A 72089-nucleotide genomic window follows, 5' to 3' on the forward strand; every position below is an offset into this window, starting at 1 on the left:
ATATGAACACCATGTGGGACTTTTTATGGTAGTTGGTTAAGACCATGTAGGGGTTCCCATGGCAGTTGGATGAGACCATGTGGGGTTCCCATGGCACTCGGATTAAGAACATGGAATCCTTACATGTTTGTTTATATGTATGACTTATGTGGAATTATATGATTGTATGTGGGTATGTTATGGGAAACTCAGTAAGCATTAGCTTACAGTTTGTTGTTTGTTTTAGGTACTTTGGGATCTAAGAGCAAGGGCATGTCATGATGGCACGACATGTACTCTCCAACATTTTGATATGGACATTCCGATCTTTTGAATATTTATTTGATGCAATGGCATTTTGAGATACACTTTATGATTGGAATTTACAATTAAGGAACATGGATTTTATTATTGAAATGAAAATTTTAATTTGAAAATTGGGCTATTATAAATGCAGTCATATGGGGTTCACAAGGATTTGCCTGAAACCCAACACAATAGCAAACATAAAACATAATGTCTGGATGCCTAGTAGTTAGATACATTAATGAACCTATCATTTATCGATAGAGAGTCATATCAGGTGCTGGTTTGTCCAATGAAAGTGTAAGCTTCATTCCAAATTCCATAGGAACCTTGACTTTTGAATACCCCACCATTCCGAATTTTGCGAGCAAAGACTTTGTGTAGGCCTCCTAGTTGATCAATATACCCTCTTGACTCTGTCTAATATTTAAACCAAGGAAAATTTTAATTGGACCCATTGAGCTCATCTTAAACTTAGTTTCCATCAATTTTCCGAATTCAACAGGTAATCAAGGATCAGTAGATCCGGAAATGATATCATCAACATAAATTTGGAAAACCGTCAGATGGTCACCATCCTTCTTGCAAAAGAAGCTTGGGTCAACCGATCCTTGTTTAAATTTTTATTGTTTTAAGAATCGAGTAAGAGTTTCATCCCAAGCACGAGGAACTTGTTTTAAGCCATACACAACCTTATCCAAAATATAGTAGTGATTTGGATACTTCTCATTTACGAAGCCCAGTGGCTGCTCCACATTGACCGTCTCTTCCAATTGACCGTCTCTTCTAATTGACCTTCCTCCTAGAAGTATCCCTTCACAACTAGTCACACTTTTTTTTTCTGATTACGTGGCCTTCTTTGTCAAGCTTATTGCGAAATACCTATTTCAAACCTACAACCGATGTATCCTTTGAAGTTAGAATCATCCTCCAAAATTTATTGTGCTCAAACTCCTTGAGCTCTTCCAGCATTTCTTGCAACCAATCAGAATGATCAAGAGAAATCTTCACTATTTTTTGCTTAATCTTGGAAATGAACGAATTAAACATGCAAAATTCCATTTTGGAGAATAATGCAGTCTGGTTTGCTTTTTGCTGAGCCCTAATGAGAACACCAGAACAAGTAGAACCAATCACTTGTGATTTTGGATGATCTCTGGTCCACTTTGTCAAAGGAGGGTAGTTCGGATCATAGGATGGATCCAATTCGGCATTCACATCTTCAAATTCTGACTGGGCATCTGAGTGATTAAGTTCACCTTCGTTCTCCCCCTGGAATGGTGCATTTGGCTCAATATTCGGAATCAGGTTCTCCGCCTAGATTGGAGTGTCAAGGATGACTTTAGGATTTTCATTCTCCTCCTGAACAGGTGAATCGGATGTTGAGGTTGAATAATAACTTTCCCCTTGAACATGTGCATTTGTAGCTTGTGGCGAAGGAGGAATTTCGGAGGTGTTCGGAATTTGAGGTTCTTTTTCAAGTTCTTTAGCAACATCATCAATGATCTTTTTTAGTTCATCTTCCTTGTTATTTGCTGCTTTTGATTCTGAAGAGATCGCCATTTCTGGCTCATCAAACAGGTTCATGAATTCCTTCGTAGACATTTGAAAGAGGAATCGTCTTTTTGTTTTGTCTTAGGAAAAATTGCCTCTGATTGATAATCAACCTTCTAACACTTATTCAGATAATTTTCATCAAAAGTGACATAATGGGATTCTTCTATCCTATTAGGCTTTTCATTCAAAACCTTATATTCCGTCGAAGTAAGAGAATACACCAAGAGGATCCCTTCATCTGCTTTCACATCGAACTTGTTCCGCTGCTCTTTAGAATTCAAGATAAAATACGTGGAACCAAATACATGACAGAGCTTGACATTTGGTTTTCGTTTATTAAGAATCTCATATGGAGTGATTGAAAATATTTTATTGATGAGAGATCGATTCTGAGTGAAACATGCAGTTCAGATAGCCTCAACCTTGAAGTAAAGTGGCAAGTTCGCAAAAGATAACATGGTCCTCGCAGCTTCGCATAGAGACCGATTTCGTCTTTCAACGGCTTCATTCTGCTGAGGAGTGTTAGGAGAAAAGAAGTTATGAGAAACTCCATTTTTTGTCAGGAATTCTTCAAACACTTGGTTTTTGAACTCGAAACCGTTATCACTACGAATGTTCCGAACCAACTTTCGTAACTGAAGGTCGATCTTCTTCATAAAGTCCTTAAGCTTGGTTGTGGCTTCTGATTTCTATTTATGAAAATAAACCCAGGTAAATCTGGAATAGTCATCAATAATAACTAGAATGTATTTGTAACCACCAATACTCTCGATGACGGAAGGACCGTAAAGATCTATATGTAATAGCTCAAGTGGCTCAATCACTTTGGTGTTGTTGATAGTTGAATGACTCTTTCAACATCTGAAGAGGAAGTCCTCGCACATGATCACCAAATACGAGTTTGTTGATTTCCTTGAAGTTAAGATGTGAGAGCCTTCGGTGTCATACCCAACTGTCATCCGAAGATGCTTTCGTAAGAAGGCATATTGAAGGCTTTCATGTAATCGGCTTTATATCCAACGAAAAAAATATCTCCCTTTCTTTTGGATTTCAGATTTACTACCTTTTTTTCTTTTCAGTAATTTCAGACCCCTCATCATCGAATGATACTTTTAGCCCTATATATGGAACCAATTGAGAAACACTTATCAAATTATGTTGCAGGCCTTCAACATATGCTACCTTATGAATGGAGAATTGACCATTTGTGATCATGTCATATCCTTTGACTTCTCCTGTGGCATTATTTACATACTTCACTTTGCCTCTGTCCTTCAGTGATCGGAATTCTCTCAGCTCTTCTCTCTTTCCAGTCATGTGACACGAACAACCGCTATCAATATACCATTCCAAGGCGTACTGTTCATCACAAATTACCTACAAAATTCAAAGAGATTTAGGAACCAAAAGTTGTTTGGGTCCTCGTGAGTTTTTCTTAGAAACAAGAAAAGTTATAGCTACATAAACTAAGTATGATCTTTTTATCAAAGTGGAATTTTCTCCATTTGTGATTTTCAAAACAACAATCCTATTATCTTTGGATTTCTTTTCTTTAAACATATATTTTTTTTCGTTTAACATCAATTTATTGCCTAGCCACCTTTTTCATGAACTTATTTTCTTCCTTTTGCAAGTTTGCTTCAGACTCCTTAAATGAATTTTAGGTTCCGGAACAAATTTTCCTTTGCCCTTAACATCTTTCGATGTGTTGACAGTTTTTGAAACATTTGTTTTAGGAGAAAAATAAGGTTTAGTCTTTTCTAAAGTTTTCATTTGTTTTGAAAACACTGGTTTTGGAAAAAACTTCGATTTTGAAACCTATAGATCTAGAGTCTGTGGCTTCGAAGACGAATTACATTTTGGATTTGGGGAGAATTTCGCATTTTGATTTGCTAATCTTTTTGGGTTAACTTAATTGGAATTTTTGGATTTCCAGAATCTCTTTCTTTCTTTTAGATTTTTTTGATATCTAGCATTTAGTTGTCTTTTCTTGGCAATATGTTCCTCAGTAGACTTATGAATTTTGGCTATAGGCTTCGGTTTTCTAACAGGAAAGTCAGTCTGTTTAGAACATGTTTCACTAAGGACATATTTAGTTCCACTCGGACCAGCTATCATTACAAGAATTGACATTATTCAATGGTGTTGCAACATATATCCCTATGGTTTTCCAAGAGGTCATTTCAGAAAGACCTTTGGTTGATGAGTTATCAATTGGTTCTGACGAAAAGAATTCATTGCAACCATCTGCATTATCATCTTCTACCATGGACGTTAGTTCGGAAGTTTTATTTTTGTCCAGTCTACTTTTTTAAAAAACTTGATTTAGGATGGTTTGAAGTTTCAGAAAAATAGTAGCTTTTGCTTTTAAAACATCCGAACCCTTATTTTCAATGATGCGAACATATTCAACTGAGTTTTTGGAAATTAGCTTTTTCTTTGGGGCATCCTCATTTTGCACAAATGTTGAACAATAAATCTCATCCACTACAGAGATCTCATTCAAGTCACTTTCGTCAAATTCGGAAACATTCTCAGTATCGAAAGTGTTTTCTAAACTCAATTTTGTGCATAGAAAGAGTGAAATTTCTATAAAGTATCATATTTAATATTCTCTTTATCATTTTCATCCAACATTTGTGTTAGCATGCTCTTATGATCTTTGGACTGAATATAAGCTTCAATTTTGTCAAGTCTGGCTTTATAAGATTTAGAAACATCATTCGAGGACACTATGGATTCACAAATGTAACACTTTGCATCGATTTCATCCTCTTTCAATTCGAGAAAGGGTAAAATCATTTTATGAATCTTTTTCTCTATTTCACAGTCAACATGCAGGCTTTTATTTGCTTGTTAAGGGCAGTTTCTATTATAGCACTAGGAATTTGTGTCGTTAGTCTAAGCTAAAACAGAGGGGCTTTGGAATCCATTCTGTATTTCATATGCTAGGAAGTCTTTGGGTAATGTTAAAATATAATCTCTTAGCAATCAAACGGAAAATATTTCTTTTTTTAAAAGCGCTATATTGTCTCTTTCCAAATAAATGACACCATCCCTAGACCTACTCAGCTCTAACTCCAACTTATTTATCCACATCCGTCTCTCTTCACTCATTTTGTTATCCTGTTGATTTGATCAGTTAGGTTAAAATTGTCTAGACGTGTTCTTTGTAAGCTATCACTAAAACTAGAGACAATAAATTTAAAATCATCTAATTCAAATTCGTAACGAGCGACTGGAATATTTAGAGACTGTAGAATAGATTGTACCTTAGTGATGACCTGCTCATATTCACTGACCTATTTCGAAATAGGTCTTGCAGCAAAACAGTTGTTAGAGGTTTGCACGCTTTCAGTAGCATATCCTCTCTGCTTCGAAACATTACCACATACCATCAAACATCTTCCCTCGTACTCAGGGACTCCAGACCTCACAACGAAGCATCTACCATGCGTGGGATTCCGAATTTCTTCATCTTCCAAATTTGTTGACCAAACTTTAACACGTCCGAACGCATCAACATCCACCTGCATAATCAAAGAAGGCTTAGCACTTTCAGCAGTCTTTTTCTTTCAAATATATTCTAACTTTCGAAGATAATAAGCTTGATCATCTTCTTTCTCCTACTTCTCACTCATTCTTCTCAACATGCACTCCTTGGAAAAATGATTTTTGCGATGAAAATAGTTGCAGTCATAGTCGGAATCTCTCATCGGCCACTTTTTTCTTCACCTCATCCTTTTGTGAGCTATTGAGGTCTCATCCTTCGCTTTGTCAGAACTATAGTTTCCTTTCTGCTTCCTGTTTTTAAGACATACAAAATTCTTTTTGGCAAACTTTCTGGGATTTGACACCATCAGAGCGTATTATTCTTTTATAAGCTCACAATAATAGAGATCAAACTCTAAATCTTCTTCAACTTCCTTTTTGCCCTTCACCACTAGGGCCAAAGAACCCATACTGGAAACAAGCTTGACAACTTTCATCACTTCATCTTAATGGGATCTCAGAATTCCCACCAGCTTCGCTAAAATATAGCTCTTAAAATGTTCATGAGCTTTAATAGTTGACACTACTTTTTATTTCGATCTCAAATCGTTCATGAATGTCACCTTTTTCTCTATCGGTTCGCGTCTGTTTTTTAAGTTTTAACATCCTGCTTAAGAGATGATTAAAATGATTGAAAGTTTGATCATGCTTTTCATCAGCCTTCTGAGCAAAGGCACCAAACTCCGAAAGAAGTAGTATTTGAATAGAATGGTCAAGATCTGCATCGTTTGAATAGACTTCTTTCATGCTGTCCCATAAATCCTTCACTGTTTCACAAGAACTCTCCACATGAAACGTGTCTGGATGAAGAATGAATCTTATAATCCACATGAAACGTGTCTGGACGAAGAATGAATGTTCGTTTATTCATTGCCTTAACAGTATTCTGCTTGAGTTTTAATGACTTTCCTTGTAGCAATGTGAGCAAACATCTGCTGGGTTATCGACTCCCATATCAATGAACCATGATCTTCAAGACCTTGCACATAGTCCTCAAAGTGAAGTGCCTATAGTTTGTAAGATTTAGGAAAAAGAATAGGGATCTTGGTAGTAGATCTGATGCTTGTTGATAGATTGAAGGATAGAGTATGTTGATCTTCTGGTTGCATGATGTCGATTCACCAAAACCTATTAAGAATCAGATGTGTAATATAATAATCAAGTATAGTGCTCAAAAAGAAACCAAATCTATCATCTGCAATCGATGAGAACAGTGAAAATGACAAGAACAGATCTTACAAAAACTTAAAACCCATAATAAGCTTGATAGAAAACATGCGTATGGAATTACACAATCTTCTGCTCTAATACCTACTGTTGAAACAATGAATTTAAGATCAATAAATCCTTTTACTAGAAAAGTGAATAAAAACAAGAAGAAAAATTGATTAAAAAGGTACCGAATGATTATATTATCAAAGTCATAGAAGAGATCTATGTGAACTTCTCTGTAAAGATGATGTCAGGCAATCCAATTGATTAACCCTAATTCAAAACATGCATGCAATATTTATAGCCTAACCCTAGCACCATAAATACAAATGGACATGCCCAATCCATTTAATTAAGGTTAAATACATACATAGAAAATTTGACACAACACAATAATAATCCAACACTATTTAAGCTCCTTATCTGTCACAACTAGAAATTTTTGTGCCTTGTAACTACAACACTTAAGTCAAATTGTGAATTAAAGACATAAGAGCATGTATGATGCATACTCTATGACAACAAAATTTCAAACAAACACCCCATGCAAGCATTTCAAGTAGTCAACAAGCAATTGGAAACCCTAGGAGTTCTTGTTGAAGTCCATTTTCGACTAGGACTTCCTTAATGGGCCCAATGGACCAATAATCATCCAATTTGACTATCTTGGGTTTAGAACTCCTAAATGGGCTCTAATTGGACCAACTTCCATGTATTTCAGTATTTTGGGCCATATTGGGCCTAGAATGAAATAAATTAATTATATGAACCGTTTTGGGCCATGATTAACCTAATTTAGCCCTAATAGGTCATAAGACTCACATTTATGATTATTTGGACCAAACATCACTTAACATAACTATAATATAGGCGTAGGGGAAAAATCCCAAAAATCTTCTCTTTCCCTCTCCATTCTCGGCCCAAGCCCACAAAGAGGAAGAGTTGACTTTGTGTGTGTGCCACCTCACAATTTCCTAAAGGATTTCCATGAATTTCCCATACTTCCATGCAAGCACTCTCTTCTTCTCCCTCTCTCTCTTGCTCACGGCCGAATCCAAGCACACACACACACATTTCACTCACAATTCTCTTAAGAAACTCTCTCATTTTTCCTCCATATTTTCGAGATCTAAGAAGTGTTCAAGGGACTTCTTCAATAAAAATCATCATCTAAGGTAAGATATTGCTTAGATCCATAATCTAGCTACTTCATTTCATTCAAAAATCACCTCTTAACTCATTCAAACTTATGATCTAGCACCTAAGAAGCATCCAAGTTCGAGATCTTCCAAGAAAGGTTGCTAGGATCTAATTCTTCTCATCTTTTCCTTCCAAAAACCGAAACCACACCCAAGGTGAGCTTCATACCCCCTCTTTTTTGGTTTTTATGAGTTTTTATGGGGGAGAATACAAACAAATGTGTAGATCTATGAGTAAATGTATGCCTTGTGTGATTTTTATGCTTGTATGTATGATTTTATGTGTTTTGTGATGAATATGTTAGCCAAAAAGTACCTAAAAACCAAGATCTACAACATGAGGAATGAAATAAACATAACTTATACCATTTTTCACTAATCAAGTCAAGAAAAATAATTTATTTGGTTAGGATGAACATTTTTGGACATAAAACCCATTTTTAGGCTCAAATTGTCAAAAATACAAAAACTAAGGGCCCAAAATGACAAATGAAAATTTCTGGAGGTTGAAAATGGTCCAAACAGTTTCTAATATAATTTTTCTGAATATCAACACTTTTGAGGGGCTTAAAATGTAAATTTTGAACACAATGGGCTAAAAATGGGCTTTTCGGCCCAATAAGCTCCAAATTGCGAGATTTTTGAAATAGATGGGCTAAAAATGCAAGTTTCTGTAAAACAGGGGATTACGAGTGTATTAAAACGATTTTAAGGGTCAAAATGCTTTTCAAATTCAAAAGGGATCAAAAATGCAAAAAAATTTCCATTTTGGGCCAAAACTGTAAAGATTGCAAAAAATGGGGGTTCCAACCGAGAAAACTTCATTTTTGAAGGACTTAAGCTGTTTATTAAGTAAATTTGGGCTGAAAATGTCTTTTCAATAAGTTTTGATACTAAAGTGTCAAGAAAAATGGTTTAAGGACTAAAGTGGAAATTATTTTATATAAAGGATTAAAAGTGTAAATTTTATCCAAGAAGGGTCATAAAAAGGTAAACTCTTACTTATAAACAAATAAATCCCATAAGATAAAATACGAGCACTACGACTACCGGCGAAACGTAATCACAAATACACCTTCAATACCAATATTGTTACCAAACGATTTGATTCGGTCTCGGATCAATTACAAAACAAAAATCAATAAACGTTAGTACTTCAATAAACATGCGAAATTTACGAGAAGGTAATATTCAATCTTTGGGCTTGAAAGTTTCAAATCGTGCTTGTTGGGCCTAGCTAACCCAATAACATGATCTTTAGGCCCGAAGGGAACGCGCTTACATGTTATTGAGCCTTCTGTGACCTAATTCCATGTAAAAGGACTTTCAATAGCTTTATTGTGATGTTGAGCCTAAGGGTCCATTGGTACTGCTAGCAAAGTCGAGAACTCAAATGCGAGTCGGGCCAAGTGCCTTTCGCATTCACGATAGCCTTGAACGACTTATGGAAATAACGGGGGCTTCATACACTCCTTTCTCCTCAGTTGTGGGGCTATGAGAAGTCAGGGTGGTTGGATTAAGTGAGTAGTACGGACGACACCCAAGGGATCGTCTGTATTTGGTAGTTATAAACTAGTCATTTTCATTAATGCGTGATTATAACGACTCACAACCCATAATTAATCCAATGTCACCTGGGTAATCATAAACAATCGTCGTATCGGTATAACAATAAATAAGACATGTAATTCTATGTATTGGGAAAACATCGGGTTTTCCCGGGAAGTCAACACTCTTACCTATGAAATGTATACAAGGTTTAACAATTATACACGATTACAAAAAAATTGACAAGCATACTATGGATATCCACACTTTTTCTTATATACAATACTTGTTTCAGAAAATATCGGATTTTCTAGGTTTTCAAACTTCACAAAAATCATTATTTTTCAAACATGACTTATGAACTCACCAACATTTCATATGTTGACATTTTCCAAAATACTTGTATTCTCAGGTAATAGGTAAATCGAAGAATAGGTATCCGGTGATGTCATGGTGTTTTGTTTAAATTAGTATCGAACGGTTTAAGTTATGAAAATGTAATGTTCAAAACAATGTACTGAATGTAAACAATATCTGTTGTAATATTTCAATGCATGGTGATGAATGATTTTATGATTCATGTATAATCATTGTGATGGTATTCAATTGAGTCACAATAGCCCTCGGACGTTCCCTTTTAAACCCTATATTCGAATCCTATGTACATTTGGTGACTTTTAAGCTTGAAAAGTGATTTATGGGTGTTTATGGTGAAGAAGAGGAAGAGGAACACTTGGTGGAGTGGCTTGAGCTTGTAGATCCAAAAGTAGTGGATGCTATATCTAAGCTCCAATAAGGTCATTTGTTCATAAAAATACAATCTTTCTAGAAAATTTGATTCATGCTAGTATTAAGACCCTTATTAAGCTCCTTTTTAAGTGTTGAGTCCCATTAAGGCATGTAGGAGAGTAAAGTTGGCAACTTTATTGGTTAAGACATTACCTAGGGATCAAATCTATGTTTTGGACATCTTGGGTTAACCCATTAAAGACGGTTTTAGGCTTCTGAAAAGTACGTGCTGCATATGTGTGGGTACGCTCAACGTAATGTTGGATTTATGCATCAACCGGTTATACATCGTGCTTCATGTCTAGGTATGCAGGGCATATGTCTCCAGTATGCAGGGCATATGTCTCCAGTATGCAGGGCATACTCCCCAAGATGGCTTTTTGGGCCTTTTCGAGTTTAGGTGTTGTAGGGCTATCCAATTTCTGACTTTAGGCCATGGTTAGATTGTAGGTTTTCTTGGCATTGGTCCCATGATAGTTTTTGGGTCCAATTAGGAAGTTGGGCCATATTAGGCGTTGAGTTGCCATTTTGGGCTTTTGTGCTTTGGTCTAGAGCTTGGTTATGGAACAAGTAAGAAAAGGGTAAAATGGTCACTTACTCTTTAGGAAGTTGCTTTATGGAGTAGGCCTTAGATTTTTGGATTATTGGGATTATTATTCTTTAAGATTGCATTTATTGTTAGTTGGTGGGGGTAATCATTTCAACGATCTAATCAATTATTTGATCAGTGGTTTGAGGTGAGTCTTCTCACTGTACTCATGGGTCGAAGGCACCAATGCCGGCCCACTAGATTCTATTATGTTAGATGTATTTATGACTCTTGCATGGTATGTCAGGCTAGGCCTATTTGTATGCTTAGTTAAGCCTATTGTGTGATGGGCTAGGCCCACTTGTATGTTGGGCTAGGCCTATGGAACGGGAAGGGCTAGGTCCAATATATGTTATGTAGGTACTAACTATCTTTATGACTTTTGTATTTGTATGATCAGGCTAGGCCCAATGGTTTTGCAGGGCTAGGCCTATTATGTTAGGATGGGCCCAGTATTTGGGTTGGGCCCAATGTGATGGCTAGGCCCAGCGGTATGTATGGTATGTGGTATTTTAGGGAACTCACTAAGCTTTCTACTTACGATTTTTATTGTTATGGTTTTAGGTACTTCCGGTTCGAAAAGGAAGGGCTTGACTTGATCGCAACGTATCCACCTATGTTTTCCGCAATATGATGATTTTGGGATTGTACTCTGATTACTGTTTTCTTATGAAGTACTTGAGAATATCTAGAAAAATGATATTGAATCTTGACTTAATGATAATTAATGCTTTGGTTGAATTAAAAATGAAATTTTTACCTCATAATTTTGGGATGTTACAAGTTGGTATCAAAGTCTCATTTTGAGGGATTCAGGCACACTCTCGGGTATGTCTAAACTTAAACTAAGGAACTGGTAATCTTTTGAAAGAAAAAAAGGTTCGAAAAATATTTTGAAAAAGGGAATAAAATTCGAAAAGGATTTTGTAAAGACAAAGGGGTATGATACGTGCAATCGACCGAGCTCAAGTAAGTGATTCCCAGAATACCCATACATGTTTGTTATGATTATATATTATGAGAATTGCATTCTAGGATAAGGCCTGATATGTCATGCCTCATAGCCTAGGTAGCATTGGATGCTCTGCCATATTGGGAATACACACAGCGTATCAGTAATCGCTAAGTGTATGCTTTAAAAATTGTTTACGGTTAGGATCGTATAGACCTAGAGTGATTAATTTGGCCTTATTTTCTAGTCCCTATTTGATTGTAGTCCTAGGGTAGAGTATTTTAATCGACAGTCTATTTGATCGTGTATTGTGTATAATTTGCATGCATAAGGCAACCAGTAGAGAGAGTGGAAATTCCTAGTAGGAGTTGTAGTATGTGAGTTTGAATGCTCATTAGTTATTCTAAGGATTACAGTGCTACCACATGAATCTGTCTTGCTTTGTGATTTGTTGAACTCTTAAATGATGTAATTTCACTATTAAGTGAATATATTAAGTTGCATGTGACAAAGGTTGAGTAATCGTAGAGTGATGGATTTGACCCTATTGCGCAACTCTTGTTTGAGTCTAAGAGTTTTAGGGATAAGTCTGTTACTCAAAGGATTATCTAAGATTTTTTACATGTACTTGTATTCATGAAGTGGTTAACTATATTATGGGGAGTTCTTCAGCAGCTGATGGCAGGTTGAGGTTGGAAACCTAGGAAAACCTAGGAATTGCTTCAGTGTGTTTAGTTATGCTTCTTAGCGAGTACTTGGTGTACCAGTTGACAATGTGACTTACAGGATTCGGGATGATTCTTGAGGAGAGTATGGATAGGTGTGGCATGTAGTATTAGGCTTGTACTACTGAAAGCACATGATCTATATTAGAATTGGGTAGAGTTTCGAAGAATCTAGGAATCCTATAGGGTGAGGATTCTTGGGTATATTCTGATTATTTTCATGTTATTTTTCAGTATGATGATGAGCAATTAGGTAGGAGGTTCAGGATCAGGTTCAGGCTCAGGTGCAGGTACTGAGCCGGTTGATGAGCAGATGAGGAAGTTCATCTCTTCGGAGATTACACGTTGTATTTTGGAGCAAACTCTTGTGATCTTTGGTATCGTCAAGGAGGGGATTTTGGAGATTTTGGATGAGCGTCTGGGTGCATTCCATATTGAGGTTGTGGCTACTTTTGGAGCTCGCACTCTATCTTTTCTTGAGTTCCGCGCTTGTGGAGCTCCGAAGTTCTTTTGTGAGAAGGACCCCATTGCTAGTATTAGATGGTTAGTGGATATGGCTAACGCTTTCAGGATGAGTTTTTGCCACAGGGGGTTTAAGGTAAGATTTTCCTCATGTGTTCTTAAAGACATAGCCTGAGATTAGTGAGAGGATGTAGACTTCCCTTTCGGAGGCAAAGCCCTGGAGACGATGACTTGGGATGAGTTTGTGACCCATTTTAGGGTCGAGTTTGCACCAGTTATGGAGGTGCATCAGTTGGAGAGGGAGTTTCAGGACCATCGCTAGATGATTAAGACTGTGCGATAGATCAGTTCCAAGTTCCAGGAGAAGACTTTGTTGGTTCTGCAATATACAACGGACGAGGAGATTAAGAAGGAAAGGTATCATGACATGTTGATGAATGACATCAAGGAGTTTGTAGGTTTACCAGGGTGCGAGACCCTAAATGATATTATTGCTAGAGCCCTAGAGCGTGAGATGGATTTGGAGCACCTCAGGAAAAGAATTCCAGAGCAGACTCAGATTTCAATGGGCCAAGCGAAGAGGCCCAAGACTCAGGATTCACGTTTGAGAGGCCATCAGGGTCAGGGATGTTGTACCAAGTGTGGGAGGACCCATGAGGGAAGATGGCGGGAGATAGGTCGAGGATGTTTCAGTTGTGGTTAGATGGGTCATTTTAGTAGGGATTTCCCAAGCGGGTCGTGTCCGATGTATTTTCAGTGCACACAGGTGGGCCATAAGAAGGCCGACTGTTCGATGTTGAGGGATGGAGCAGTAAGTGCACCTTCCCCACTTACTTTGAGGATCACCAACTGTCTTGATAGTAGGACAAGAGCCTGAGCAGCAAGGAGCCGAGTACTGCAGTGTCAGTGAACGGAGGACATGGTTTTATCAGATACTATTGTGATTATGTTATCGTTTCCTATATTCTTGATTATTATCAGTATTTATATTGCTTCAGAGTCTTGTTTGGGTATGGGTAAGCATTATATTTGGTTTAGTTCTCTGTTATTGATTGGGTTATATAATCAAAAATTGTTATTTTCCTTTTTTTCATGCAAAGAGTCATTAGTGGGTCGTATCTTGTTGAGCGGGATTCATTTTTGTTTTGTTTTTGTTCTAGTTTTTTGATATGGTCAATTTAGGAGTATCGTTTGGAAGGTCAATGGTCGTATTAGCTAGTTAGTTCTTCATCAAATTCGAAGTTCGAATGTTATAACATTTGTTCAGGTGGGATCAACAGTTGTCTATGGAAGGACCTTTGGATCAAATCTCTATCGTTGCTGGGGAAGGAGCGGTAACAAGAAGATGAAGGTGGAAACCGTATGAGTTTGTTTGGCCTTTGGAAGTTATAGAGAATTTTATTATCACAAGGGTTGAAGATGGTTAGGATTTAGAGATCCTTCTGAGGATGGGAAGTTGGAGTGAAGATTCGCCAATTCAGAGCAAATGTTATGATCTTTGTCACTAGCATAAAGGACTTAAGGATTTGGTGTTGTAACATAGGAATCGATTGGGGTTATCAAGTTTGTAGAGATTTCAAAGAGAATTCATTTAGATTTCAAGAGTTGTGTGATCATCAACATTGGCTAGAACTGGAACGCTAATATTGGTAAGCATAGGTCTTTGGTGGTTCGAATTATAAGGATGTAAGATGGGTTGGGTATCCATTAAATTTTATGGTTTAGGAGAGCTTTGACAAATACAAGTGAGGAGAATCTTTCAGATTTACGGGAGATGAATTAGGTGTGAAACTTGGGTGAGTTTTACATCCTATTCGGGAGGGAAGACGAGACAAAAGGCCATCTGGATTGAAGTTGTGTATGTTGGGAGTTCTAAAAACTTCCAACACATGGTTGGCGTTATTATTTGATGAAGGATTTAGGGTTTGAATCATGAGCCAAACACCTGATTTGGATTCAGTTGGATGTGGGTTCAACTTAGGATGATTGGGCTTGATATGGTATAGGTGTGGAAAGAACATGGGCGGTAACCATGGCGGGATAGACGTGTCGTAAGATTACAGAGTGGCTATATCATTCATTTGATTGGCAGATAGTATGAAAGTATTGTAAGTTTGTGATGGGATCGTGGCATTCACTAGATTGAGGTAAACCATCGTTAGTGTGGTCGTGCGTATAAAGGATGATCAACTCGTGCGTTAGGCAAGGCGGACACCAGGTTCGAATAACATCTCTTTTTTATGGGAGGAGGACCATTGGGGTCCGAGGTGAGGTTGGGTTTGTGTAGCTCTCGATGGGGTGAGACCCATGGGCGTGGCTCGTTCGTTGGTACAGACTAGGTGAGGTCCATGAGTGAGGCCCGTGTAATTATGACAATATAGGTGAAACCTGGTAGAGACCGGTCGGGTCAAGGATTTGGATTATGGTTTTAGTAGGATGATTATGTGGCTAGGGAGTGGCATAGTGTGGTGCATAGGCTAGGGTAGCCTTATTAGTTGGATTCTCAGGAACCAGGTGGTTGGACCACGGTGTGAGACTAGTAGCCTCAACGACGGATTAGGGATTTTTATATCCCAATTTAGTGATTGGTTACAGTGAATTCGAATATTTCAGGTGAAACGCAAGTGTATATTCTTGGATCTCAGGTTATGAGGTATGAACCAAGTTGGCTTGTGGTCGAGACTCGTATTGGGAGTTTATGGTGTATATATACAAGATCTTTACTCTAACAAGTTATGGATTAAGGAATCTGTATGCCCCGAATATCAGTTGAAAGATTCAGGGTGAAAAGGATTTGCTTAGTTTTGATGGTAGAAAAAGACTCTTGTGATAATGTTTCAAATTGGTTCCACCTGTGCGGAGGTTAGGCAAGTTATGGGGCGTCGGAATTATAGCAGTAACGTGCTGGATCAATAGATATGGAATCAGTGATTTGTTCAGCACTAGAGTGTTTTATTCATAATGTTGGATCAATAGTTGAAATTCCCTTTTCTGAAACGTTTCCTAATGTGTGGCTGTAGCCTAAAGATGGGTAATCATCAGTCTTAGGGCCTTTGGGGAAGAGATATTTACACCCATTTGGGTATAGGTAGTGTAATTTAGATGATCCGGGAGTTCGGTTTGTGTTTTGCAGCCAAGGGGTATATTGGGAAAGTGATAGTTCGGGATTTTATCGAAATTATAATTTTAATTCAGGAAGTTTTAAGGCAAGTATGAGTTGATAGAAATATATAGCTTCTCCTTACCTTTCTATGGATATGAGGATCATCGGAAATGGACTTATAACAATGAAGTTATGGCCTTCGTAAGCTGGTAGCGTTTAAGGTTAACTCTAGTACGAGAGGCATACATAGGGAGTATGTTGGGCGTACTAGGGAAAAGGATCACGTTGCCCTTGATGAGTACATTAAGCATAATGGGAATACACATGGCGTACTCTAGTTTCATGTAAACCATAATTTAGGGTCTTGGACCCTAATTAAGCTCCTTATCTCAAAACCAAACCCTAATATCTTTAGCCTCCATACATTTTAAACCCTATATTCAAACCCTAAGTGCATTTGGTGACTTTTATGCTTGAAAAGTGATTTTTGGTGAAGCAGAAAAAGAGGAACACTTGGAGGAGTGGATTGAGCTTGTAGATCCATGAGTATCTCCTCCTTAGTAAGCTTTCTAAGGTAAAAAGCTTATACATTGATGATCATTTAGGTTTGATCTATGTTATGGTGCTTATTTGGCATTTTTGAGTCCCTTGAAGTAAAGATGAGCTTTTGATCTACTCCGGAAATTGTGGATGCTAGATCTAAGCTCCAATAAGGTCCTTTGTTCATAAAAATGCAAACTTTATGGAAGATTTTGGTTCATGCTAGTATTAAGTCCCTCATTAAGCTCATTTTTAAGTGTTGAGTCCCATTAAGGCATGTAGGAGAGTAAAGTATGCAACTTTATTTGTTAAGACCTTGCATAGGGATCAGATCTATGTTTTGGACATCTTAGCTTAATCCATTAAGACGTTAAAGTTGGTTTTTTGTCTTCAGACAAGTACGTTGGGCGTATATGGGGGTACGCTCAACGTAATGTTGGACTTATACATTAACTGGTTGTACATCGTGCTTCATGTCTAAGTACGTGGGGCGTACATCTCGAGTACGCAGGACGTACACCCCAAGATGGCTTTTTGGGCCTTTTCAATTTTGCTCCTTGTTGGGCCATTGGATTTCTGACTTTGTGCCATGGTTAGACTGTGGGTTTTCTTTGTATTGGTCCCATGATAGTTTTTAGGCTCAATTAGGAAGTTGGGCCATATTGGGCTTTTGGTTGCCATTTGGTCTTTTTGTGCTTTCAGTTGGACCTTGGTTATGGAAGAAGTAAGAAAAGGGTAAAATGGTCTTTTACCCTTTAGGAAGTTAGTTTATGGGGTGGGCCTTGGGATTATTGGGATTATTGGGATTTTTATTGATTAATATTGTATTTATTATTAGTTAGTGCGGGGTTATCCGGTTCAGCGATCCGAGTAGTTATTTGATTATCAGCAGTTCGACGTAAGTCTCCTCACTGTACTTATGGGTCGAAGGCACCAATGCCAGCCCACTAGGTTTTGTTATATTAGATGTGTTTGTGACTCTTGTATGGGATGTCGAGCTAGGCCTATTTGTATGCTAGGCTAGGCCTATTGTATGATGGGCTAGGCCCATTTGTAGGTTAGGATAGGCCCATGGAACATGAAGGAGTAGGCCTATTGTATGTTATGTAGGTACTAACTATCTTTTTGATTTTTTCATTTGTATGATCTGGATAGGCCCAATGGTTTTGTTGGGCTAGGCCCATTGTGGTGGTTTGGGTTCAATGTGAGGGCTAAGCTTAATGATATGTATGGTATGTGGTATTTTGGAGAACTTACTAAAGCTTGTGCTTAAGGTTTTTATGGTTATAGTTTCAGGTACTTTCGGTTCGAAAGGGAAGGGTCTGGCTTGATCGCAACGCATCCACCCTTGTTTTCCGCATTATGATGATTTTGGGATTGTACTCTGATAACTCTTTTATTATAAAGTACTTGTGAATATTTAGCAAAAAGAATATTGAATGTTGAATTAAATATATTTAATGTTTTGGTTAAATAGAAAATGTATTTTTTACCTCACAATTTCAGGATGTTACACAAAACCCTATATTCACCGCTAATACCTCTTCGTCACCGCTATAGAGCATCACTGCTAAAAGTCGTCGCAGATATACCCCTTCTCTTCCACCCCTTTCTATAATATTTTCTTTCATCCTTCTATTATCGAGCATCTAACACCACCGAATGTCACCGACAACAGAACCTCTATCACGGACGATGACAAGAACGCCATCACCGACGACTGAAGCCTCTATCACCGGCGACGGGTGATTCCTGATTTTTAGAGGTTATTCCAGATTTTGTTTCCAATTTCTTTTCTTTCCATTAACTTTTTAAGTGATTATCTATTGATTTGGGTTTTTGATTTTGGGTATTAAGTTTTGTTGAGCTGAAATTTCAGGTTGTCATCATCACCACCAAAGCTATCGGATTTTCTTCCCACCACAGCACCACCACCATTCTAATTCCATTCCATCACAGGTTCTATTCCATTTCATTAAGTATTCTAATCTAGTTCTCCATATTGTATGCATTATGTATGTATGTAACATGTATGATGTAAGTATATGAAATAGAATGCATAAATGTATGCAATGTGTATATATTGATATGTAATATGTGTATATATGTATCGAAAAAATGAAAAAATAAGGTTGGATGCTATAATGAATATGTAATATGTGTGGGATGTATGTTTAAGTGAATTTGTCTATATTGTAATGTGTATGATGTATGGAAAAAATGTGTGTATAATAAATATAGTATAGAAAAAATAGAAAAAAAAATAGGGCGCAATAACGTAAAAATGAGAAAAAGTATGATACTATAATGAATATGAAATATGTGTAGGAAACATGTTTAAGTGTATTTGTATGTATAATGTGTATTTATGTACGTAATGTGTGTGTGTGTGTGTGTGTGTATATATATATATATATATATATATATATATATATATATATATATATATATATATATATCTTTACTATCTTATAAAACAAATCTCACTATTTCTAAAAATAGATTGAATAAAATAATAATATTTTTTTAGACGTTCAAATCATTAAGCTAATTGTACAACTAATCACTAATAAAATAATATTAAAATTTAAACAAACTCATATAAATCTTCTCTTCCAATATTTTGACGAGATCTTTTTAAAAATACTCAACACCCTATAATTTGGTCATTTCATAAATTTTCTTTATTTTTAATATGACATGTTTTCTAAAACAAACTAATGATTGAATTGAAAATAATCATTCTCCATAGAAAAGAAATTAATTATCGAAACAAACTATTTGTCGCCCGCCGCTTTGCGCGGGTAAACGGCTAGTATATATATATATATATATCGAGGGCATTTTTGGAAAGTACAATGCTATAATTGAAAAAAAATGGATTTTTTGTGTATTTGTATGCAACTTGGAAAGTACAATGGCCAATGTTATGGGCCTTAGACATAAAGGTGATGAGCTAGGGAATGACCACCTCTAGTAGGCTTTGACCGCGGTCAGCACGAACAGGATAGTAAGTTATATTATGCTATATTTATTTGCTATTTTTATTAATTTATTATAAATTATTGTGACTAATATATTTAATTGTATTTTTTCAACTCATTTTTTTTTTGTAAAAATAAAAAGAAGGGGCTTAACTAAAAACATTGAGCTAGGAAAGTTGATACAAGAAAATAATGGAAAGCCTGTGAATTTGGATTTCGACAGAGAGATCACATATTCCCCTAGCTATAAGGCTGCTAATTGGTTTACTCATGGGATTGGGAGGTATATGTGGATGAACATCCCTTTCAGCATATCTAGTTAGGTCAATGTTTCCCCCGGTTTAAGGAATACAACAGTCGTGCATCTAAATGTAACTTGGATAATATTTTAAGTTTAGATGTGATGGTTATTTAATTAACTAACTTTATTTGTACTTGTGGAATAAGTTTAATTTAGATAAAGTTAATATAGATCTCCATCGTCTTCAGTTCTTGCAGAGCATTGATGCGAGTCTTGCAAAAATTTACAGAGGCTGGAGAAGTAAAGTCCATGCTTATTTTAAGGATATCGGGGGGTCTGCAGATATCCCAATGGGATTAGATAACACATCCCAAGGGTATGTCATGTGAAAATTGGGCGCATACAATCAAACATTTTCAAACACTTTTACTTTTAAAGTGTTTGGGTTTGTATATCATTTCCTGTTTTAAAGAGAGTCGGTTTGAGCTCCTATATCAATGGCTATTTGAAAGAAGTAAGTTATGATATATTTAACTGCTTATTTAAAGTATTACTAATTTATTTTTTAATGTAACGTAGGATATCACTCAGATCGAAGCATTTTGTAATTAAGGCTAATACCAATCGCTAAGGGATATTCACTAGCCCTCTAATCGAGCAACAATACGTAAGTGGTTAATTTTTATTTTCATATAAATGTTTAATTGCCAATGGGTATTTAGTAGTCTAACTTTTATAATGTTTATCGTTTTTTTAAAAATACAAAATGCTTTACTCCATGAAATCAATCAACAAACCCAATCTTTTTCTAAAGCAAGCAGTCTAACACCAACATGATCTAAAAATGTTTTGAAATAATATTGGGAGTTCGACGCGGATATATCAGATGCATTGGATGTAAACCTTCTATGGTTGTGTGTATGAAGGATCAGGAACAACCGATGACACAACAGCCCCCACACTCACATGTATTTTTTAGTTTAAGTTGAAAAGTCTAATGCTATTATGGAAAAAGTAAAAAAGTAAGATGTTATAATGATATGTTGGTAATTGTTTGTTTAGTATATAGTACAATTCTATAATGTAAAGTAGAATGTTATAATGATATGTTGGTTATGGTTTGATATGTTGATATTTTGTATGTGGTAATTTTTGGAAAGTACAATGCTATAATGGAAAAATGAAAAAAAAAAAAACAAAAAAACCAACAAAATACAATGGTATAATGAATATGCAATATTGTGCATCATGTACTTTGGTTATAGTTTGATATGTTGGTATTTTGTAGTTTGGTAATTTTTTAGAAAGTATAGTACTATGATGGAAAAAAAAGTACAATGTTATATTTTATATGCAATATTGAGTATCATGTAGCTTTGTTATAGTTTGATATGTTGGAATTTTGTAGTTTGGTAATTTTTTCGAAAGTACGATGCTATAATGGAAAAATGAAAAAATACAATGTTATAATGTATATATTGTGTAAGATGTATTTTTAAGTGTATTTGGAAAGTAGAATTCTATAATGATATGTTGGTTATAGATTAATATGTTGGTCTTTTTATTTTGGTATTTTTTTTTTAAAATACAATGTTATTATGATAATATATTTCGCTTTCTTTGTAGATGGAAATGCTACAAACAATACTAAAGGACCCGACCTGTACGACGACACTAGAAAATTGGTTTCGCTCATTGTTGTCATGAAATGATAACGAATGAAACAATGAGAGTGATGAGGACGAGTTGCTACTTTTTTAAGATTTTATGAAATGTTTTGTTTGAGTTAATATTTTGTACTTTGTTTGGATGAATATATTGGACCGTTTGTGTAAGGAATAATATTTTGGATTAATATTTCTGCAAAATTAAGTTTTGTAATAGTTTTTATACACGTTATATTGTTTCTTATAATTTCAATTTTAAATAAAAAATGAAAAAAATATTCTAGCGGTGACACTTAGGTATTAGTGGCGACATAACATTAACGGCGACAGAAAGTATTAGTGGCGACGAAGCATTAGCGGCGACATATTGATCATTAGCGACGAGGCAACAACGACGACCCTTTTACGGCGACATGTTGCCGATAATAGCTTTAGCGGCGACAACCGCATTATTTTGCTGCGACCCGTAGTGTCATAAAAGAAAAACCCCCAATATTGAAAAAAGGGTTCCAACTTTCTCTTTATATTGTTTGACTTCATATAGCATCATTCTCATTAGCTATTCATCTTCCTTAGCTTTTATGGCGATCTTCTTGTCGGGTGGTGTTGAGAGTCTTCTCAACCTTAGGGCATGTTCGACACGGAACGTTTTGGAGCTTCTAACTTCTAGCGTTTGACAATGTTTCTTTTAAAACAAAAAACCTTGTTTGGCACTACAAGTTTCTAGCGTTTAGTTTAATCAATATGCTTCAAATCCAAAAGCTACTTCATGTAGCGTTTAACAAAATGCTACAAACTACAAACTATCCGCTACCTGCTATAAGCTACCCGTTACTAACTAGTTTTGCCGAACACACTCTTAATTAATCATGTTCGTATTAGAGTGAAATTATTCTTTATGGAACAATTGTTTAGTGGTTGTTACTTACGGATAATATTTGACACGATATTTAAACATTTATCCGTTTAAATATTTTATTTTCTTTATACTATATGCTCAATCTAATCGGCAATCAATGAATTTTCGAAGTAGAACACGACATCCTCATGGTTATTATATAAAAGCATGCACATTATCAAGAAATCGTTCATATTTAAAATGGATTAAAATGGGGAAAAATGAACATATATACATGGGCTTTATGTACTCCATTTTGCATATACGGACGTAATTATGTAAATAAAGGATAGATAAGAATGGCCACATTACAACCACTATAGCAAAACGATCTCTAGACACAAAACATTCGCCCTAACAATTACTGTTTAGACTAAGGAAATACTATGGTCCTTATAACCATCACCATTTTGCAGTCACACCTTCATGTATTTTTACAATTTTTTCTATATATATTATTTATCATTTCTTAACAAGATTGAACTAAATCCTGAATAACTTATAATTCAAAACCTGTAACTGAAAAATCTTCCATTCACCACTGAGAGTTTAGCGTAATTCATCTTCTGATATGCAGCTATAGAAGGAACGAGAACTAGTACTAAATGAGGTAAAAGAATCATCATGAAGGAAGTCTTTGAGGTGTTTTGCGAATTCTTTGGGTTTCTCTAGGTTAACTGCATGACCAGCATTTGCAATAACTACCATTCTAGCATTCTCTCCAAGATGTCTGTTAAAATCAACATATATATATGAATAATCATGACCTTATTTAATGGAAAATAAAAATGGGAACCATAAATAAATTGAACTTACCTAAGTAATCTTTCACCAAGGATCAGAGGGAAAATCTGATCTTTCTCTCCCCATAATATCAATGTGGGCTGTTTAATTCGGCACAATAAACAAATTCATTTTCAACAAAGTAACCCACATTAACAAATCTCATACAATCGACCTTAACAACTACATTTCGGATTTTAACCAAGTGGGTATTATCTTTAATTAGTAACACATAATAACAAGTAATAAATCGGTTTTCCTTTTCATAAAAAACATGGATGGCATAATGGCATTACTATACCACGGTTTTTTGTAACAAATGATTAGGAAAACCAACTAATAATTGTTATTAGTGCATGTAATTTTCTAAACGATTCAATTTGGGCTCAAAATCATTGAAGACTACTGAAAGTTGAATTTGTTGTAGCTTAGGTACGTGTTTGAAAAAGGATTTAGTACCATAAAAGAAAAGGTTCTAAGTTCAAACCTGGTTAACCTTCGGCATTCTTGAATATTCTGAATACTGTCTGTCCTTGAGAATTGATTGAATAAGCTCTCTCTTTTCTTTTAAATATTCTGAACACATCACCTACATGCTCCAAAATGACAAATGCAACATATTTTCCACGAGGTACATTCTTATAAGAATAAATAGATGTAAATATGTAACAAACTTACATCAATGAAATCAGCTAGAAAGTAATTTGGGATTCCCTTGACAGGCTTTACAAAAGAAACTTTCATCAATTCCCTCAACTTTTCCGGCGTCTGAGCCAACAAAATCTTCTCAGCCTCTTCCACATTGGAAACTGTGAACAACCCATCTCTCAAGTCCTTCTCCTCCAAACACAAGCCGGAGCAACACACCACCAGCCTCTCCACCACCTCCGGGAACTGCACAGTCATGCTGTACCCAACAAACCCACCATAACTTATCCCAACCAATCTCATCCGCCTCACACCAAACCAATCCACCATCAACTTCATCACACATTTCGCCTGAAAAGATTCGGATCTTTCTGGCCTGGTTGTGAACGAACTACCAAAGAAAAGTAAATCAGGCACAAAGACATTGAATTTAGGGGTGAAGTAAGAAAGGAGGTCTGCGTATTGCCACATGGCGTTGGCGCCAAAGCCATGGAGGAGAAGGAGGTTAGGTTTTGATGGCTTGTAGGTTCTTGGGATCCAGCAATGCATGATTGTGCCATCGCCAAGGTCGTTTGATACAGATCGGAGGCCGGAGAAAGAGAAGAAATAACGATACCATCGATCCTTCATGGTTGTAAAACTAAATAATCTGGCCATGTTTATATATGAAGAGGAAAATTAATTAAAGAAAATTCTTCATGCAAAGCTTTCGCAATGCATGAACGAATATTTCTTGCTGATTGAAAAGAAAGATTTTGTGGGCATGCAATATGCATCCAACCAAAATTGAAAAACCTAAAAGGGTGTCAAATTTGGAAATTGGCTGGGAAATGGGTGTGTGAAAGAGAGGAGATGGTTTGCGAATTAATAAAGGGTCTCCATGCCGACAAATGTCCCAATTTAATTAGATGATTTTTATATGAAATTAATTGTTTTAGCAAGTAATAATCACAAAGACACCCAAATGGTACAACTTATATCAAATATGTTAAAAAGTGGGCAGGAACACAAACATCAAAACTAGAGCGGCCGAAACCATAACATAAAAAATCGTATACATAAGTTTTCCTTTTAAAACTTAGATTGATTTTCCATGTGAACATACACTATATACCATAGGTAGCTAACACTTAAAAACAACATGATGAAATAACAATTTCATATACATTTTGCAATCAATTAATGTTTATTAACATAGTGACATTGCTTTTACAGCAATCACTACTAGAAACATGGGTTTTAAAGAAAGAAGTATCCGTCGCTAAATGTTGTTTGCGATGGATCAACGACAGACTCACTCCATAGGTAATTAATAGGTGGTTAATTTCTCAGCGAGGGTTTTAGCGACGGAGAGGTTTTTCCTTGCGACAAATGTAGCGACAGAATAACCGTCGCTAAATGTCACTCAACACATTTACTTAGGGCATTAGCGACAAAATTTGATAAAATCATTCCGTCACTTTTCTGTCGCAAATTTCAGTGATCAGTTTTTTTTTCCGTAGCAAATCCCTTGCAAAATTTATATACTAATTTCTTTTTTTCGTCATTAATCTGTCGCAAACTTTAGACATGGTTTTTTCCATAGCTAATCCCTTGCAAAATTTATACATTAATTTTTTTTTGTTCCGCTGCTGATCCGTCACAAACTTTAGACATGATATTTTTTCCGTAGCTAATCCCTTGCAAAATTGATGCATTAAAATACTTTTTTTATTCTCACCAATCAGTCGCGAACTTGTAATATCATTTTTTTATTATGATTCTAAAAGAACAAAATACTACAATCATCAAATTTTTATACTAAAAAACATCAAATAACAATACAACCAAACATTATAATACAAAAACTATCAAAGTTTACCAAAGTATCATTCAAAAAACATCCAAAACCAAAACTATCCATATAACATCAAACTCCCAAAGGTTTAACTTCAAAATAACATTTTAGCACCAAGAAATCCAAAGTATGCATCGGGAAATGAGTTTTCACAAAACATAATTTCAAAATAACATTTTAGCTACTCTCTTCATTTCATGTCCATCCAATAATCTTCGGTTCACATTCCTATAAAACATTATTCAAAACAATCAAAAGTATCAAATACAAAAGGTTAACAAATCATTCAAAAACATCAAATACTAATGGTTAACATCATATTACCTCTAATTTTCAATTTCTCATCATATTTTACAAGGCTGCATACATCTTCTCCATTGCTTCATATTTTGCATCAATTTGTTGTTGTTTGGCATCTATTGCTGCAACTTTGGTATCCATTTCCTCACGCATTTGTTGATGTTTAGCTTCCATTTCTGCAGCTTTAGCATCCATTTCCCCACGCATCTCGTTTCGTACACGTTCATAGACAACCTAAAGTACGATGATAGGAAACTCTGTAAGTACAATGCCATGATAGGAAACTTTGTAAGTACAATACCATGATAGGAAACTTTGTAAGTACAATACCATGATAGGAAACTTTGTAAGTACAATGCCATGATTGGAAACTTTGTAAGTACAATGATATGATAGGAAATTTTTATAAAGTACCTTCCAAAAAAGCTCGCACAGATCCAAATCCATATATTCTTCCTTTCTTGACTCCTTCGGAAACATCACACCATGTTTTATTATCCACCATCACCAAACTTAGCCACCATAGCACTTTCATAAGCCTCCTATTATAGCAAAAAAAATATGAAACAACAGAAACATCCAGAAATCCTTTGACGGATGCATGATATGTTGTGCTAAGATACCCATGATCTAACCTTTTGTAAATCCAGTCTCTATCACTACCTGTTGACATAATGACTAGGTACAACCAAATATATAACTACTATTTAGAAATTAGATAATGCAATCATATCCACATTACTAAAAGCATCCTTGGAAACTACAATTATACTATATGAAATATTTATTTTTATTATCACTATGCAGTCATATTCCAAAAACTATAACGACTAAAAATGTAATTTTGGAAAATTAAAACTACAGGGACAAGAATTGTAATTCTTGTAAACTAAAAGCTTCAGGGACCAAAAAGATAATTCTAGAAAAGTAGAACTATAGGGACCAAAAGTGTCTTGCTTATTTCCCTCTTTCATAGTGACCAAAATTGTAATTCCAGAAATTTAAAACTTCAGGGACAAGAAATTTAACTTTTGCAAATCAAAAACTACAGGGACTAAAAATGTAATTTTGTAAAAATAAACTACATCCCGCAAACTAAAAACTTTAGGGACCAAAAATATAATTCTGGAAAACTAAAACTATAGGAACCAAAAGTGTCTTTTGCTTATTTCCCACTTTCATAGTGACCAAAAGTGTAATTCCTGAAATTTAAAGCTATAGTGACTAAAAATATAATTCCAGAATATTAAAACTACAGGGACCTAAAGTGTCATTTGCATATCTTTTGTTATCTAATGTAATACTATACAATCTTTTCAAAAAAATAATTTTTTATATATTTTAATTTCTTGTACCTAATTTTTTTTAGTTAATGTGGTTATACAGATGTTATATCAAGTTGTATGATTTTCCTCAAACATCATCAAGTGAAGAAAATGATGAGCTGGCAAAAATGTCTGCTTCACAAAAGAAGAAACTGAGGCAAAAACAGAGGAAGGCTGAAGCAATGGCGAAAAAGGTATATTTTATTCTTATTCAACAAAAAGATGAAAACAACAAAGCCTTGTCCTCAAAGAAGATTCCAGAAGCTTCTACAGATGGAGGTGTAGCAAAAGACGAAAATGCCCCTAATGTTACTAAAGTAAAAACACAAAAAATGACAACAAATATTAAGAATCATTTAATGAATCGGACTCAAGCTTAGAATCAGAATCATTTGGCAGGTCTTTGAAAAGTCCAAAAAATATTAAAACCGTGAAGAAAAATGTTGTGACATCCCCAAAATCACGGCCATAAAAGACCGATTTTGTTTATGCTTTATAAAAATCAGAGTACTTCATTTTATAAAAATGTTGCAGAATTTGTTCCTAGAAAAACACGATAAATACGTTATTAAAACATTTTCGAAGAAACGTATTTTTATTCATCTTAAAACGTTTGGGATGTCATCGTTAATACAGAAACATAAGCATAAACAGAACTTACAATTATTTACACTAGTGATCTACATCTCTTTAAATCTCTCAGTGTAATGTCACTTCATATCGCCACCTGTGATGTAAATAAACTGAGTGGGTCAGGTTGGTAAACCTGGTGAGTACATAGGGTTTTCAACCCACAATAATATAGTTATTATGTTTAAACAATCAAACAATCAACCCAATTACCCATCCCCATTATCTTCTTTTAGTCTTTCCTAAAGATATTATCTCAAGGGTCATCTCCTATATCATATTTACTTCTCATCTCCTTACATCGTATTTCCTTACATGATTGTTCCTACGAACTTTACCTAAGGATCATCGCCTACATTGCACAGACAATACTAATCCGAGGATTACTCCCTCAATATGTGTCTAGCAAGAGTTAGGGTATCATCGCATGATTACGCAGCCACAACATTGCCTGGACTTGTAAATCATGATAAGGGTTAGTCTATCATCACATGAATACGTAGCCACAACATCGCCTGGACTCGTAATTCATAATAAGGGTTAGACTATCATCGCATGAATACGTAGTTACAACATCGCCTGAACTCGTAATTCATCACCTACAGGTTACTAGCCTGCTGGTGTTTCCACAGGGTTGTCTATAATAGTCCGCGGTCACCATCTATACTCTGGTAGATGACTACATCTCCAAATTGTCGGACAAGGTTGTAGTATCCTACATCACTGATTCATAATCACCTATCTATCATCACCTTCCTATCATCACCTATCTCTCATTATTTTATTTCATCACTCACCAACTATTTCATCTACCCATGTTTTATCCCAACATATTTGTAGATATAAAATAAATATACAGTTTAAATCATTTAAAACATGTATAAATCATTCATCCAGCATAGACAACAAGTATTCTGACAATATGTACACATAGCACGTAATTTATATTAAAATACTTTATATCTATGTGTAAGATGAAAGGGACCATGCACTCACCTGAAAGGTAGTGACTCAGCACTCGGACAGCGCTTCGATACTCTCAAAACGATATTCCCTCGATAAAACCTAGTACCAGTACCACTAGGGTTTAATCTAACGATAACCGTGACTAATTAATAGTCTGACTATTATTATTATTATATAAGCGTTAAATAACACTCAATATAACTCATAATAATAGCCCAAATACTCATTATAAGTTCCTAATAATGTTACTATATTAAAACATAAGCTATACTAAAGATAGCGTAGGCATAGCTTACTTACAGCGGGTTTTTCGCAAAGTCGGGTTTCGCTGGAGCAGCGTCCCCAAGCCGAAAGATCCTTTTTCTCGGGACTCCGGGAGCCTCAGGGCTTCCTTCGGGTGCTAGGGGGTTTACCTAGGCTTTTAGGGGCTTAAGGGAGCTTAGAGAGAGAGTATAGAGAGAGAAAAAAGAAGGTTGAAGGTGTGAGAATGAATGGAACCCGGCACCTCTATTTATAGGGGTGCTGACTGGCCTACTCGCTGAGTAGGGGGGACCTACTCGCCGAGTTGGTCCATGTGGTGGCCTTCTGGTGGTGCCACGTGTCCAATTCTGGTGGTGCCACGTCACCCTCTATCGCGTATCAGCCTTCAAACTTAGAAAAATCATAACTTTCGCATACGAGCTCCGTTTTCAACGTTATTTATATCCACGCGTAGGTAAAATCAAGATCTACAACTTTCGTTTAGACTCCGTCAGCTAATTCTCGACCGATCTCAAATTTAACAGTAGGAGGCGTTTAGACTGTTAAATGACCGCGAAGAGTTCATAACTCCTTCATCCGGACTCCGTTTTCGTCTATCTTTTTACCATTGAGTTCCTATTAATGAGACCTTCAACTCTCATTTAGGTCGCGTAAGCCAAAAACCGCTCGAACTAAAATTCGAGTTTCGGGTCGTGCACTGCTAAGCCGAATCTTAGAAAAATCATAACTTCTTCATACGAAGTCAGATTTAGGCGTTCTTTTTATTGATGTTCTTAGTTTAACATATTCTATGACTTTTGTTTAGATTGCTAAGGCTAAAAAGTCTTCTATCGTAAATTCACTATTTACGTCTCCCGGTGCCGTGTCGGTTTTGCCGTAAAACTTCGGCGGGCCATAACTTCTTCGTTATAGCTCGGATTTCGGCGTTCTTTATATGTACGGAAACCTTGTGACATATTCTACAACTTGGTTAAGATTATTTATTCTAAATAATCTTTTGTCGAAAAGTCATTTTCAACCCCTATTGCCTCTAAATTGACTAGCCCGGATCTGCGGGCGTTACAAATGTGCGCCTGGAACAATATTTGGGTACACCTGGAACAATATTTGGGGATAACATTGATGATAGTTCTGATGAAACGCAGATTCCAACACACGAACTCCATCAAGAAATCCATCATCATCAGGGGAAAGTGATTCCAACATTGACTCTAGAAGATATGGTAATTGGATTTATTTATTTTCTTCACTAATTTTAATTTATGCCACATAAAAAAAACATTGATTTTTATTTCTTTTTATAATCATGTATTTTGAATTTGTATTAGAAGTGAAAAGAAATGAAGGTGGTGGAAACAACATGAACTCATAGTAAGTTTGGTGATATACAGTTTCCCATTTCTTGTTTAAGGGTAAAATGGTCATTTGAAACTATATAACATGATAGGAGCGGGTTGAAGAACATATCAATGGCTGAGCTTTTGAAAAGTTCAAGTAGATACAAGAAAGCCAGAGTCACTGCTGCATCACAGTCACAGGTCAATGATACAGAAAGCGAGCATGTTGACTTTGTTCCAGAAGTCAACATGCGGCTAAGAGATAAGTTTAGGGGCATATCTTTAGGTTTGCAATACTTTTTGCACTTTAAAAATGACAAGTTATGAGGTGGAGGATCCTGCTGTTCCATGAACTCACTTGTGATTCTCCAGTCAAGAAACCTTTTTTTTCCCCTAAAATTAAAAAGTTCTTTATATGTTATTAAAAGAATTAAAAATAGAAATATAAACAGTGTCATTAATGTTGCAACATGAATGACAATGGTATCATATAACATTTATATTTATAATAATTTGAACTGAAATCTGCACAAAAGACTTTGGTCAAAAGTATAATAGGTACTATGAGCAAAGCTTATTCATTGTGAATGATAAAACATTTGTATAGCCTATTTCATCACCATTCTAATTGACATTTGCATTGGCTTTAAGATTGGGCTATATATCCCAAACACTCCCCTATCTTCTCAGTTTCATAGGGTATTTAAGACATTTGACAAATTGTCAAACTCAAACACTTTCCCTGTATATTAACACAATATTAATAGGTTGGTTGGTAAAACCTCATATGAAAAGGTAGTCGATTGACATCACTTATTGACAGAGGGTAAATTGGTTATTTATTTTATTCAAACAATTCATTCAGTCCAAAAAAGAAACAAAACATTTTAAGCTAACTGTTATAGAATCCCAAATTGGTCATTTATCACTTATGTTATGTTACTATTTGAATCTTGTATCTTCTCTCTCATCAAACACCAGCTTGCTGAACACATAATATATCTACTTATGTTATTGTTATCATGAATTGGAAAGATAATAATTGGTCTGGAATCTCCCCCAGTCCTTCATTTTGAGCACTAGGACTTTGACCTGACCTAAGAAGGTTTTTTTGGGCTTGGTTGATGTGCACATATAGATATAATCCAATCATTGTAATCTATCTCTGAATGTGTTCTTTTGTGTTGAAAGGTACGCTGAAAGGTAAATTGGTCATTTATTTTACATGAAGATTCGAAATGCTCTTATTTTGCTTATAAAAGTCTCAAATGTTACTAGAAAAAGTGGGATTCATGTATATAATGTGGAGAGATAAGAGGGACATCGATTGAATCAAGCCCTAAATCAAGTTCTAATTCTAACATTCAAGGTGATTCATGTATATAATGTGGAGAGATAAGAGGGACATCGATTGATAAAGAAAAAAATGAGAAATTAAACCCTGACAAAGTATATTGTGCAATTGAACTAAAACTAACCTAAGAGGGATGAGATTTACCTGAATCGGAAAGTTAATGAAGAATACTTTCAGCTTTAAAAATGTAGAGGTTGTCGGAATCGAGTGAGTAGTGTCGTCATCTGTTCAAACAGAGATTGTGACATGGAATTGGGTTAACAGATTGAAGGGAACTTCTATGTCGTCATATGTTCAAAAATCATGTCCAGAGTCCAGAGTGATAAAGTTGGAGGGAAGGAAAAGCATATCAGAATTTTCAATGCATTTCTTGAAGATGGAACTGGGTTGTGCCAATTTCAGCTAGAGATTGGCGATAGAAAAACAAAACGCACATACCCAAAATATAGTTTCCGTCGATGTTCTCTCCCTAAACGCGTACCAGCTGGCGCAATTTTTTTATCCGTCATTGAACCTTAGCTAAGGCCTTTCATTTTTTGACTGATTAGCGAGGGATAGTGGTGCATCAATAAATACTTGCGAGATCAGTAGCTGATCCCTCAGTAAATCCTCACTAATATTCCACATGTTAAATAAATAAAATAACTATCAAAAACATAACAAAAACATGGTAGATCTGTCGTAATTCCCTAGCTATAAGTCTAAATTTTGCTAGAGAACAAATTCGTAGCAAAATTCGTAGCTGAAACTCAAGTTTCTAGTAGTGAATTGATTATACTAACTAGATGAACAATTGAACTTTTAACCAATATTATAATTAAGTAATACATTAATAAACACATTTTTATCAAACAAAATCTAAAATTCTAATTAAGTTGTGTCGGATGTCCTCGATTTTTAGATTATAAAAATGAATAGGCTAAATAATAACATATAATAAAAAGTTGTCATAAAAAATTGTCAGCCTACTTTTTATTTTATGGTTTCAAAACAATTATTCATCTTCATAATTTCAAATTTTATGGTTTCAAAACAACTATTCATCTTCATAGAGAAAGAAATACAGAGGCACTTATTAGTTATCACTTTTAAAAGAAAGAGAGAAAAAATAGAGAGATGGAGGTAGAGGGAGTGTACAAGTTTTTTCTTTGATGGAGAGATCTAGCAATGTGATTGAAGGTCGCCGGTGGATGTGACAATAGTCATAGACCATACATAACACTTAGAAGCCATTTACGGATTTAAGAGTCTTTAAGGACTCAAGAACTTGCAATAATCCTAAAGGAAAGAACGAAGTTGGTTCCTCTTCTATGAATATGGTGGAAGGTAATATTCTAAAATCTCCAACAAGTCTAAAGGTAGAAGGAAACAAAAATGAAAAAATAGTTTGTTGGAGTTGTAGAAAACATGTCCATTTCAAGAAATATTGTCGCCTTGATAAGTGAACAAAGATGTTGTTCCAAGTAGATCTAGGGAGCCATAAAAGCAACAAGGTCAAAATTATGATATTATGCAAAATTTTAATATTGTTTGGAATTATTTTTTTGTTATTTCTGATGCATTTTATGTGCATGATGATTATGTTACATGATGGGTTGATCATAGTACTACAAGTCCTGTTTTCAAGGATTTACGTTGGTTTAAAGAATGTCAACCAATTGATGATGGATCTGTTGTGAATATGAGAAATGTTGTAACTAAACCAATCAACGGATTATGATTTGTTTTAGTTAATTTTACTATTGGGAAATGTTTGTGCTAAGACAATGTATTTTATGTACCAGGTATTCGAAAGAATCTCTTATGTGAAATAGTTTTAAATAAGTGTGGTTACAAACAAGTGTTGGAAAGTTACATGTATATTTTATCAAGACATGGTACTTTTGTTGGATTTGGTTACGTATGTAATGGAATGATTACGCTTAATCTTAATTATCCTTCTTATGATAATTTCATTTGCACGACTTTAACTACTACTTGTAGTAACATGAATAAATCAAATTTAAGGCAGACAAAACTGCAAAATTGGTCATTGTGGTTTGCAAAAAACTTTGGATACAGTCTAAAAAGTTTTCAACTTGCATGGAAGGTCCAAAATCAAAAATTGGCTTTGGTTTTAGTCCTTGAAAATTTGAAAGGACTATTTTGCCCTTATTATTTATTTTTCACATTTTCTTTATTTGTTTTAATTATTTTATTATTAAAAAAAGCAAAAGAAAAGAAAAATAGAAGGATGGGGTCCACCCCACCTGATTTCTCTCTCTCTCTCTCTCTCTCTCTCTCTCCCTCTCTCTCTCTCTCTCTCTTTCTCTCTCCACCCACCTCTCTCTCTCTCTCTCTCTCTCTCTCTCCACCCACCATCTTCCCCATTCTTTCTAATTTTTTCTCCCTTGAATCCCAATCTTGAACATGATACCTAAATTTAAAAAACTTATAATTTGGTTTAAGATAAAATCTAATAGAAAAAATTGATATGGATAAACAAATAAATGCTTGTTTCATTCATTCAGAAATGGCTCAGTTAGGTTAAAGCTCATTGTTCGTCTTCTACAAAACCCCCAAAAGATAGCAACTTTTTCCTTAATCTTGTTGTCTAAAGAACACTGCGTGAATAATCCGACCGTTGAGCAACACCACCATTCAACCTCAAATACATCTCAATCGCGATAACATTGTTCTGAACATGATAGTTTCATACATTTCTCAAAATCAGGTAATAACGAACAAGAAATTAAGCTAAGAATCGACCCAGGTGAAGAAATTTGAAACTTCAGAAGAAATTATTTGATATAATGGTAGTGAATGCCAGTTCATGTTCCAAATTAAAGATGAAACTAACCTCCAAAATGGGACTATGAGATTGATCGGACAAATTGGAAGGAAGTGCACCAGGTAGAAAGGATTTAAGTATTGAGGAAGATGACCTGATATGAGAGAGAGAGAGAGAGAGAGAGAGAAATCAGGTGGGGTGGACCCCCCCTTCTATTTTTTTTTTAAATTATAAAACAATTAAAACAATTAAAGAAAATGTGAAAAATAAATAATAAGGGCAAAATAGTCCTTTCAAAATTTCAAGGACTAAAACCAAAGAAAATTCTTGATTTTGGACCTTCCATGCAAGTTGAAAACTTTTTGGATCCTATCCAAAGTTTTTTGCAAACCACAGGTACCAATTTTGCAGTTTTGTCTTTAAGGCATGATAGACTAGGACATATCCATTACAAGAGATTGATAGACATGTCCAAAATGATTTTAATTCCAGCTTTTGACATGAATAATAAAAACTGTAAAACTTACTAGTAAAATAAGATCACTAGACAACCTTTAAAGGATATTGTTAGGGAATGCAAGGTGTTGGAACTCATACATATTGACTTATGTGATTTTCATGCAACACCTTCACTGGGAAAACAAGTATATCATTACATTTATTGATGATGCATCTGGATATTGTTATTTATGTGATTTATATGTTATGAAAATCGAATGTTGGCGGAATAATATAAACCTTAAGTTCATATGCACCCTAAAGGATCTATGTTCTCACTATGATTTGCAAGCAACTATTGAATATCAAGAACCTAGAAGTACATTATTATTTTCAAAAAATAACTCAAAGGTTATAGAAAATACTTACCTTATGTTTATTATAGTAAGCAAACAATTATTCCTTCTTGATCTAGCTTTAAAAAGGAAGCACCATACGTCTAATGCCTCTAATGGCTCACACCCAAACTCTAGCAAGTTGAGGCTAAAGAAGAGAGAGGAGAGGAAGAATCATATTCATTTCTACCTCTTATAGAAGGGTTGAATGAAATCGTGAACCCTTAGGAGGGTTTATATAGGTGATAGGGAGGTTAAGGATAAGGCAGTATCCTTAGATAAGTCTTATCCTTTTTGCTTTCCCCTAAGGCATCCAGGTTTACTTAGAGCCTAAGAAAAGCTCTAGAAACCATTCTAGAAACCTTATAACCAACCAGAATTTCATCCCTCCTCCTACGGAGGTTCTAGAATTAGTCAATGTTCAAGTTTTAAACATTTTCACCTTTAGTCATTTCACTTTTAATTAATCCAATTAAACCCAAAATTAATTCTAATTAATTTTTGATTAATTCTTAATTAAAAACTACTCTTTTTTATTAATATATTATTCTCATAATATATTAATAAATAATTTATTTGGATTTCAAATTAATTTATTAACTATATAATAAATTAATAAATCAGTCTCTCTTTCTCTCTCTTTCTCTCTCTCTCTCTCTCTTTCTCTCTCCAAATAGCAGTCTAGTAAATTACTAGGTTTGAGGGCAACCCAAAAGGATTTTGCTAATACTTCAAGTTTATACTAATTACTTATTCACTTAGACACCTAATCCATCAGTCTCCCACTTGGATAAGTCTAAAAATAAATTATAGGTATCACTTCTAAATTAATCAGCAAATTATGTTTTCTGAAGCAACTGTCGAACTCTGATCCGATCAGATATTTGTCCTTTAGATAAGTGATCAAATATTCCTTCATTCTACAAGATACCGTATGGACATGAGACATGGATTAGAATCAATCTCATAGTCCAAGATTCTGTTTCCTGATTTCCTGATTTATAATAACTGAAATCAGACTACTAATTAAACACATCAATTAAGTCTAGACTCAGCCAAGCTCTCCAGATGTTGACATGAAATCATCGAAGGGCCCAAAGATATTGCTTTTTTCGTTAGGGCAAAACGAATGAATAAACTTTAACTCATATACCTGTATCTTTTACTCACCAAATCATGCATGATACTACGCTTTATAACATCATGTTACTCGTGACATAATCCATGAAATAATTCTCTAAGTGTCGATTTATCTAATACTTAAATCTCCATTTCGAAGTAGTTATGACCATTATAACAATCTTATTGCAATGTCTAATCCCTATAGACAATCTACACTTCAATTTATGATAGTCTTCATTCACTACTTATTTCCAAAAGTGTGAGTGACTGTGGAATTAAAAAAATCAAATTATTCACGAAATAAAACATGCAAAATGAAACACAATAATAAACGAATTAACTATGGTCTCAAACCAATTGAAAATAAATAAATCTCTATTATTTAATCATCATGATAATTATGGATTTATTCATTGTATAATGGTTCGAGTAATCATCTAACCACTGGACTTAAATAACATCAGTAATGACATGTTATGAACATGCATAGTATGCATCTCTATGGTCCTTCCTTTGTGAATAGATCCATTGGACACTATTCCAATGATGCTCATTTCATAATTCCAAATTCATATCACTATCTAAAATGTAATGGAATTCCAACCTTATATGCATTAACCTTCTGTCATGAGGAGGCTTCAAAGTCATATAGACTGAGCCAACGATATTACAGAATGTTCAATAGTTCAAGCATTAAGCTTGTACTTTTCGAGCAATGTTTCTCAACAAAGGTTTGATATTGATGAGTCTATGTTGTTTGACATCTATCAAAAAAAAGTTAGTGGTATCTATTAAAGTAAAAGGTAAAGTGTCTTAGTTATTTGACTTAATCCTTGTTAAACTAATTACCCTTGTGCTTAAATTATTTTCAACAAGGCTAAGATCCTTATTTTGCTTCCAGTTATGAGGAGGTTACGTAATTGAAAAGGGAAGCCATTTAGGTATGTAACGTTTTTATTAATTTGAATTTCTATGAAAGTTTTAGATCTTTGTGGGATTCATTGACATCTATTATGTTATTTGGCATGCTTAATCTGTTCAACACTAATTTTCTTGTGTACGGTTTGCCAAGAGCGGTCTCATAGGTCCTGACTATAAATTGTCTCATGTGTTATCCAGCCTAGAAATCTCGGGTACAACGGATATCACATCACCATCACTAATGTCTATGTGATGTGTAGGCTTCGCTACTTCACCACATCGGAAGAAAATTAGCTCAAATGTATGTACTTATTATCGATAGCGTTTAATTTGCATTTTAAAAAAATGGGTTTTTTCTTTTCCAAGTTATAACCTTTAACTTTAATTTTAGGAAAATCATTTTATACCATTTTAGAACTTTTTAAAATTAATTTTACATTTTTCTATAATTTATTTGCAAGTTTTATTTGTTAACTTATTAACCAAACTTTGTGATTATTGAATTATTTTCAAAACCATTTTCTAGCATCGAAGCCTAAAAAAATATATAAAACAATAAACCTACAACAACATGAAAATAACGGTATCAATTATGCCTCATATCCGGTGTTGTAGCCCAACGGTATCCGGTGTTGCCCTCCCTACTTGAGGTTGAAGGTTCAAGTCCCGTCGTGGACATAGGTGGATTTAGGTGTAGTTTAGGAGTAGGTTAGATTTACCGTTTCAAAAAAAATTATGCCTCATATCCTACTTGATTTTCCGGTGAACTAACACACAAATGGTCAATCAAGGGACAATCCATAAGAAGTGTGTTGGTTCCCACAAAACATCTCCAAGTGATGCATGGATGATCCACATTATTGAAACGAATTCTCCATGACTCCCTTTGGTTGTCTCCATTATCATTTACATTTTAATTAAAAAATAAATTCTAATCTATTTCTATACTGTTTTTTCAAGTCCATAGAATTAAAAAAAAAACAAACAACGTGCAAGTCATATTTATTATTACAAACCAATAACAAATCAATACAAACAAACATCACACATATAGGTCTAGAGAGACAACTGATATCGGATCCATACAAACACAAATTTTTGTATATTATAAATCTGTAGTGCCAAGTATACACGAGTGCATATTTTGGTAAAAATTGATTAATCATACGATTTTGACACCATTAAAAATCAATATTAGTTTATATGATTAAAAGTCAACAAAATAAATTTTGAAAACATAAAATATAAACAAAATTGATGTTTTTGCATGTATTTGTTTCATTTCAAAACCATCCAAACAATCAACATGAAAGAGTATCAAAATATTCGAGAAAGCACATTAGTTTCATTTTATACTCTTTGAAATAAAATAACATGTCACTTCATCTATTTTACAAGCCATAAGATTTTTTTCTTGAAACATGAACCTTAGTTTTTTAAAATTAAGTTTTCATGTATTTTAGCTTCCAAATGGCATTTTTTTAATAAAGCCAAAACAACACCTAAACCTCCAAATTTTTAAGGTTTAGAAGGCTAAAAAATAGCCCCATTTTGTTGTTTAAAAAAGTATAACTAAATAGTCCCTTTTGTGCACTATTTTCATGTTTAAAACGTCACATTTTCATGTTCAAAAACATATCTTAAACCTTTCTTTTTTGAATACGCAATCAAAATAGCCCCAAGAGCTTAAAAAACAACGTGCATGCTATAAAAAGCAGCCACGGTAAAGGTTGTCCAGAACAGATTTTTGGGCTTGAATTTTTAGATAAAACATCATTTTTAGATACTTAAACACCCACTAAATGTTGTTTAAAAACTCCTTCATGAATCTTATTTTAGAGAAGAAAGAAGAAGCTAAAACTCTCAAGAAGACCTTCAATATCAACTCATAAGATTTCTACATAGATATTCCTAAAATGTGTACAACAACTTGCTCATATTTGATTATAAGAAGAAAATGAAGTTACTTCTAAAACGCTATACAAGTGGCTTTGATAGCACTGTTGGAAGAAGAAAACTTTCATAAAACGGAAGCTTATATACATAAAATAAACATACACGTCTTCTTTTGTCATATGATCCATGTACAAAAGTGCTTGCAACTAAAATAAAGTAGAATAAGAAGAAATTGACCATCTAAATGATATGGAGGATCCAAGGAAGAATACATCTAGCATGTGCACACCCAAAGCTCCAAACTCGATGCAAGACTTCTTTTCTCATATTGAATTATTTAAGAACACTAAGAACAACACCTAGTATAAATCTTGGATGAAATTAGAAAGAGAGGAGAGGGAGAGAGATGGAGAGAGAAAGAGAGGGAGCGAGAGATGAAATTTAGAGAGAGGAGGGCTGGTTTTTGGTCAAGTCTCTCACCTCGTGAAACCTTCGTGTGTCCTTAAAATGAGAGAGAGATATCACTTGTAATCCTGATAGAATCTTTCATAATTTCTAGCCAACAATCATTCGAGAGATATCACTTGTAATCCTGATAGAATCTTTCATAATTTCTAGCCAACAATCATTCATGCAACCTGTTTTGTTTTTTCTTTATGTTCCAAAAATCATCAATGCAAATAATACATTTATCCGTCTTATTAGTTTGATTAAGTACAAGTCACCACTTTAAATAATAAAACATGACAGTATTGTTCATCTTTAATTTCTAGTTCTTGCATCTATTGTTTGGACTTTGTGTGCGACCCACTACGGTATATGAATTATGATGTGCAAATGGGCATATCTCAAAAAAAAAAAAAAAAAAAAAAAAAAAGGCTTCCTTTTACCTTAATTAGGATAAACAATTGAGCTAAAATATTTGTTATGATTCGGTAGAACTGGATTTTAAATCCTATTTTAGCATACAATCAAATATTGTAAGTGTTTAGGAAGTATTCATATATATAGTTTCTCGTTAATGCCTATTCTACTAATATGTTTCCAGCTTTTGTTTATTTGATCCAAATATATATATAAGTTACAACCTCACGAGTCAAAGTCAATGAAAGTAATGTTTTTTTTATTTTTTTTATTTTTTTTTAATTTTCGGTTGTTTTTGTGTATTTGGTATTTCAAAAAAGGAAAATGATAATTTTTTCTTATATTTCTATTATTTTTTAGGTCATCAACAATGTATTAAACTATATAAAGTTCAATGTATTGGCACATTATTATTATATATTTTACACAACTCAATTAAAAATTTCTACAATACATTAAATGTTACCAAGTTGGATGCGACATTACAAAAGCTAATTTTATAATATTTATTTAAGAATTAGAAAACTTTTATTTTTCTTAGTTAAGATTTTAACGGTAATTGAACTCCAAATGTATTTATGCCAAAGTAACATTGAGTGTAGAATGATACCGTTGTTAGGTCATGCATAAGGTCACCATAGAACTTAATCCATTAAATAACAACTAGATTTGTCAATACATTGAACTCTCCCATTGAACTGTCCAATGGGTATGCTCTTAGTAAATTAAGATTGTATTAAAACAAGGAGCAAATCACAATAGAATCAAACTCAAAACTTTTAAGGTGTGAAGAGGAAAACTTCTAAGGTATCCAATTAAAGGAGAACTTTTGAGGTATCCAAAGGAGCACTTTAGAACAATCCCTTGGTTTTGTTATTACATTCTAAATAATTAATCGTGTAATGCATAATATGATTAAAACTCAGAACTTTTGAAGTGTCCCAAGTAACGCCCAATCATATTAGCTTCAATGTTCATACCACTATATATTACTTGCTAGTACATTTCATAAATTATTCTCCTTATTTCTAGCTAATCCAGGCTACACGTATATTTTCTTTACAACTTAACAAGTTCCGAGTAAATCTCAAATCTTGTTGAACATGATAGTTGAGGCTCCTACAAAGTCCAAACTTCTCCATGTAAGAAATCAGCACAAACTTATATATAATTAACCATACTACTTATACTGATGATTTATTCAAGATTCCATTGAACTAGGTTTGTAAATGACATACATGCAAATATGTTATTCCCATATGTGTGTGTGCATTGTATCCTTGTGAACAATTTCATTATATGCAATATTTTTAAGATTATTGTCTTATACTTGCTGGTGGCAGCCTAAAGAATATATGTGTGTCTTACATTATACTCGGTTGTTTTTTTAATAGATACGACTGACATTGAGGCCCATGCTCTTGAAGTTTCATGCATGGCACCTTAAATAAATTTATACTTACGAAAAGAATATGAATGCTCTCATAAATAACAACTATGGAATTCAAATGAGGTGAGAAATACCTGAGACAGAGAAGATGCAAATGGTACAGACCGGCCTACCACTTGTTGAGCATGATGGACTTTTTTGCGCATGAAGGTAAGTAACCTTCCATATGTCAATTTGCTTTCGGTTTCAATAGCTTGAATGAAGCTAAAAGTCAATGCACCTATAGCATTGCCTGTGAAAGCCTGCAGATTTATTATCATCTATTAAGTTAATCTTGAATTGAAACGTCGTATCCTTTTTTAATATATAAGGATAATCTCTTTAAAGTAATAAATATGTAATTAGTAGCATGCTTGAAGCTACAATCCTAACTATGGAACAACAAATAGTTTTTGTTGCATTAGTACTTTATTTCTTGGCCATTAGCGTTTTTGTTACAAAAAAAGAATCAAAATATAAGTTATCTAAATGTTGAAATTAACTATTTATGATATAAGAGCTTCTGCAATGCATAACTTTTTTTCGGAAAAGAATTTGCAAGGCATAACTTAATTATAGAATGGTTAAATGACTAGTTAACATTCAATCGATTAAACTCAATCATAGTGAGATTCAGTGTTATATATAAATTTCTCGAATGGGTCCCGATTAACCTACGATTAATCCATAGTTGCTACCCGACCTACTAAAAGGCATCTAGCGAATAATCCATACCTATAAAATGAACGAAACAGTAGCAAACAATGAAATTTTAACATTTTCAAGAAGTTATATTTTAGTAGAAACTATTTGAGGAATTATTATTATTATTGTGTTAATCATATTAATCTATTTTATTATGATATTAATGGTATTTATGAACTTTCATATTATATTATTCATATTTAGTTTTTCAAAATTCAACGAATTATTTATTTAGGGTCTCTAATCATCATATCAATCCCCACCTAAGTGACTAATCATTTAACCCAAGTCCACCGACTAGTTAATATCGAACGTTTTTTATAACTTCCATGGGATGTTATGTTGACATACAAGCGATTTGGATTTCAATGTCCATTAAAATATTCAATTGAAAAAAACAAATTTTTTTTAATTTGTTTAAAAATATATTTCATTGAACTTTGTAGCATACACTACAATACATATTACATGGTAAAGTTGTAATAAAATGAGAACAATACATATTACATGGTAAAGTTGTAATAAAATGAGAACCATGTAAAAATCAATTAAACTTTATAGAATTTAATTTGTGGACCCTATAATGTTTTGTGTAAAGTGGGAAACAATATACAACACACTTACTATTTTGGCAAAAAGAAGATGATATTTACCGATGTATCGGCTGAGTTCTGGTGATCTGCACAGGCACTAATACACAATGCTTTGCCACCACGAGTCCCTTTATTTGTAAGTTGGTGTTCTTCCCACATATAAAGTCCATCCCTGCTCCAAAAGAGAACATCATGAAGTTATCTTTCTAGAAATCCCAACTAAACAAATGAAAACTCTTTTCGAAAACGTTAGTAAACTGTTTTTAATAATTGCTCGACTATAGTTAATGTGTTAATATTCTTTCTTAAGGACAATAAAAGTTTGTAGGCAGCAATCAAAAGCTGGGACAAAAAGTGTTAGCTAATTAACACTCACTGGTTGATCTGGCAAAGAAAGGGTAGATCTAGCACAGTTCCACTGAAGCAAGTGTCAATAACACTATGAAGTGTTACTCCATGAGGCAGTGGTGCTACAATGGTGGCATTGATTTCGTCATCAAGTATCACTCCCGCCACTCTATAGTCAACAGGGCACAACGCTTCATCATACCCATCAATCTCATCTCCATCTTCATCAGGAATTTGGCATGCATGCCCTGCGTAGTAGAACATCAACGAGTCCCCAGATTGACAACCTTGGACTAGCCAGCGTAATGCCTCTTGTATGTTACGTTTTGTTGGAATCCTTGAGCGATCTGATTCCTCTTCTGAAGAAAAAGTTACATCATCACAAATCTAGATATGTTTCACTTTCACATGAACGAGGCATGTCCGATTTCAAAGTGAAAAAGTACCTGTAAGGATGCGGATTGAGTCATTTTGAAAGCCTAGTTTGTTCACAAGTAGTTGTTGCATGCTCCTCACGTTATGAACACTGGCTTCAAGTTTCTTTCTGTGGCCATTGTAGGTCACACCACATAGAACAGCCTTCTTCCTTTTTTGCAACGGAAGTGTTGGAGTTAACTGATTGGTACGGATTTGGGGAAAACGTGATAACCATGGTGATGATGTTTGAGAGGGAAGTGTTTTAATATCTTCTTGATATGGACTTCTTACTACATTGGCAATTTGTTCAATTCGGTTGAGAACACGGCCCTTAAGCTTTTTGTTAAACAGGCTGACTGTCTCACACACGGGACAGATTTCATATTGTGAGCTAGACAACTTAACTAGGGTTCTTCCGCATGTTTTGCAGCGTTTTTCTGCACTTGACATTTTCGCGTTGTCTAATTTAGAAGCGTACTTAGGGAGGTGGAATGAAGCTAAGTATGGATGCTTGCAAGCGTTGTTTCTTCACTTTTTATAGTCCATGTAGCCATGTATCTCACTATATTCTGTATTCCAAAACATCTCCTTTTGAATTATAATGGAATGACTTTATTCTTCTTGAAAGTAAATGAACGAACCAGGTTCACATTTGAAACTCCTTTCGGCAGAGATGGATCAAGTTTTGTTTTGACACGGATGTTTTCTGACACAAGCTAGTGTTAGATAGGTATGTGGAGGGAATACATTTCTAGATTATGAAATTTTATTTCTAGATATAGAAAATTAAATCAGTAAAATAGAATATAGTAGTACTGTTTGGACGTTCGAGCGTATGATATCAGTTTCTTTTAGTTGTATAGCTAACTGTTGTAGATGACATAGCTTAGATCGACTCCTTTGGTTATCTTGTCCCAATTTAGCCTTTCATCGATGTAGTTTTTATAGTTTGACTAGCTCCTTGGGAGTCCATTTTATAAAATGGTTGTTCTAAGAAAAGGTAATGAGTTATGCAGATTAGCACCTTGCTAGTATTTATTTTGAATGAATTCCTTGCACTTCAAATATATATATATATATATATATATATATATATATATATATATATATATATATATAGAGGTTCAAGTTCATTTGAGATCATTCTAATTTTGTGAGACCGTAAGACCAAATATAAAAATAATTTTAAAATGCAAAATAAATGGAAAAATCTAAAAATTCTTTTTTAAATATTATTTTTGGAACTTGAATTAACTAAAAAAAATAAAAAATAAATAAAAAAAATTCTATTTTTTTTGAAAAATACGTGAAATATTCTAAATAGAATATTACACTGTATATATTCTAAAAATAATTTTAAAATGCAAAATAAATGGAAAAATCAAAAAATTCTTTTTTTAAAATTTATTTTCGGAATATGAATTAACTAAAAATAACAAAAAAAAAATTTTAAAAATTAAAAAATGCGTCTCACGGTCTCACAAAATATAGGTGGTCTCAAATGAACCTAACCCTATATATATATATATATATATATATATATATATATATATATATATATATATATATATATATATATATATATATATATATATAGAGAGACAAAAATGCAAATTTGGTCCTTATGGTTTGCAAAAAATTTTGGATGGGGTCCAAAAAGTTTCCAGCTTGCGTAAAATGTCCGAAATCAAGGTTTTTGTAGGTTTTTAGTCCTAAACTTACAAAATTTTTGTGGTTTTGGTCCATGGAGCACTTGAATTGACTATTTTGCCCATTAAGTTTCTTTTTTGTATTTTTTATATTTTTATTTTATAAATATTAATGCATAAAAAGAATTATATATCTCTCTTTCTACCAAACCCACCGGAGCCCTCTCCCTTCTCTTTCTTCCTCCTCCCCCCTCCTTCGAAGTCCTCATTTCTCTCTCTTTCATTTCTACCTAGATCACTGGAAAACACAGCAGCAACCGGAGTTGTTGCCTCCCCCGATACCACCTTACACCGTCACCACCCTACCAACATTCCACCTCTGTCCCTTCCTGTTTCGGTGACCAAGCCTTAACTCAAACACCTGCATATTCCCTTTCAAATCAGTCAAGAACAAAACAAGAACACAAGAGAAGAACAACACAATAGCAATCGGAGTTACTGCTGCCTCTTACGACACCAGCACAAAAAAATAAAAAATTAAAAATTAAAAAAAAAAAATAAAAAGAACATGGGAGGCTGCCAGAGCAGTTCCCAATCACGCATCTGTCAACCACCGATCGCCTCATCGCAGCACTCGCTGAGACCGACGACCACCCCTCGCACCCTCCTCGTCCATTTCGTCGATCAAACCCACCGAGGACCCCGACTTCTTCGTTGTTGTTGCTCGCGACACTCCACCATTTCCTTCGTCCCTTCGGCTTCGTCAAACCACAGAAACAACCTCCCTCGTCGCCGATCGAACCTTTCCAGCTTCGCACATCAACATTGGAGCAGGAAGAAGCTTTACTGCTTTTTCCCTTCATTCCTTCGATCTAGCCAAACCCCAGAGGTCCTCCCCTTTTCCTTCGCCGCTTCGTTCTCATCAACCACCGACACTCCGTCCCACTGGCCGCAATTTATCTAAATCCATCGTACTGGCAACGAGAGAGAGAAAGAGAGAGAGAGAGAGAGAGAGAGAGAGAGAGAGAGAGAGAGAAAGAGAGGGGAGAGAGAGAGAGAGAGAGGTCCCGATAGGGGTGAAGTGGAGGTCATCTTCTTGGTTTTTTTATTTTTATTTCATAAAGTATTAATATAAATAAGAAAAGAAAACACAAAATTGAAATTAAAATGGTAAATAGGTAATTTCAATTTTTTTGGACCAAATGCCTAGAAAAACCTTGATTTCGGACCTTCTGTGCAAGCTGGAAACTTTTTGGACCCTATCCAAATAATTTTGCAAACCATAAGGACCAAATTTACAGTTTTGTCCTATATATATATATATATATATATATATATATATATATATATGTTCAAATGTTTCTTACAACTATTGTATACATGTAACCAATGAGAATTTAACAATAATTTAACGGAATATAACACAAATGCCCTATGAACTTTCTAGGGTTTACTCGGTGATTCCCTAAAGTTTTTGTCCTATTTTATGGGTCCCTAAACTAGGATATGACCTGCTCTTTTAGTTCCAATGGACCTGTAACACTCGATTCAGTGACCTTTTAGACCAAAAAAACTCACATTATGCCCCTATAAAGCCAAAAAAATAAGTTCGGGGATCAATACAAATTAAGTGTCAATCAGCTTTAGAAGAAAATGAGTGTTGTTTTGTACGAATTGATCCCTAAATTTTTTTTTTTTTTTTGCTTTATAGGGGCACAATATAATTTTTTTTGGTCTAAAGGGTCACTAAACAGGCTATTACAAGTTGAAAGAGACTAAAAGAGCATGTCATATCCTAGTTTAGGAACTCATAAAGCCCGACAAAAACTATAGGGACTCAACGGGTAAACACTAAAAAGTTCGTAGTGCATTTGTATCCTTTTCCCATAATTTAATCATTAAATTTGCTTGGTCATTTTACTTTTAGATATAACGTCCCGAAAAACAGGACATAAAAAATTTTGTTTATAGATTAATAAAACGTTAGTACATACTGTTTCCATAAAACCAGAGTAACCAATATTTAGTAAAACATCATTAAACCAGAGTAATTCAGACACCACCATGAAGGCTTAAGGATGAATTCTAGGGTTTTAGAGAGTGGGGGCTGACTTAGGAAATGAAGAAAAAGGCTAGCATAATGCTTATATAGGGTACAACCCTAAAATTAGGGTTTTCAATCAATCATTCATACGCCCATCGTACAAGGTCTCGCACCCCGACCCAAGCCTCGCACATACGTTGCGTGTACTCTACACTACGCCTTCCGTAACCAGATTCACATCGGTACGCCCCACGTACTAAGGTTTTTCCCAAACCCTAATTCTTTCAAAGGCCATAACTCTCTCGATACAACTCCGATTTCAACCATCTATGTATCCTTAAAAAGGTATGGAGACGCTCTACACTATTATCAATTCATACTTGCAATATGATATCCTAAACAACATCCGCTTTCCATAAAATCCCTAGCTGACAGATTACCAAAATGCCATTAGATTCCAAAACAGAAACCGAATACTTAAACCATCCGAAATGCCTTATCCAACCCCAAACTATGAACAAATTGAAACAACGCATTACAAATTTCCCCAACTTAAATTAGATTTCATCCTCGAAATCCGTCTTTACCTCTCCTAACACATCCAACAATCTGGATAACACTACCACAACTTGAAAATACTACAGCCGTCCCAAGGCAACCGAAACCAACCCTAGTAGAACTTACCAAACCTGAAAAAGAACGACATTTAAACCCCTTGCAGAAAAGCACTTCTCTCTTTCCCGAAACTCGAAACCTCAAGTTGATCTGCCTTCTCGAAAAAACACCCACACTGAACAACTATCATACCCTTTCCTCATGACTATCAGACTAAACAATATTCTTCCAACCCTGATTATCTTGATGCTTCCATTGGAACAAAACAATGATCATATACAACTGCATAATACTTACACTTGACAGAAAGCTCAGATTATCCTTTGAGTAGAAGATTACTCACTGCAACAATTAGACTCATACGAAAGCTGCACAACAGGGTCCAATCAACCGCTTTGAGATTATTTAATCCAACTGCGAGCGATTTAACATATACCCCGAAATACAAGCGACTCCTCACATAAAGCTCAAATCACTAAATCCACTCTGACTCGTCTTGTTGCCACCTATCTACTTCCCAAAGGCAGTCGAGACCTCCCTGGTCCCAACTAACTGAATCACCAAACTCCTACCTGACTGCTGAGCCAAAAGACATACAAACACATAGTAGCCCGACGCGACTTCCGAGAGCAACGTTATCTAGGGATAATACCCCAAACCACATTAACACCAAACTTACTACTAAAAGAATGCCATTAGACCAACTGCAGTCTCATAACATACCGGTCTCCGACGACCTACCTTCTCCTGATTCCAAACACGCTGAGGCCCTATCGTAGGTAGAACCAACCCAAGACACAACACAACGTCTCAATTATTATCAAAACTAAACCCATTCATTGCCCTTGAACCCTACGATTAATGTCAATGGCATATAGATACCCCAACTCCTATTCCACTTAAACGAATTCCTCTGCAAAACACGCACGGTATTCGACTGGAGTTCTTACCCAAAACTAATTTAATACTCCACTCACAACCCGAGATTCATGAACATACACTTTCATTTCACACCACAACCTTTCGATTTCCGATAAACCCTCACCCGACCAATAAATAATTACTCCCAAACCATCTCTGAGACTACCAGTCTTGCACCTGGTCCAACCAATAGGTTCCGAAGAGTCCAAACAACAATGCTACCCAACCTAAAACCCCTCTACGTCACACATTGATCCCTCACATGATCCTACAAATCAAGATCCAATACGTTGACCTAGCGGTCTCTACTAGGACCTATTAGATCTATCATAATCACACGGGCCTCGCCCACGGTTCCTACTCATCTAAAGTTGTACAGGCCCGACTCCAACGTAGACCCCAACGGTCCTCAACCCAAAACAAAGAATACTTATTGACAACCCATGACCGACATGCCTAAGGCATAAACTAATTTCCCATCACACTCGACCATTTCTAATAACGTTTTACCTCGAACTGGTGATTGCTATGATCTCATCGCAGTCTTACAACACCTCCAACCAACCGTGGTTACCACTCATGTCCTTACCATACTCAAACCAACACAATATTACACACCCTGAGCCGATTCCTGTAACTAATCAAGAGTTCGGGTCACACATTCAAATCCCACGACCTAATATGAATAACTATGGAGATGCCGACCTATGCTCGAGAGTTTCATGAACCCCTGCCAACACAACCTCAATATGAACAGCCACTTAACTCTCCTCCACTTGGACTCGATGAAGGTCGCTCACCTTTTAACCCTCTCTCTCTCTCTCTCTCTCTCTCTCTATATATATATATATATATATATATATATATATATATATATATATATATATATGTGATTGTTAGATATCTATGCTTAGATATATAAAACCAACTGAAACCAAATAGTTTTAAGTAAAAAACCATCAATTTTATCTTTTCTCTCCTTTATTTTCCTAAAAACATACAAATTAAATCGAATTTAAAATTAAATATCAATCGACTTATGTATTTTATAAAATCTAGTGAAGAAGATTTCAACAAAAGTGAAAATTAACATTTTCCTTTTCAAAACTAGTAATGGCTGCAAAACCATTTTATCATTCGAAAGAATGCCAAGCCTAAACTAAAACATAAATTAAGTGATTTTTTTAGTGCAATTGTATAGTTTTCCTTACATTTTTGTATTAGCTTTTATAACTTTGAATATGACATGCATCTGTTTTTGTTTTATGTATCGACTCAGTGGCTAAGAAAAATAATATATTTTCATGACTTTAGGAAGAAGATTAACAATTATATCATGATTAATTATGATTTTTTAAGCTAGAACTATGTTGTTTTGGAGTTCTATACCTAACATTTATAGTACATAACAACCATATATTCCCTATTATATATATATATATATATATATATATATATATATATATATATATATATATATATATATATATATATATATATATATATATATAATTTGCAAAAGGTGAATATTCTCAACTGAATGCTTAAAGAAAATTTATAAGGAAAGATAATGAAGAATATGTTTAAGATTAAATTTAAATATAAATTAAAGAATAAAAAATTTATCATATTTAATTAATGCTGCAACAGATATGTTCTTAATCATATATATATATATATATATATATATATATATATATATATATATATATATATATATATATATATATATATATATATATATATAACATTTTAATAATAACAAATATTCAGAGAGATAACATTGACAAAGCTGTTGCCATTAAGTTTTGTGTAGTGGCAAAATCAAGAATCAATTCCCCACAAATATGAAAGAAAAGGTTAATCCCAAATGATTTGATGTACCATTCTGTATAATTAAATAAAGCTTATGCATCAAGTACTTTAGCATCAAATTCCAATAACAATACATGTTAACACCATAGGAAAGACTACTTGCTTTTGTGACTTTAACATATTCATCAAATTCCTAAAACCTCAACTGTTGAAATTGTAAGACCATATTTGTCAGTTTTCTTTTTAAACTTTCAAGCAAAAATTATCCATTATAAAATGCTCTACTATAATCATCAGTATAGTCATCTTGCTTCGAGAATATATATTACCATACATGACATATCAGTTGTCAAAATTTTGATGGGTTCACTTGCACATTTATTGAAATCACTTATTGGAAACTCTTTTACAAGATTGTCGTATATCTATGCTCTTGTATGAGTCCTTCTTGGTGATGAAGTAGTTGTGTTTGACTGCTTCAAAAAAAACTTGAATTCTTTTAAAGGATTATGATAGTATTGGATGCATTTTATTGATAAAAAATGGGTGCAACTCTAGGACGAATTAGTCTTCCAGTTGTATGTTTTGAATAATACATATGTGTATGGGTGAATTTATTTTTTGTACATAGTAACGCTATAAATTAGTATATTTTTTTGGGAACCAATTAAGTTCTACCAATACGTGAAGTGGTAAGTTTTGCTTATTAAAAATAAGATAGGAAGAAAGAATCTCTCTATAACTGAAAGCCAAAGTAGGGTGCTGTTGAGTAACTGAATTTAAATAGATAGAGGTTGTCGCTCGATCAAATGCCTCCAAGACAGTATTGTACTACTGTTGGATACTGGTGGGCAGATTTTCATGAAAGGTAGCGACCTTTTAATTTCTAATTGACTTGTTTTGTAAAATTTAATTCAACGGATTCAATGTTTCAGTTTTCATTTAAAAAAAGGGGATGTGTTTGAATAGAGCTTCATACGTTGTTCCAATTTATCCTCAACATCCACTTACATATATCTGGGAATCAAAGGTAGGGTAGTTGATTCTTTTGATGGATGCTCATACAATTTAGAAGAATCCCAAGAAGGGCATCAACCACTAAGAACTAGTTATGGAATATCAAAGAACCATCACACAAAAGGTGATGCATCCCTATTGGAAATACCTCATTTTGAAAGGCATTCCATTAAGAGCTTTTAGAATGCTTATTTATTCCTTGTTATGTGTATCAGTTACGTCCTATGAATTCCGTGAGTCAATGTACGCTAATGCAATCTACGCAAACATTTAAAGATAGAAGAACCATAACTTTACAAAATAGAATGAACGAATCTGATTCTAGTACCATCAAAGAAAAATTCTAGTGACTTGTTTATTGGTTACTTATAATCAGAAAAGGCTATGCTTGCTTGCTTGCTATTTTAGATCAGATATACATATCAAGATTTGTTAAAACTGGCAAAAAATAAATAAATAAATAAAAATAAAAAATAAAAAAATGCCATCATGTTGATATTTAATCGAATATTAGTTAGTAATGGGGATGTATTGATGTTGATGTTTTCTTTGGTAGGAATAAGGAAAATCGTAATTTTAGAAGACGTTGTATCATCCAGAATCCTACGTGGATACGTTTTTTTTTTTTTTTTTTTTTTTTTTTTTTTTTTTTTTTTTTTTTTGTATATTGTGTGTCATTAATATTGATGTTGTTTATGGTAGAAATAAGGAAAAAAGACGTCCAATTATCCTGAATGCAACATGGATACGGATTTTTTTTTTTTTTTTTTTTGTTTGTTTGTTTGTTTGTTTGTTTATCGTGTATTATTAAGTGGAAATCGCATAAAAAGTGCTACTAGCAAAGCACGTTCATGACACAACTAACGACATGGAAATCGAAAACACCATCATTTTGAGGAAGGCTAACTTTAATCTCATCCATATTAAGTAACCTTCCGACCTATTACTTGTCGCTATTTCCTGCACTAAATGGAGTAATTGAACAACTCAAAAATATTAGGAGACCTTTTTTATGGGGTGGGTCGAATGGCACATCAAAAATCTGTTAGGTATCATGGGAAAATATTGTAGCATCTAAAAAAGATGGGAGCCTCGGTGTAGGATTGATCAAAGCTCTTAATATTGCTTTAATCGTAAACTGGTGGTGGCGCCGAAGATCGATCCATCCTTACTTTGGTGTAGACTTATTTCATGCATCAATGGGCTTCATTCTAAACCAGATGAGTTCTATGCGAACAAATACATAGCAGGTCCGTGGAAAAATATTTAGGGGGTAAAAAAGGAATTGACTAAACTTGGCATTCCTATATCCGAAATTCTCTTAAAAGCAGTCAACGGAGATAACAAGAAAATAGGGGGTTTCCTACAGAAATATACATTGTAATGTCTATACTTTTCCTCAACTTGTGATGGGTTTAAGTTTGTATATGTATATTTATATACATGAATGAGTTGTGGTATATTTGTACATATATGTGTGTATCTATACGTGTTTGTAAGTATTTGTATGTGAATGTATTAATAATCATTATAATGTTAAACCATTAAATGAGTACTTGATCCCGAAGTTACACATGACTGTATGAAATATATTAATAACCATAAGTTTGTGAAAACAAAGATAATCATGCATAATAGAGGCGTGAAAAAAAATAAAGCGGAAAAAACGACGTTTGGTGCCCGAAAAATTAAAAATAATAAAAATTTGTAGCTAATCCGTAGGTAATTAACATAGACTGGAGATGCAACTTAGCCTCGGATGGGAAAGACCAGGTTAGTTTATTACGATGAAGAGTTGACCAAAATACCCCTATAGACTTACCTAAGTTAAATTGGATAAAGGAGGTTACTAATAAAGTTTCATGTTTCATTTAGAGGGCCATGTTAGGCAAATTTCCATCTGCTATGGCTTTGTAAGGAAGGGGGTGTATCTTGATTCCACAACTTGCAAATATAAGCATTACAATATTCCTATGGTGCCCATGCACCCCTATTTGCTTTGGATATATGTTTTTCTCAAGTTATACATGGAAATTTATTTTCCAAAGCAAGAAGGATTCAATTATTAAACTAAGGTTAGAAGAATACATTTCTTGTCAACTAGTTGTAACAAGCAATCCTTTCGTTGATCTTAACCTTTAAGACCTTAGTACCTCAAGCGTTGCATGTAACACTCATAAAAATCATGCCAAATTTTAACTCTTTCCAAACACTTAAAACCATTTAACATTGCATAATAATAAATATCATAGTATCCTAATGTCAAATCATAAAATCATAACAACAGGAGGAGCGGTACGATCATGCCTTCGCCTTCCCGCAATCTCCAGAAGTACCTGAAACAAGAAACTGAAACTGTAAACCTGAAAGCTTAGTGAGTTCCCCCAAAATACCCATACCACGATAATACACATATAATAATAAACAACATAGTATGGGTCCAGTCAACCATCGGATTGGAATACCCTAAGCCCTCAACCAATCGGTTGGAATGCCAACATACTATAGGTCCAATCATCCTCGGGATAGAATACCTCCAGGCCCATAACCAACAGGTTGGAATGCGCACATACTATGAGTCCAAATCATCCTAGGGATGGAATATTCACGGCCCACAACTAACAGGTTGGAATGCCTAGGTCTATTGGCTTTCGCACAAAGCAGATAAGCCTCAACCGCCAAACAAACATGTACACATATAACAGATAATCAGATAACAGTCTATAGACAACGAACCGATAAAATCATACCACATAACACATAATACCATCCTATCTATCAGGATACCAATCTAACAGATCATACTAGCATATCACATAATACCATCCTATAACCAGGACAAGATGACCTAGCCATGTCACTAAGCATAAACATAACCTCAGCCTAACTACCAGGATGCAAACCAATAAACATATCATGCCATAACCAGATACAATCCATAAAGGGCCGGCCTTGGTACCATAGACCTTGTTGATATAGTGAGGATAATTCACCTCGTAACTGTTGACTCAAAAGATAAGCTCAAACTCTTGGATTACTGGCACAAACTCCACCACCTATATTCACCATATGTGACATCCCTAAAATCTCGGCCAGAAAAGACCGATTTTCATTTATGCTTCTAAAATAATTTCAGAGTAAATCCTTTTGATTTGAAAGAGTTGCGGAATTTGTTCCCAAAAGCAAAATGTGATAAAATAATATTTACCAAAGCATTTCATAAAAGAAATGTATTTTCATTATATAATCAAAACTCGGGATGTCATGTTCCGATACAGACCATAAAGCATAAACGATAACATTACAAGTCATTCAACAAATATATACATATACAGACTTGTAAACAAAACAACTTGATGGTTCATCCATCTTATGCCCTTGCGCCACTTCCTGTAATACAAATAAAACTGAGTGGGTTAGGCTTGGGAGCCTGGTGAACATATAGGGTTTTCAAACCACAATAAATAATTAAATTAATTTTCATCAACCAACAATAACCCAATTACCCGTTCCCGTTATTCTCACTTTATGTCCCTAAAATAACTAACACAAGGGACCTAGTCTAAGAATATTTCATAGGGGTGACAACACATGCTTCGGGGGTTTCCCGGCAATATATGTCAAATAAGGCAACCATAAGGGGGATGGAGTACAATGAATGAACACCCAAGTTCATTAACACCTATAGGTGGCGAACCTGCTAGCGTTCCACATAACTGTCTAGAAAAGTCTGTGGTCGTCATCTAAACTCCGCTAGATGACTGAATCAAAAACAACATCGAGGCCTCTCATCTGTTTATCATACAACTATCTACCCATGTTCTACCTGACATATTAGTAGATAAAAAAATATATTTTTATACATAGTTTAAAACCTGTATAGCATTCTCATTCAATACATATTCAAAAACAACAAATGAGACACATATACATAACACGTATTTCATAGAGAATAAATCGTATCTATGAGATAGAGGAAAGTGAATATACATTCACGCATATAACAACAAAATATACACATAACACATATTTTATATTAAATACTTAATAATTATGCGTTAGAAGAAAGTAACCACACACTCACTTGATCAGAAGATGATCGGACAACACTACGGCTTATAGAAGTAGTATTCTTCGGCAGATCTGGAAGATCTTCACAAAAACCGGACTCCTCGCAGGCAGAGCTTCGGCTCGGGAATCGCACTTCTCGGGATCCCGGGAGCGTGAAACTTCCTTCTTAATTTGGATATGAGATCTAGGGTGTCGGGATGGCTTCGGGGGTTTACGCGCAGAGCTTCGGCACAAAGAGGAGAAGAAATGAGCAAAAATACCCGGAACCATCGCATCCTATTTATAGGAGGTTGAGGTCCACCGTATGTTGGGCGTACAGCCTTACACGGGGCGTAGGCCTCCAAAATCGTCACTGCATGCTTCATCCAAAGAACTCGAGTGCGAGGTGCGTCATGCTTCGCGGTACGCTGGGGGTACGCCAGTACGCTGGGCGTACATTGGATCAGATCGGTGACTCCTTCGGATATACATCCGAATTAAAGATTAAATTTAAATATTAATTATTTAATAAACTTCAGAAATTCATAACTTCTTCATACGAACTCCGTTTTCGACGTTCTTTATATGCACGCGTAGGTGAGACTACGCTCTACAACTTTCGTTTAGACTTCGTCGGCTAATTTTGAATTTATTTTTATTATTTATTTTTAGTAGGCCCGGACAGGAAAACTTCGTTATAAATTCATAACTTCTTCGTTTGACGTCCGTTCTCGCCTAACTTTTCATCGCTTCGATACCAACAACGAGATCTTCGATTCTCGTTTAGATTACTTCGGCTAAAAACCGCTCGATCTTAAATCGAGTATTTCGGGCTGCATACCGCTAAGTCGAAACTTCAATAAATCATAACTTCCTCATACGAAGTCAGATTTGGACGTTCTATATATATTCGGAAACCTCATTTCAACTACTACAACATTACCAAAGATATCAAGTTTATTTTACACTTAAATTTTGATGCTTATTTTTATTCTTAATTAATCAAACCACATAATTAAGCAATTAAGCACAAAACACATAATACTCAAATAATACACTTCTATTATTTCAAAATGGGTTACAAAGGTTAACCTAGACTAATATATCAACATTAATGACAGGCCCAAAAACACAGGCGTTACACCATAGAACCATCCTTGTAAATTTCCAATTTCCCAAAATGCCCCAGAAGTCAATTAGTCGACCCTTGGTCAAAGTCAATGCCAATAGTAAAGGTCAACAGTCCATATTGACCTCAACACGTCAAGTACAAGCAGCCACTCACGGAGTTCCATGCATAACTCGTCAACTGGCCGAGTCACTTGAGTGACTCGTTGAGTTACTAGTGTTTGCGGCCATAAACTCATTGGCCAACTCGTAGATTATCCCTGCAACTCACCGAGTTCATGCATGTACAAAGGTCGGGAAAACCCTAGCTGACTAGCCGAGTCACTATATTAACTCGTCGATCCCACGACAATCTTCATTGGACTCGCCGAGTTGACCATGTAAATCGTTGAGTCCCTTCAGTCCTTCATCCATTCATATGCTTTTTAAGCCATGATAAGGTTCCATATTCCAGGTCTAACTCCCCAAGGCATGTTTATCACATAAAATTACAAACTTTACATGCATGCAAGGAATTAAAGACAATAAATGACAAATCCAAGCTTGTGATGGAGTTTTACTCCTAAGGAGAGTCTCATACTTGCAAAAGTTGGAAGCTTTATGGACTTAGAGACCTAAGAGAGCTCAGGTCTGAAGTTGAAACTTCAAATCTTAGCTCATACACAAGAAAGCTTCCTAATATGGTAGAAAATCCCTAAACTTCACCCAATGAGGTCAAGAAGGAGAATGAGGTCAAGTTAACAACTTGATACCCTCACTTGATGCTAACTATGGTAGATTTCTTGTTCCCACATGTTCCTTGCTTCTAGCCACTTGTTCTCTAAGCTCTTCTCACCAAGAACCCTCTTCCAAAGCTTAAAACACACAAATAGAGCACACACTCACATATTAGGTTTTTGCTGAGCTCTCAAGGGACTGCAACGAGTCCAAAGGAGGTTAATCATCCCTTAAATAAGGTGCAAAACCCCATAAATTAGGGTTTCATCGTCTAGCTCCTACTCATTGAGTCCTTTCTTGGACTTGGCAAGTAGGTCACTTAAACATGGGGACCAACCCGCTGCTACTCGACAAGTCAGGGCAATCAACTCATCGAGTAGACCTCGAAATCATGAAAATTCATAACCATGATTCAATACCTAAGAATTGGGGCGTTACAATTCTCCCCCACTTGAACTAGACATCGCCCTCGAAGTCTGCCGCGGTGAACAACTTTGAATAGTGCTCTCGTATCTTTGTTTACCGCTCCCTCGTCCACTCGGATCCCCTTCAGTGTTTCAATGTACCTTTACCAAAGGTATTTCCTTGTTTTGATGAACCTTCACTTTCCTCTCCATAATGTCCACGGGCCTCTCAACATAATTCAGGCGCTCATCGACCTGAATGTCATCCAACGACACCACTACCTCCTGATCCATAATGACCTTTCGCAATTGCGAAACATGGAAAGTGATGTGGATCCGGCTAAGCTCCTCCGGTAGACTCTAACATGTATGCCACCTTGCCAACACTGGAAACAATCCTAAACAGTCCAATGAATCGGGGACCCAATTTCCCCCCTCTTCATGAAGCGGATCACACCCTTCTAGGGCGAGACCTTTAGGAGTACCATGTCACCGACCTAGAACTCTAACTCAAATCAGCGTCTGTCGGTGTAACTCTTTTGCCGACTCTGAGCGGTCTGCAGTAGCTCCCTAAACTGTTGAATCTTCTTGGTAGTCTGCCAGACTACCTCCATTCGTCCTATCACCCTATGTTCTACCTCACCCCAACAAACCGAGGTGCGACATCTCTGCCCATACAACAGCTCGAAAGGCGGGGAGCCAATGCTGGATAGATAATTGTTGTTATATGCAAACTCTGCAAGGGGTAGGTGGGAATCCTAGCTCCCACCAAAGTCTATGACACACTCCATCAACATATCCTCGAGGGTTTGAATGGTCCACTCACTCTGACCATCATTCTACAGATGAAAATTTGTGCTAAAGTGTAGTCGCGTGCCCAATTCCTCATGGAACTTCTGCCAGAGACGGGAGGTAACGCTAGCATCTTGTCGGAAACAATAGAGACCATAACCCCATGGCAAGTGACGATCTTGCAAACATACACATCAGCCAACTTCTCGGCCAAAGAACTCTCCTGTATCGCCAAGAAATGGGTACTCCTGGTCAATCGATATACGATGACCCATATAGCATCAAACCCTTTCTCCATCATCGGTAGTTTGGTAATGAAATCCATCATGATCTGTTCCCATTTCCACATGGGAATCTCTAAGGGCTGGTGCATACCATGCAGCCTTTGATGCTCGGCCTTGACCATCCTACAGGTCAAGCAAATCTTGACATACCAAGCGATTTTTCGCTTCATACATGGCCACCAATAACTCTAACTATGGTCTCAATATATCTTGGTGGCCCCCGGGTGAATAAAGAAATGAGACTTATGAGTCTCCTCCATGACTTCCTGTTTGGGCCCACCAGACATCGGAACCCATACCTGACCGCATCAGGTCAATAATCCTCGGCAATCCTGCACAAACCGAGTGTTCTCACCCCTGATCCTTTCCGGCTTCCAATTCTCTAGCCACATGCCCTCAACCTGAGCATCTCTGATCAAACTCGCAAGTGGAGAATCCACACCTATCCTCATACATATCGCTGGGAAGGAAGACCGGGCTGACTTGCGGCTCAAGGCGTCCGCCACCACATTCGCTTCATCAGGGTGGTAAAGGATCTCGTAATTGTAGTCCTTAACTACATCCAGCCATCTGCGCTGCCTCATGTTTAGGTTCGGCTGATCCATGATATGTCTCAAGCTCTTGTGATCCGTGTATATGGTACAATAGACCCCATATAGGTAATGCCTCCATATGTTGAGAGTGAACACCACTGTTCCCAACTCTAAATCATCCATAGGGTATCTCGTCTCATGCAGCCTCAGCAGCGTGTAGGCTATCACCCGTCCTCTTTGCATGAGGACCGCCCACAGGCCTGTGATGGATGCATCACAGAACACCACAAAAGCCTCAACTCCCTCCAAGAGTGTCAAAACTAGAGCCTCGCACAATCTATGATGGAGGGTCTCAAACGTCCTTTCAAGCTCAGGGCCCCACCGGAAATGTTCCCCCTTCCTTGTCAGACGAGTGAGAGGTACTGCAATCTTGCAGAAATATCGTAATATCCAGTAGTACCCTGCTAATCCCAGAAAACGCCTGAGGTCTGAAGGAAATCTCAACACCTCCCACTGCATGACTGCCTTGATTTTGGCCGGATCGACCAGAATCCCCTCCTGGTTAATGAGATGACCGAGAGACTGGACCTCTCGTAACCAAAACTCACACTTCGAGAACTTATCATACTGTCGTTCTCATCTCAGAACTCCTAATAACTCCCCGAGGTGCTCCTTGTGCTACACTCTGGTCTTGGAATATACCAAGATATCATCAATAAACACTATGACTGAGCGATCAAGCATCTGTCTACAAACCTGATTCATCAGGTCCATGAATACTGCTGGCACGTTGGTGAGCCCAAATGGCATCACCACAAACTCGTACTGACCATAACGAGTCTGAAACACAGTCTTCTTCACGTCCTCCTCTCTGACCCAAACCTGACGATACCAAGACCTCAAATCTATCTTGGAGAACCAAGAGGCACCCTGTAACTGATCAAAGAGATCATCTATCCTCGGGAGTGGATAACAGTTCTCCACCATCAACTTGTTCAACTCCCTATAATCAACTCACATGTGATGTGAACCATCCTTCTTCCTGACGAAGAGGATTGGTGCTCCTAATGTAGAACTGCTAGGTCGAATGAACTGCTTGCCCAACATTTCCTGCAGCTATGATGACAGCTCATGCATCTCGGGTAGGGCCAACCAGTACAGTGCCTTGGTGATAAGGGCCGCACCCGGCACCAAGTCGATTCGAAACTCAACCTGCCTCTCCGGAGGTATCCCTGGAAACTCCTCTGGAAACACATCAGCAAAATCCCTGACTACTGGTACTTCTGAAACTGAAATCTAATCCCTGGCTTGCGTATCCACCACATACGCCAGATAACCCACACAACTGTGTTGAATATACTGTCAAGCCCTGGCAGCCGAACAGAACCCTAATCCCACTCTGGTGCCCTCGCCATATACAATCAGTTCTCCCCCACTTGGGTTTCGAACTACCACTCGCTGGCCCTCGTAATCTATCATGACACAAAATCGACTAAGCCAGTCCATCCCCACAATCACACATACTTCCCCCATGGGAATCAGAATCGAATTTATCAGAAAGGACACCCCGAAGATCTCCAACTCGCATCCTCGGTAGACCGAAGAAGCAGAAACTCCGTGTTCGTTTGCGATAGAGACTCACAACAGACACTCAAGCTCGCCTCTTGGCACATTAAACTCGCTATTAAATTTATGAGATACGAAAGACCGACTCGCCCCCGAGTCAAATAAAACCAATGCAGGCAAGGAGTTCACTAAAAACGTACCTAAACACAGGTACAACAGATAAGCATAACACAGATATAATAAATGAGATAAAGGATAGAAACATACCAGCAAGCACATCTGGTGGTGCCCTGGCCTCCTTGGTCGTAAGCTGGAAGGCACGCCCCTGAGCGTTCGGAGGATCTAGCTTAACTCGCCTCCCATCTGCAATTCTAAATGTAGTTGGCACTGAATCCTGCATCGGCTTGGTCGCTAGAAGAAGAAATTGGGCCTTCATATGGCCCACCTACTCACAATGATAACATAGTCTGACTCCGGAAGCTGGAATCTACTGCCTGCAATCCCTGTCCAGATGGCCCTGCTTTCCATATCGGTAGCACCCACTCCCTGATCAGCACGTCCCTGAATTAGCCTTTTCAAACTTCCCACAAGTGCAGCATGGCTATCCCCCAATCCTTGTATTCGACACTAGTTGCGACTGTGTCGGGGCCTGCCATTGTTCCCTCAAATGTAGCTCGATCTCCAACTCACGCCGCCTCGCGGCCTCCTATAAATCCAGAAGAGTATCTCATTGCTGGGTAGATATAAACTGTTGGATATCGGTCTAGAGCAAGCTCAGATAATGATTCATCTGAGCCTGCTCGGAAGCAAACTCTGGGTAGAACATCGCTCTCTCTCTGTGAATATATGGGTTATCTCCATCACTGACTCCCCTTCCTATCTCAAACTCAAATACTCCTGATCCAATCGTTCCCTTTCAACCCATGGAATGTATCAGGTGCGAAAAATGTCCCTGAACTGCTCCCAAGTAACAGCAGCTCTCTGATCATTAGTGTACGACCATGTCGTCAATCTCCACTAGTCCTTTGCCCAGAACTTGAGCAGGTTCAGAGCACACCTGGCCTTCTGGTCAGTAGAACACGAGCAAGTAAAGAAACACCCCTCCATATCGGAAACCCACCTCATAGCCTTGATGGGGTCCTGAGTCCCATCAAAAGTAGGGGCATTGTGTTATTGAAGTCCCTATACTGGAAGCCTCGATTGGCTCCTAATCCACCTCCTGTCGTTGTTACGGCCGATGTAGCTGTAGTGGTAGCCGTCTCCGCAAGGGCTACGTATCTATCATCGAAGTACTCCATCATAGCGGTCCTGAAAGACGCAAACAACTTCGGAATCTTACCCCGTACAAACTCGACCACCTCCACGCGGATGATCTCCCTGACTCAATCCTCTGTCGACACTGGCCCCTCCTATCCGATAACCTCAGGTGCTACTGGTGCCTCTTGACCGCCCTGCCCTGATCCCGATCCGGATCCAGACACAAAACTCCTCGTAGCCACAATACTTAAAATATAACAGGAAGATATCAGACAATCCACATAAATAACTGGGAACCAACTCCCAACTAAATCCTAGGGGTTGTGACTTCCTTGCTACGTGTATGGGTCCTATGCTTTCATTAGTATGGGCCCATACTACCTTCCACACCTACCTATATTTGTCTCAACTATCATCACAACACCCTAACACTATACATCCATATGGTGGTCGCTCGACCTCACTCATCCATGAGACTTCCACCAACCCCTACAACACTAGTGTATGTTAACCATACATAATGATGGACCCTATTGACTTTCGAATATCAGATCCTAACCTAAGCCATAATCAATAAGAACAGAACAAAAGGCTAAATCAAATATTCTCAGGTTATAACATCTTAATTATGTACAGTCATGATACATACACAAGCAACTATAGTAATGATGTCAATCACATATAAGGAAATCCCTAGGCTAGCAAGCATCATGTAATCAGTCAATTCTACTATGCAATTCATGAAAATCCCTAGCCTAGTACTAGCATGTTGTTCTAACATATCACATAATGAAATAATTATATGGTATTTTGGGGTTCACTTACTAGCTCCGACTGATCATACACTCCGCATCCTCCTTTACTTATTTTCAAAACCATATTAAACCATTTTGAAAATATTTCCTCGATTTGAGACTGGATTCACACGAATATTCCTCCAATTCACCCAAACCAAGGCTCTGATACCAACTTGTAAAACCCATAAAAATCATGCCAAATTTTAACTTTTTCAAAACTCTTAACACCATTTAACATTACATAGTGAGTTTTCAAAATAATAAATATCAGAGTATCCTAGTGTCAAATCACAAAATCATAATAGCAGGAGGAGCGGTACGATCATGCCTTCGCCTTCCCGTGATCTCTAGAAGTACGTGAAACAAGAAACTTAAACTGTAAGCCCGAAAGCTTAGTGAGTTCCCCCAAAATACACATACCACCGATAATACACATATAATCATAAACAAAATATTATGGGTCCAGTCAACCATCGCGTTGGAATACCCCAGGCCCTCAACCAATCTGTTGGAATGCCAACATACTGTGGGTCCAATCACCCTCGGGATGGAATACCCCGAAAACAAAAAACCAACAAGTTGGAATGCCCACATATTATGAGTCCAATCATCTTAGGGATGGAATACTCATGGCCCAAAACCAACAGGTTGGAATGCCCAGGTCTATTGGCTTTCGCACAAAGAAGATAAGCCTCAACCGCCAAACAAACATGTGCACATATAACAGATAATCACATAACAGTCTATAGACAACTAAATGATGAAAACAGATCATACCACATAACACATAATACCATCCTATCTATCAGGATACCAATCTAACATATCATACTAGCATATCACATAATATCATCCTATAACAAGGACACTAACCTAACCAGGTCACTAAGCATAAAAATAACTTCATCCTAACTGCCAGGATGCAAACCAATAAGCATATCATGTCATAACCAGATACAATCCATAAAAGGGTCGGCCTTGGTGCCTTAGAACATTGTGATATAGTGAGGATAACTCACCTCGCAGCTGTCGACTCGAAAGATAAGCTCAAACTCTCGGATTACTCACCATAGATCCATCCTTGTAAATTTACAATATCCTAAAATGCCCCAGAAGTCAATTAGTCAACCCTTGGTCAAAGTCATGGTCAACGGTCAAGATCAATAGTCCATAATTGTCACACCCCAATACCGGAATGTCAGAAACGTTCGTGGGTGGAGGACGTCATGTTTAGTATCATGAGATATGTATATGGTAATCAAGTAATGAACAAGCATTTCATTTAGAAAGAAAGATTTTACAACGTGTGTGTTCACAAAACATAGAAGTCATAGACAAATAACAAAACAAGACTTGAAGTTGTAATGCTCCATCTTCTGAATCCTCAGCACGAGCACCTGTCTAATAGTCTCCTGAGAATACAAGTTATTTGAAAGAGTTGATCAACAATTAAGCTGGTGAGTTCATAAGATTTTAGTGATGTGAGTAAGCTGTAAAATGTGGAAAAATGTATATGTAAAAGATATGCAAGCTGTAAGTTTTGTTTTGAAAAGTTCGCATGTTCCTCTAGAAAATCCTATATTTCCTACTTTAATGGAAGTTAAGTAAAATGACACTACAAGACTTTCTATGCGTACTAAGTGGGTACAAGTTATATATACTTAGAGTAAATAAACAATCGATTGTGCGCATCTGTCCTAAACTCACAACCCAACGGGGAACAACAAGCAAGGTAGATAGCACACATTCCATTGGTTGTTAGATCGTTGTCATATATAACCTTGGTGTATTCACTTGTTACTCATGGAGTTATTTGTAATGGTTCCTTTATATCCAATGTAGAGTTCTTTTAAGAAAACCTATTTTCTTATAATAAAATAATGACTACATTGATTACTTTTATAATAGCTTTGTTTATACTGCTATATATAATCTGATATGGGGTAGATAGTTAATTAGGGGAATCTGCCCTAAGCCCACATCCAACAGGAACAGGACGTCGGGGGAAGACACACATTTAACTATCTATTGGATATTAGTTTTATATATAAACATGGTGTATAAACTAAGGTGTTATATAGTTAACTCACTTAAAGTCTCTAAAACTCTATTGGCTTAATAAAATGGATTAAGCCCTTTTCTGGGAAATGTCTAGTTTTGTATACCAAAAATACTGACTTTGATAAGTAATTTCTGTACTAGAATAACTGTGCGTTGACTCTGTGTCCTATAACCTGATCCATACCTAGTAGCCCTATGATGACTTAATGTATACTAAGCATAGATATATATATATATATATATATATATATATATATATATATATATATATTCGGGTAGATAATAGATTGGGTGACCTCGGTGCAAGCCCACATCCAACGGGAACAGGAATTACATCGAAGAGCACACATCCTATTAGCTGTCGGAATCTACTAGCATATAGGTATCCTATAGAGTATGCATTAAGGAGTCATAAAGTTAGCATCATGATCCTATCCTTTAATCGTAGCCTTCTACCAAGGCATCTTTTGTTCTGTGTTGAACCCGACTGTTCCTTTGTCAAATGTAAAAGTATGTTCTCCCTAGTTTATAACTATCTTGACTAGAAAAGAGATCAACTTTCAAGTGGTATTGTCACTTTATGAAAGTAATGAGAAAAGTAAGTACACAGATGTCGTTTATAATGACATGCGGATGTACGAATAACCTAAAAACATATTTGTCTTATTACGGTCATAATGTGAAAGCTAGAACCCCTACTAAACACTCTCAATGAAAAGAGATTAAGGGAACCAACCGCGACCCCAACAAATCCATGCAAGCCATGAAATTCACATTAAATTTATATGATCATGTATACCCAATATAACTATCACTAATGCGTTAGTGAATCATTGGTATAATTAGATCCTGTCTGTGTGTTCTCATGTTATAGCAACTTAATTTTTTATGTTCTATTCTGGTAATGTTTGATTCTCTTCACTGTTCATTCTGCTTTGGTATTTTTTCTTTGTGTGCTTCATTGTACTAGAAGTAATGAATAGCATTCTCCCAAACTATACCTATAATAGTTTACTAATGCTCTACTTGGACTGTTACTGAAAAGACTCATTTCTCTACTAAGTTATGCTCTTACTTTAAAAATGGAGCTTTGTATAACTATAAAGTAACATAAATTTAAACGAGTTTTGAAATGTTTTGACAACTTATAAATAAGATAAGTAACATTTGAAAAGATGTTTAACAATAAACATTTACACAATTATCATTGTGTTCAACCTGTATTCCCCCCTTAAAACAATTAAAATAGTTAAAAGATTCATTACGGGGTATGAACTCACCTGATGTTGGTGATTCAAACGGTTATGTGTGTAAGGATAAGAAGTTCCACGAATGAAATCCCAAGACACAATAAGTCCTAAATGATATATAAGGACACATATTGACATGAATATAGTGTTTATAAACAATTATATGAAAGGAAACACCTTCCGGGACTTGGAGAGACCTTGACCAAGTGTTGGAATCACATGTGATTCAACAAAGGAAGGTAAAATGGCACTCACAGGAGTTTACTACCATGGGTTTACTGCCCAAGGGAGTTTATGGCTGTAAACTCATGGCTACCCATGTGTAAGTGCAAGTTTGAAGGCTAAGGAATGATTTAGAGACCTTAGCTCTATTCTAAGATGAGGAAAACCACCTTCTTTGGAGTCTTTGAGGTGTTCACGGCCCTAATGAGTTTACAACCATAAACTCATGGCCATTTATGTCTATGAGGGTCCTAAAGGTCATAAGGAAACATCCTAAATTCAAGTATAAGCCTTAGGAAATGTTAGTGGCATATCAAAACACCCCTAACTTGAGTTTTCGGCCCATGGACCATTTGGTCATGTGTTTGCGGCCGTAATCACCTAAGTGTGAGGGTATTTTGTTTTTTTTTGAGTCCTAAACACATCAAGGTAAAGTGCTAGGCTAGTCTCTTGGCTTAAGGAAGGCATTTAGGGCATTTTGGCACCATAAAATGGAGTTCACGGCCCACGAACATCCGTGGCCGTGAACTCACTTCTAGCCCTTTTTTCTTAATGATTTTGAGGTCTAAACAAGTCATGGGTAGTCTCTAGGTTCAGTTCAAAGGTTTGGAGGGACATTGGGCACACTTTGGCCCTTTATTTAGTGTTCACGGTCCAAGAGGATCTTGGGCCGTGAACACCATTTCCTTGGTGTTTTGGCTGATTTTTCATGTTATCAAGGCATATATTACACTTTAATACACTCTAGGGTTGAAGTACTTACAATTGGGGGTGATCGGGTGAAGATCCTTGAGAGAGAGTTCGGGTTTTCTCTAGTTGGAAATGTAACAAATGAATAAATATGGTTAAGAACCATATATATACCCCTAGGGTTTTTGGCAGAAAATATTTTATTCGGGCATTAAACTCTAATATCAACGAGTTTCGAGAAAAATAAAGTTACACAATACCCTAGTGCATCCTCTCTCCTGATATCTCTTTTAAGTGTAAATCCTGAAATACTCAAACTTATCCCAAAAGTTTGAAAGTTAGCAGAACGGATTTGTCTTCGATTGATGTGGATGGTTTTACAGAATGGAAACTTTCGGGTTGTCACAATAATGACCTCAACACGTCAAGTACAAGCAACCACTCGTCGAGTTCCTTGCATAACTCGTCTACTCGCCGAGTCACTTGAGTTACTCGTTGAGTTCCTATTGTTTGCAGCCATAAACTCCTTGGCCAACTCGTCGAGTTTCCCTGTAACTCGCCGAGTTCATGCATGTCCAAAGGTCAGGAAAACCCTAGCTGACTTGCCGAGTCACTCTACTAACTAGCCAAGCCCATGACAATCTTCAACGGACTCGCTGAGTTGACCATGCAACTTACTGAGTCCCTTCAGTCCTTCATCTATTCATATGCTTTTTAAGCCATGATAAGGTTCCATATTGCAGATCCAACTCCCCAAGGCATTTTTACACGTAAAGTTGCAAACTTTACGTTTATGGAAGGCTTTAAAGACTCTAAATGACAAATCCTAGCTTGTGATGGAGTTTTACTCCTAAGGAGAGTCTCATACTTGCAAAGGCTGAAGTTGCAACTTCGGATCTTAGCTCATACACAAGAAAGCTTCCTAATATGCTAGAAAACCCCTAAACTTCACCCAATGAGATCTAGAAGCAGAATAAGGTCAAGATAACAACTTGATACCTTCACTTGATGCTAACTGAAGTAGATTTCTGGTTCCCACACATTCCTTGCTTCTAGCCACTTGTTCTCCAAGCTCTTCTCAACAAGAATCCTCTTCCAAAGATTAAAACACACAAATGGAGCACATACTCACGTATTAGGGTTTTATTGAGCTCTCAAGGGACTGCAAGGAGGACAAAGGAGGTTAATGATACCTTAAATAGGGTGTAAAACCCCATAAAATAGGGTTTCATCCTCCAGCTCCTACTCATCGAGTCCCTTCTTGGACTCGGTGAGTAGTTCACTTAAACACGTGGACCAACCCGCTGTTAGTTGACAAGTCAGGGCAATCAACTCATCGAGTAGACCTCGAAATCATGAAAATTCATAACCATAATTCAATACCTAAGAATCAGGGCATTACATTGCACCTCTAATGTAGTCACAAATACCACAAGCAAAGAATGAGGAGAATCGGCTTGTTTTTCTTTTAAGGAAGCAGTGGCCGAAATCTGGAGGCTGGGGGTTCCTTTTATAGTTAAGGCTGCTTGGGTTTTCAATTAGAAACCCTAATTCCCTTTCTTAGGCCCTAAGCAATCCACAAGCCCCCATATGATACGCCTTGGACAAAATCTCTATGGAATCCCATATATTTTTCGTCCACCCCTTATCAATAGGGTCCATTAGCCCAAACTACAACTATCACTGATTCACATAATGAGTCCCTGTTCTTTTAATCAATCTCTTTTGATCACTAAATTAATTCCAAATTAATTTATGATCAATACCAATTAAATAATATGATTTCTCAATTAATATTTTATTCTTATGATACATTAATAAATCATTAAATAACCTCTTACTCCAAAACTCGTTATGTCTAGCTGCTACGGTGAAGGCAACCCAAAAGGATCATGTTACAATCAATTCAAGTACATACCAATTATAGGTATGGGTTTAGACACCTAATCCAATAATCTGCCACTTACATAAGTCTAATTACGATAACTGCAAATATGACATCAAAATCCGATTAAGAATCATAGCTCTCAAAAGCCGTTGTTGAACTCTGACCTAGTCAATGACGCATCCTTTAGATAAGGGATCATATAATCCTCCGTTCTACAATATATCGTGTAGAAAAAGACCTAGAACATAATCATTCTCAATGTCTAACAATTTTTTTCCCAGTTTCTAATTTGTCCGACATAGAACTTAATTGAACACATCAATTCAGTCTTGACAGGGCCCGACACATAAGTCAAAATAAAATCATTGAGGGACCCAAGATATCAATTTTACCCTCTTAGGATAAAAGGAATAGATAAACTTTCACTTATATGCTTGTACTTTTTACTCATTAATGTTGGGTTTTGGTATAATACAACATCCTATGGTGCGCATACAACCCTAAATACCTTGGATCTATGTTTTCACTAATTATACATGCAAATGGTTTCCAAGGCATTAAACCTATAACTAGCATGCATTTGTCATAAACCATATAACATACTAGTTAGGGAAACATACCTTTTATGTGGCTTGAAGTCTTGATGTATTTGGCCTTAAGAGCTTAGCACCAATAGTATGAAATGCCTCAAATGGAATCACAACACACCTAGGACAAAGGTAGCTCTTGAGAGAGAATTCCATGCACCAAAACACCTCCATATTTCTCTAAGAAAAGAAGTGGTGATTTTGGCTATGGAGTAACCTATTTATATGTAGGATTCCAAGGGTCATGGGTATAACCCATAATCCATACCCATGGGTTTTATGATCCATGGTTCATGTGGCCCAACTCTTTAAGTATCCATACATAAACTTGGTCCAATATGGTTCATAAGCCCAACACATATAAATATAACTAATTTTCACAATTAGTCCCCATAGATTTAATTAGTCTCTTTTGATCACTAAATTAATTCGAAATTAATTCTTGATCGATACTAATTAAAACATATGATTTCATATTAATATATTATAACATATAATATATTAATAAACCATAAATAACCTTCTCTCAAAAGTCCATCCTAACAAATTGTCCTGATGATATGCAACCCAAATGGACCATGCTACTCTCGGGTCAAGTACATACCAATAATAGTTATGGGCTTAGACATCTAATCCAATAGTCTCCCACTTGGATAAGTCTAAAACTATTATTGCAAGTACGACTTCATAACCCGACTAGCAATCGTAGCTCTTAAAGCCGCTGTCAAACTCTGAACAAATCAATGACGCGTCCATTAGATAAGGGATCATATATTCCTCCATTCTAAATATCATATGGACTAAGACATGGATTATAATCATTCTCTCTGTCCATTTGTTGTTTCCCGATTTCCGATTTATGACAACTGACTAATTGAACAAATCAAATCAGTCCTGGCCCTGCCGAGCACTTTCATTTGTCATCATCAAATCATCGAGGGGCCCACAGATATCGCTTTTATCCCGAAGGTAAAAGGAATGGATAAACTTCGACTCATATGGCTTGTTCTACTACTTGTTTAACCATACACAAAGGCATGTTTTATAGCACCGAGTTACCAAATGCATTTTCGTGCAATCAATGTACAACCAACTCATAGTAACAAATCATATCTCTAGGTTTGAAGAATATAAGATATTATCATCTCATAATCACTCGTGATAAAATCCATGAAGTGATTCCAATGAGCGTGGGTTGAATCCAATACTCAGAAATTATGAGCACTCATGAGTGTTGTAGCCCTTTGTCTAACATCTTAGACCTCTACAAGCCAACCCATGACAGTCTTGATTCATATCTACTTCCAACATATGACCGACTGTGGATGGTTTGAATAACTTAGTCATTCCGGAAGAATAACCTAGTTTATTCTGGAAGTCAAAACATGCAAAATTAAACACAAGAATAATTGAATCCAATATGGTATCAAAACCTATGAACATAAATAAAACACCTTTTATTTATCACCATATGATTACACATTATTCATTGTATACTGTTTCAGCTATCAACTATATTCTTGAATTTAAAACAATAGTTGTCCCATGCTCCAAGCATGTACACTATGTTTTCTAAACACTAGTCATGTCATACACCAAGTATGCATACTATGTTTGTCTATGATCTTTACTTTGTGAACTAGATCAATTGAACATAACTTCAATGATTCTCTTTTCACACTCCCAAATCCTTACTGCAAATACAAGAATTCCAAATTCATGTGATTTACTAAAATCTATTAGATTCTAAACTTATATGCATTGATCCTCTCGTAATGATTATGCACAAAGTCAGACAGACTTAACAACAACCATTACAGAGAATTCCAAACGAGATCAGCTCCTTAGAAACATCCTTCTTGCATTAAGTTTCCTAATCCTAAACAGATTGAAAATTCTAACTTTGAAACATTTCCAGATTCCATTTTGACTATCACTTTTGAACAAGAGTTGCCTCCTTACAGATTATGTCAATATAGTCCTTCCCGATTTATTACTATACTTCCAACTGTCCTTGAGTAACCAATCTTTGGTAAACCTTAGATTGTCCTCGATAATTGTTTAATCCTTTTATTCATATCCAGTTCTAAACCTTTTCCCTTCTTAATGCCCCAGGCATTTGGAAAATTTTAGAAAGGATGAATATAGCACATGTAGTCT

At 35.9% G+C, this 72089-nt stretch overlaps 2 protein-coding genes across 3 annotated transcripts; both read right to left on the bottom strand.

Annotated features, from left to right (window-relative positions):
* Positions 1-22497: 22497 nt before the first annotated feature.
* Positions 22498-24522, bottom strand: LOC145005836 (uncharacterized). Its single transcript, XM_078964954.1, has 4 exons — positions 23765-24522; positions 23574-23675; positions 23120-23187; positions 22498-23033 (listed from the first exon to the last, which is right to left on the bottom strand). The coding sequence occupies exons 1-4, from the start codon at positions 24389-24391 to the stop codon at positions 22853-22855; spliced, it is 978 nt and encodes a 325-aa protein (XP_078821080.1). The 5' UTR covers positions 24392-24522; the 3' UTR covers positions 22498-22852.
* Positions 24523-40937: 16415 nt separating this feature from the next.
* Positions 40938-44136, bottom strand: LOC145006210 (metacaspase-1-like). Of its 2 annotated transcripts, none has more exons than XM_078965305.1 (5): positions 43672-44136; positions 43254-43584; positions 42938-43049; positions 41675-41842; positions 40938-41269 (listed from the first exon to the last, which is right to left on the bottom strand). In XM_078965305.1, the coding sequence occupies exons 1-5, from the start codon at positions 44090-44092 to the stop codon at positions 41210-41212; spliced, it is 1092 nt and encodes a 363-aa protein (XP_078821431.1). In that variant the 5' UTR covers positions 44093-44136; the 3' UTR covers positions 40938-41209. The 2 variants fall into 2 exon arrangements, with proteins under 2 accessions (XP_078821431.1, XP_078821430.1); XM_078965304.1 differs by having other exon boundaries at positions 40938-41283.
* Between the last annotated feature and the right edge of the window lie 27953 nt (positions 44137-72089).

Source organism: Lactuca saligna, chromosome 7 (assembly GCF_052625555.1).
Source record: "Lactuca saligna cultivar CGN05327 chromosome 7, ASM5262555v1, whole genome shotgun sequence".
NCBI classification, from domain to species: Eukaryota; Viridiplantae; Streptophyta; class Magnoliopsida; order Asterales; family Asteraceae; genus Lactuca; species Lactuca saligna.

What these genes read in the sequence shown, in the direction of transcription:
- LOC145005836 (XM_078964954.1), bottom strand. Translation starts at nt 24,391, where the DNA reads ATGGCCAGATTATTTAGTTTTACAACCATGAAGGATCGATGGTATCGT. An exon ending in TTCTAGCTGATTTCATTGAT is followed by an intron (nt 23,676 to 23,764) that starts GTAAGTTTGTTA and finishes TGGAGCATGTAG; the next exon opens with GTGATGTGTTCAGAATATTT. An exon ending in GAATGCCGAAGGTTAACCAG is followed by an intron (nt 23,188 to 23,573) that starts GTTTGAACTTAG and finishes CGAATTAAACAG; the next exon opens with CCCACATTGATATTATGGGG.
- LOC145006210 (XM_078965304.1), bottom strand. Translation starts at nt 44,092, where the DNA reads ATGTCAAGTGCAGAAAAACGCTGCAAAACATGCGGAAGAACCCTAGTT. An exon ending in CTCAATCCGCATCCTTACAG is followed by an intron (nt 43,585 to 43,671) that starts GTACTTTTTCAC and finishes CTTTTTCTTCAG; the next exon opens with AAGAGGAATCAGATCGCTCA. An exon ending in AGAACTCAGCCGATACATCG is followed by an intron (nt 41,843 to 42,937) that starts GTAAATATCATC and finishes ATAAATCTGCAG; the next exon opens with GCTTTCACAGGCAATGCTAT.